Source organism: Schistocerca americana, chromosome 5 (assembly GCF_021461395.2).
Source record: "Schistocerca americana isolate TAMUIC-IGC-003095 chromosome 5, iqSchAmer2.1, whole genome shotgun sequence".
NCBI lineage: Eukaryota > Metazoa > Arthropoda > Insecta > Orthoptera > Acrididae > Schistocerca > Schistocerca americana.
Window position 1 is genome coordinate 687,305,220 of NC_060123.1, and position 72,089 is coordinate 687,377,308.

At 43.0% G+C, this 72,089-nt stretch overlaps 1 protein-coding gene across 1 annotated transcript; it reads right to left on the minus strand.

Moving 5' to 3' along the window:
* Positions 1-23,128: 23,128 nt before the first annotated feature.
* On the minus strand, positions 23,129-51,802 carry LOC124616637 (UDP-glycosyltransferase UGT5-like). The gene is made up of 3 exons (XM_047144964.1): positions 51,699-51,802; positions 28,429-28,643; positions 23,129-23,187 (listed from the first exon to the last, which is right to left on the minus strand). Exons 1-3 carry the CDS (start codon positions 51,800-51,802, stop codon positions 23,129-23,131), a joined length of 378 nt encoding a protein of 125 aa, XP_047000920.1.
* Positions 51,803-72,089: the final 20,287 nt, after the last annotated feature.

Sequence of the window (72,089 nt, forward strand, 5' to 3'; positions counted from 1 at the left end):
TCCACTTTGGTTTGGCCTGCAACTTACACAGTCTTCAGTATTCCGCGTTGTTGCTGTCGTGGTAATGTCGCGATGCAAATCCTCAGCTGAACTACCTCTACCTTTGCCCCTACCTCGTCAACAATATTAACGTGATACCCTGCCCCTACCTCGTTGAACATTATAAACGCGATACCCATCGCCGTTATTTTGTTCCTTGTCATTGTGATTTACCCTATTGTTGTTATTACGGCGAAAATCTCGATTACTTCGCCAATGAATTTCATGATCTGCTCTTTCTAAAAACCCAGAATACCTTTTATGATTGCTTACTACGTATCTCTTCAAATCGTCTGGCAGTTTTGTCCACAGCACCTTAACAAGCTAGGATTCGGATCTTCTACTTCTTAAGTACGTCATTTTTCAATACCCGGATTGCCAAAAATCTTTCATAAACTTTCTGCCACAATTGTCATATAACCTAGCCGTTAAGAATTCTCGCCATAAACAATCTTATTTTTGTTTTGACCAGAATTCCCCGGCAAATTTTTTTTTTGATTCCGTTAAACGTCATCTGATCACTGTTCACATTTAGTCCCCACCGTTTACCATCACCTGCTGATGCATTGATAACTACGTTAATATTTTCCTGATCTGTCAAATATTCATGAAAAATCCTTTAGCAATTTTTCAGGAAGTGCAGTGGGTATCAGCCAGTATGTGTTTCGGTAGGATCAGAACATTGTTCACTCTCTAATTATTTGTTATGTGAAATTCTATCATTGACACAGCTGGACTTGCCTCCTTTTTTTATTTCCTTTTTTATTCAATATCTCAAATCTTTCTATCAATTTGTGTAGTGTTCTGGTTACGCTTCTGTTCGCAAATATTTACCTCTTTGCTTACTTTTTTCTCAGAACCAACCACTGTCTTTCTCAAATATGAGAATTCATTTCTACGTTCGACAACAATTTTGGTTTTCAGACCGAATACTTTTTCGGCTACTTTCGTTATTACTAAACTTTTTAGCGTTTCTTGGATCTTTATGATTTCTAATTCGAATCTTTCGGTGACAAAATTGACTTGCCTCAACATACTGGCCACATTCGAATTTATGGTGTTTGTATTTCATGTTTCACGAATATGACTGCAGAACTCAAAACGCCTACTTCTTCTAGATCAGTTTCTCATTTTAACGCTCTGTCTCTTCATGGCATCAGCCTGCGTTTTCCGCTGATTATTAATGTTGTATCGGCTACTGTGGGAGTTAGCACCGACACAAACAAGAAAGACGTTGCAATGGCCGGTGGCAGGAATCCAAAATGATCTGTACAGAACACTTTTAAATTAATATCCCCCAGATGCTGCACCGTTTTCATGGAGGGAGACAGGCATGGAAAAGTTTAGAAATACAGAAAGAACACGTAGGAAGTATGGACGATGAACATACTCCAAAACAACTGCCACATTGCATGCCTAAAGAAAGAAGGAACACTGGTAAACTGAAGAGAAGAGAGAGTGACCAAGAAGATTCAAAGGACCAACTGCTTTAATTCTTGAGGAAGATGAAGAAGAATGCAAAAACATAGAAGCATATTATTGTGACGTTATAGTTTTATTAAGATATTTCGTCAGAAATTTGCCTCGCAGCCTTTACTGTCTGGCGACTACCAGCAACGGACATTGGTTTGAGACTGGACCAGAGGTCAGTCAGGGGGCCTGAAGACGTAACATATCACCGAAACTGGCTGTCTATTAAAATAACAGTTTGGAAATTTAGACGACTGAGATGTGTTTTGATGTAACATTCTTCATTTAAAGTAGTCGTTGCTATTATGTGCAACGTCCGAATTTTATACTTTATCCTCCATTGGATGCGAAAACGATCTTTCAGAACACGTATCAACTACAGTAAACATATAATAATGCGATGTTTGTACTGTACTTCCGAATTCCAGTGACTCTGAAACTGGTGTTTCGAAGCTAACTACACTTTGTTTTTGCTGGGCACGCAGCTTGTAGTAAACGAGAATAGTGGATTTGCGCTAATTTAAAGAAACGTACTATGTACCGTCTGGCTCTGCGTTGCAACGAATTTTCACTGAATGAACTGTAGGATATTTCTCTCCTTCGTGCACTTCTGTTCCATCTTTGAATGGCTGCAAATATGTAATGCGTTCCTTTGCAGTTTCTTTGTAACCATTCAGTTTTTCGGGGACACTCTTATCCGCAAGTATGTTCACGATTCTGTCGTACTGGCTAACTACAGACTGTGGTATTCTAAACGAGCTGTTGCACCTAGTCCCAGTTTCTTGCCTCACGCTTGTCTGTAACGAACTCATGTCACCTGTTTCCTTCATGAAACGAACAGTGGCTTTGGCAGCGTTAATCGTGGAATAAACTTGTTTCAGGCCTATATTCAAAATATGTGAAATGCATACTTAATTTGGAAAATGTTGCAGTTCTTTCAGTATATTAAAGCCTTGGTCGGTGACAAAAGGAATCTTATTAAGGTGTTTGGGATTTACTCCTAAATTAAATAACGTTTCATCAACATGATTCTCAATAAACGCAGAAAACTGATTTGTTGCCAGTACCAGGTTTTTGAGTGTCGAAACTTAACTTAAAATGCGAACATTTTAGGTTAGGCTTTACCGGACATTAAAGGAAACAACAAGTTCACTGTTACCAGTCACTGTTTATTTATCTCCACGACGCGTTTCAAAGGTTTAAACCTCCATCATCAGTTGGATTTACATTTGTTAATATGACATTTGTGTGTGTGTGTCATGTTACGATTTTTTGGAGAAACTTGTGGCACTGCCTAATTTCGTTTACAAAATATGACAGTATACATGTGATGTGTTACGACAGTGAAAAGCACCTGTGACCACAGGAGACAGTGCCACAAGTTCCTCCAAAAATTCGTAACACAACACACACACAAACGTCATATCAACAAATGTAAATCCACCTTATGAAGCAGGTTTAAACCTTTGAAACGCGTCGTGGAGATAAATAAACAGTGAGTCGTAACAGTAATCTTGTTGTTTCATTCAACGTATAAACTTAATCAACAGTGTGTGCAGCAACCAAGAGGTAACACCTTTTCCGATGTGAATCGGCCCCCAACTCAGCTGTACATGCACGTGCATTCACAGATATAGCCCGGACGAAGCTTGGCATCACAGTCGCCCGTATTTCATCGGCTTGTCTTTCAATATTTCGTGCCACCGTCGTAGGATGGGGCAGCATTTGGGAGACATCCACCTCTATAAATTCCAAACCAACCTTTACAAGCTCCTTACTTGAAGAGCGATACGCTCCACCATATATTAATGTAAATGAACGAAGACCCCTAGCACACATTTTTAACCACTTGGTAGTTACAGTGTCTTTCAGTGAAGCTGGTAATGCTTCAGAACTAATACATTGTCGTGTTCTGCAGACAGGCTTCTTCAGATGCGTCATAACGAATCTGCAAGACAGGAGAGCGGAACTCCTGTCACAGTAGCCTACACATAGTCAACACGATTTCCATCCTTATCAGCTAGAAATGAAAATCTCTCCCAAACATTGCTAAGACCACCGGCTTTCGTACTCAGGATGTATTCTTTCGAATTAAGCTTCCCTCTTACAGTATCGCTCGTCTCACATTCACGCGACGTGATGCTTGAGTGAGTGGCGTCTAATTTGTCTTTTCGATATACATTTCATGAATCCCTAAGTATCTCAGAGCTTTGTACTTCAGGTTTCAGCCAGCGCTCCGTCCCAACAATAATTCGAGCACGAGAAAATCGCCGGAGGGCAGAGTGGGCATCGAGCATATCTGAATATCCACGACGTCGTTCTTGTGTGGTCCCGGTGTCGGACTCCGTGTTCAAACCTCCCTCGCGCCCCACTTTTTTTTCATACAATTATGAACTGTCGGTACGTTTCGCTGTATTCAAATTTGTGTCTGTGACGTGGTGTAACGTCCGTTTGCAACAGCGAGGTGTGCGGAAGGGACCTCCAGATATACGTACCTCTTATTTGCTCTGCAGAAGTACTACACCTTATGACTCTTGTGCTCCGTTCTGGAAGTTTTGACTCTTGAATTTCTTTGTTGTAACATAGTTCACACCCGTTTATTTTTTGTTTTAATTTCTATGAAAGGTCTATGCACGTTTTCGCCTGCTCTCACTATTCATCTAATTTACTCGCGACGGTAATACATTCTTCCCACATGACTCATATTCCGTAACCAGTGTAGTTGCCGAGACTACAGACACGTCAGCGACCGGACCGAAGGTTCATAAATGTGAGGAAAAAAATGAGCGCGAGAGACATTTGACCAAAGAATTGGTGATTTGCTGTCCAACACCATGACTACGTCACCATGAAGGTTCTGTTCTAGCAGTTCGCTCGATGTTGCATGTCTTGAGCTTGGAGCGTTCACTGTTTCTATTTTGCTTCTTTTTTCACTGCTCAGTAGACCTTCTTCCTGTTTTCATGCTTCATCTATGTTCATTTTTTGACGGATTATCCACTGGGCCATTTTACCACTAAATCTGAGTGGGGCGTGATGAGGAGCTTCCCTTGAGAGAAGTACTTCAGCGCGAGGTGGATAAAAGCGTTTCGTAATAGTGCACCCGCATTTCAGCACAGACTTCCGCTCTCACTCATCTTGCTAGGATCTGTAGAATGCAGTTGCATCAGTGTTTCCCATAACCTTGTGCCTGTACATGACAATTCGTTTCATTTGACTCGTTTGATCTAAACTGGTTTCACGCCTGTCGCGTTCCAGTTGTCACCAAGATTTTTTATTTCACTCACTCAGTCGTACACCTCATTATAATCCTCTTTGGTTACAACTATTAGTCTTTTCGCAGATGGTTCTCTACTCTATCGTAAATTCTACTTTACAGCAGGCAGTTAACTGCGTCCTCGAACTTGAAGGGAGGAAGATTAGGGTTGTACGTCCCATAGACATCGAAGTCATTAGAGACGGTTGGAATTGGAAAAGCGAGATGAATTTCTTCATCAGAAAATCATGTGTGTCAAGAAAATGCATGAGGGTATGAAGCACGATGCTGTTCTGGTGTTGCGCCCCATACCCATTACAGAAACGTCTTCACTTTGAAATCAACAGATCTTAAAAAATGAAACAAAGCTCAAGCCACCTCTGCTACACCATGCCATAAAATCTCGTATGTCCGCTGTAAAACGCAGGGTCCTCTGATTTAACATTGACACTGCGCAAACAGTAAAAACTTATTTAACTTAATGAAATTCTTCGTGGACTGGACTCTCAGGCAATGGTTCCACCTATTGCAGATCAAAACAGAACGTCGCTTTATACTCATTCTGTTAACGTAAAAGTTCATAAAAACATTTTCTCATTTCCCGTGTAATCATTTCTGTGTATATGTTCTATATTTTCCTTTGCTGAAATCACCTTGTTTTCTCTACCGATTCTTGCGCTGAAAGTGGGAAAAAAGGAAGCTGCATTTCTAAACACTTTATTCTATGCACTCGTGAACATACACATGAAGATACAAATCTCTGCTGCTGTTAGTTACAGATTCGTTACGCAGTACACTTACAGGCTATTTTCTATTTAATTCATTGCTCAAACACAGCCGTTGTGATTTTTGTCTGTTGTAATGACCTTCACTGTAATGCACAGTCTGTATAAATTCTCACGTGATCGGCACCTCTGTATTCTTTATCAGTTTGCCTCCTTTTACTTTTTTTTCTGTACTGTTCTGCAAAACAGATTTCATTTGAGTAATATGCACCAAAAATTTCTTTCAAATTGGATATATTTTGCCATTTTATGTGGAAAGAGTATACTTAACATTAAAGTTCCGAGGTTTATTTTCACCTTTATCATTTCGATGTCGAATTCGTTTACCATTTTTGATGACATTATTCGTGCTACCACCCTCTCTTGAACTGATTTGTTTTTAACGTTGTAAATCAGCTGTCTCGGGTAGAACGCAACTCATGCGTGTGTTTCACGACAGCTGATCTGTTAATTTTCATTTCGAAAAGACTGGAAGCTATTTTAAATGCCAACCGTTTTCTTGCACGTTATTACGCAAGTTTATAGTGTTTCCAAACTTTTGTCCAACCCTGCACCTGTTCCTCAACTACTTGTGAAATGAAGCACTGGACGAACTGTGGGACTGCGTGACCGAGTGGGTCCGCGCGTCTTCATTTCTCCGCGAGGGGCGCACGCTACAGCTGGAATCCCTGGATGGTAGTGCCCTCCCTAGGTATCGCTGTGGCACATACGACTGAAAGACAGCAACTGACGTAAAGCAAAGTAAAGCTTCCAACATTCTCATTAAGAAATGCAAGGATCTGTGAGGCTAACAGCGCCTTCTTAAGGAACAGTAAGAGCTGCTTATCTCCTCGGCCCAAGGAAATATGGCGTCTACAGCCAGAAATTCTCGAGATTGCAGTACCATCCGTCTGAAATCCTTTGTGAAGCGTGCGACTGTACCTAACGATTAGCGTACTTCATCTTCCTAACAGCATCCCATACGAGCGGACCAGTTGCGTCTTTACCTGTGGTTACTTCTACTTCAGGTACTTCGGCTATGCACGGCTCTGATTAAAAAGAATAGACCGATGTAGTAATAGGGTCGAGCCGCGCACGTCTGCTTTCATTCCCTGCAACTACTTCGCTGCAAATAATAACCTGTAACTGTGATCCTGCAGTTACATAGTCTATGCATTGGCCACAGTTATGAGTTAATAAAATACACAGAAATGTAAAATAAAAGTTTAATGAATAATTTGGTAACAAGGGTTCCATTCTAATGTCTAATTGTTCTGAACGACGAAGAATTATGATAAAAGAACACGTCAAATAAATGGGAAATGGTTCTACAATATCCAATTAAAATACAAACAGAAATTATCCTTATCAAATGCAGTTAAGTAATGCTGAGAGCGTTACGAGAATGGTAGCAAATTCCCTAAACTAGTCACGAAAAATATGCCACAACTAAGTCCATTTCGTAATCACACTACATGAAATATTGACCAGCTCAAAACAGTTCAGAGTTCAATACGATGATTTACAAATTAACACGTGGAGAAGTCAGAGTCCTACAATGCAGCACATTCAGACCTCTTGAAATATAAAATCTCTTCAGAAGTGAAAGTATGATAGCATTCACTCGCCGCTGAGAATCGTTCACCTACAGTATTCAATACTACTCCCTGCCACAGGCAGGTCTGATTCCTTCAAGCACAATCGAAAGAGTGTCCGGAATCGCCCTCTTGATGCCCCAGTCTTCACATGACTCCTGTAGTGGTCTGCTACTGCCTGCTTTCCCATTCTCTGAAGGCTGTGCGCACCAAAATACATCATTATGAAGTTCTACAGACATGATTTGACTCTTCATGACCCAGTCCTCGACTAAACAAGTATAATAGAACAATATCTAAATCAAGAAATGTTTTAAACGTTTGGTCACATTCAGAACACTCACAATAAATACAGATGAAGGTTTCTCCATAAATAAGTAAGCCAGCATTCTTGCACAGGTGCAATCACGATAAATGGCAACAAACTGTTGTTCAATATTGTTTAAACCATTACTTAGGCCTGCTAGAGAGAAGCGTCTTTTGGCAGTCTTTTACGAATGTGGTGTCAGCTAACACATGCCATTGACCACTTCTTAAATTACCATGATTTTGAATTGTCAATTGTAATTAACATTTAAATAAAGTTAACTGTCGAAACAGTAAACTGTTCAAAAAATAAATACATAATTATGACAATAGGCGAGGCATTCATGCTGAATCTTCCTATCACGTGTTTTCTACTGAAAATCTCGTGCTTGTACTCTTCTTAACTTTACTATTAATTGGTCCTGTGCGCAACAAATAACTTACTTGGTCTTCCTGCTCCCACTACTTGATGTGCTGACTTCCATTATTTAACAAAAACGTAAAAAAAACCTATTATTCATGCTGAGTGTAATGCATGTTCTGTATGGAGGCTCCTGCTGTTGCTGCGGCTGCTGCTGCTTACTACAACTGCATATAATTCAAGAGAAAGGGTTTGGTCAAATCCAAACTCGATAAATGATAATCCAAACGAGTAATTCGTTTTTTTTCAAAAACTATATTCTGACAGCGAATCTTTCTCATTCAATTAACAAAACGCTAGAAGCTCTTTGAACTATCGCTTCGTATGTAAATCTGCCTCCAGTGGCATTAAAGTAATATTACAAATAAATCAAACTCTTGAGACAGACTGAAATACTTCTCAATTAAATTCATAGTGAAACAATTACCTGACAATTACAGAAGAAATCAATGACAAAAATCAATACTTAATCTATTCGCCTAACAATCGTTTAATGCACGACATAATTATCTAGGTCATAGCTCGGTTTTTTTCTCAATGACGACTGTTCGTGGAACGTCTTTCTTTTCGCAACCCTTAACGGTAATCGTGCTACGCTCCGATCTGAAAACATCGTCTATTACACAAAATTACGCCACGTTAAGTGCTTTCGTTTCTGCAATGGAGCAAACTTCCTATGCAATAAAGTCAACCTTAACAACAATAAGAAGAGAAACAACAATATCATTCTCACTATTCCACAAATTCACAGAGCAAAAAATATTCTTGGCACTCATTCATCACATAATTGAACACTGCTGTGTATTTGTATCAGAACTCCTTTCGTGACTCATAGCTATGTCTTAACTTTACTGTGACTTAGATTTTAAGTAAGTGTGTACTCTACCTTAACATTACTGTGACTTAAATTTTACGCAAATGTGTATAAGCTATATCTTCCTTCATAGAATACCGTGGTGGGTTTCTTTGTTTAGAAATGTATCTTTCTTACCTTCTCTTGTTCTATAAATGTCTGCAAAGTGCTTCCTCATTGTGTCACACTACTCCTGAGTGGTCCATAAATCCTAATATTCCTCACCTGGCAAACTAATAAACACGAAAAATCCACATAAATCATCACTCTTCAAACTACGTCATAAATCAGAACAAGTGTCAGTTCGAAGGTTTCCTAATTATACTATTGCGCATCAAATATACCTTCTAAATTCAAAGCCACTTATACACTATATTTTACCTGAAGATAATGTCAACAGTTTCTGTTATTTCATGTTATTTCTCCCTAAGAAACGTACATAGTTGTTTCTTGCATTTTCCTTCAAATAAGTCACGAAAATTTCATTGTTTCAGTGAACAATCGCAAGATGTCAACAGCTGGTATAATCCTCTCGTCATAAATGTTCCTTTGCGAAGTTCTCATTCTCTCAAATAACACAAATCATTCATAATCATTCATTCTTGGTCTTTCATACAGGGTAGATTGATAGTAAAAGATTAATAGATAAACAGGTTAGTCCAAGATTATGAAACAGTACTGAAAATTAAAATCGGAAGAATATACCGTAACGGCTGGGGCACCTATGCTCAGCAAACATATATGTGCTAAAGATAAGTAAACCCCCTAGGGCCTTATTCCTTGAAAATTTTAATGTGTGATAAATGATGAAGACCTCGCGATTTATGTATTCGTATTGTCTCAAGTTCCACAGCGTTTGTGGTGTGCGCAATGCGTCGTATATGGGAGGGTCCTTCATACACCAAGAAAAACTTTCTACTCAAATATTTTCCCTTACGAGACAGTCGATGTGATCTAACCAATACTTTTTGATCTACGTGTAAATTCTTATCGTTGACTAGTGGATTATGTAGCTTCTTTCTTCTCCCTGCAGGTTTCTTGATGTTTTGTAATACTATACTTACCACTTCATGGTGTCTTAAACGTCGCTGTGCAAGGAAGGCTACTAATTGTTTTATCCTATCTACATCTACATCTACATCCATACTCCGCAAGCCACCTGACGATGTGTGGCTGAGGGTACCTTGAGTACCTCTATCGGTTCTCCCTTCTATTCCAGTCTCGTATTGTTCGTGGAAGGAAGGATTGTCGGTCTGCCTCTGCGTGGGCTCTAATCTCTCTGATTTTACCCTCATGGTCTCTTCGCGAGATATACGTAGGAGGGAGCAATATACTGCTTGACTCTTTGGTGAAGGTATGTCCTCGAAACTTCAACAAAAAAAAATGGCTCTGAGCACTATGGGACTTAACATCTGTGGTCATCAGTCTCCTAGAACTTAGAGCTACTTAAACCTAACTAACCTAAGGACATCACACACATCCATCCCCGAAGCAGGATTTAAACCTGTGACCGGAGCGGTCACGCAGTTCCAGACTGAAGCGCCTTTAACCGCACGGCCACACCGGCCGGCCTTCAACAAAAGCCCGTACCGAGCTACTGAGTGTCTCTCCTGCAGAGTGTTCCACTGGAGGTTATCTATCATCTCCGTAACGCTTTCGCGATTACGAAATGATCCTGTAACGAAGCGCGCTGCTCCTGTCTGGTGGTTGTTTATTTTTCAACACAAACAGTGGAGGCAGGGTAGTGGAATCATTAGGTAGTTCATTAATAATGTTTTGGAAATCGGATAAATGTACATCCCAGTTTCTATGTTGGCGATGGCAGTACAATCTGCAGAGTTTACCTAACTCCTTCATGATACGTTCTGATGGCTTACATGATGACATAAAACGTGATATAAATTACTGGTTTAATTTTCCTGCGTCGCAAGGTTTTCAGCCAACTGTTGGAATGGAATTGTGGGCCATTGTCAGAAATCACCTTGTCAATGTGCCCCACTTCCTTCAAGAAATTCTTGACGAATGCTGTAGAAACTGATTTTTCTGTAGCTTTTCGTAAAGGTGTGAATGAGACAAATTTCGAAGTAAGCTCAACAGTTACGAAAACATATGAATGGCCTTGTCTAGATCTTATTACTGGGTTTAAAGATGTCCAGATCGATATTTTCTTCGATGCTAGCAAGCTGTGCCTGTATATTTTTCACGTAACGTTTGTTTTGCTGATTAATTGTCATCTGCCCTTGTGTAAGACGTTGCAGAGACTGAAATTCTTCGGTACCGGCTGAGTGTCATCTGACCCTGTATCTAACCCCTCACTCAGTTCTGTCACTTTCACGGATAATTCATCTCTTTAGCTGCTGTCGTTAATTGAGTTTCTATCTTTGAAACTTCACTGGTGGTCTGTAATTGCAATGACTCGACATTTTTCGCGAATTCCTCTACTTGCAGTTCTTGTTGTCATGTCTGTCGTTTCACTTCAACAATATCAACATTTTGTACGTGATCAAGTCGGGATACAAGATTATTAATATCTGACTTGAATTCATCACTTACCTGACTTTTCAAGTGGCTGGTCATTTCTTCAAATTTACGATGTTATTCACCTCACCCCGAAACAGTGTGAGATTCTCGTTAATTTCGTTATGAAGCGATTTGAAATTCTTTACATTACTGTTGTTAAATTCAGTGAGTTTATTGTCCTGTCTGTTGTTAAATTCAGTGAGTTTACTCAGTAATAATTGTAAAACATCATTACTGGGGGCAGGGAGGACAACGTTACTCTTCTCTGTTGAAGCAGAAGCAGTACCTGCATTTCCACTAACAGAAGGAAAAGTAAAATTACTCCGGTCCATCGGAGTGGCAACGAGACCAGAATTTCCACTGAAATTGGGGAAAACAAATTACTCTGCACTTTTGAGGTGGAAGCAATACTGGAATTTCTCATAATGAGTTCGGTTTGCGTCACTGTATAGTCATGTCCTAAGTTGCGTGTAGCACACAGTTGTTCATCACGCATTGTTGGCAAATGATCGCCTACATTCCGATTATCCGCAGTCCCGGATCTCAATATTCTCAAAAGAACTTTCTACTCTCTGCTCCGAATTTTCGGAAACTGCGTTTGAAACCGCTTCTACATTCATGTTGGGAAACGTATCTACGTTCGAGTTTGCAGTAGCATCTGCATTATTTTCCATTTTCTTTTGTGCTCGCGTCATCACTGTCGCAATACGAACGAAAACATGTCACTAAAATATACCGCTATCCTAAAAATACCACTGTTCAATTAACTATTACACAATGCACCAGCACATTCAAAATCAAAACTGCTGAGATAAAATTTTGTGTTAATACAAAGCAGTGTGCAAGTGATCAAAATGCTGTGCCGCCACTAATGATTAGTGTTGCGTAAGCTTGAAGTTGGCAGTAGAAAGACGAAGCATATCGAACTACGACTCATCCATAAAAAATAAATAAAAACGTATCCTGGCAGGCATGTCGACAGGTGAAAGTCGCGAGCTCTATCTTCTTATCTCGTGTTTTCTACCGAAAATCTTGTGCTTGTACTCTTGTTAACTTTACTATTACAGAGATAGCCTGAACTTTATTTTTTTTTAATTGGTCCTTTGCGCAACAAATAACGTACTTGGTCTTTTTGTCCCACTGCTTGATGTGCTGCATTCCATTCTTTAACAAAAACGTAAAAAAACCTATTATTCATGCTGAGTGCAATGCATGTTCTGTATAACGGCTCCTGCTGTTGCTGCGGCTGCTGCTGTTTACTACAACTGCATATAATTCAAGAGAAAGGGTTTGGTTAAATCTAAACTCGATAAATGATAATCCAAACGAGTAATTCGTTTTTTTCAAAAACTATATTCTGAAAGCGATTCTTCTTCATTCAATTAACAAAACGCTAGAAGCTCTTTGAACAATCGCTTCGTATGTAAATCTGCCTCCAGTGGCATTAAAGCAATATTTCAAATTAATCAAACTCTTGAGACAGACTGAAATACTTCTCAATTAAATACATAGTGAAACAATTACCTGACAATTACAGAAGAAATCAATGACAAAAATCAATACTTAATCTATTCGCCTAAAAATCGCTTAATGCATGGCATAATTATCTAGGTCATAGCTCAGTTTCTTTTTCCCACTGACGACTGTCCCTGGAAAGTCTTTCTTTTCGCAACCCTTAACGGTAAGCGTGCTACGCTCCGATCTGGAAACATCGTCTACTACACAAAATTACGTCACGTTAAGTGCTTTCGTTTCTGCAATGGAGAAAACTTCTGTTGCGATCATGTTTCCTGTAAGATATGCAATAAAGTCAACCTTAATAACAATAAGAAGAGAACCAAAAATATCATTCTCACCATTCCACAAATTCACAGAGCAAAAAATATTCTTGGCACTCATTCATCACATAATTGAACACAGCTGTGTATTTGTATCAGAACTCCTTTCGTGACTCATAGCTATGCCTTAACTTTACTGTGACTTAGATTTTAAGTAAGTGTGTACTCTGCCTTATCATTACTGTGACTTAAATTTTACCAAATGTCTACAAGCTATATCTTCCTTTATAGAATACCGTGGTGGGTTTCTTTGTTTAGAAATGTATCTTTCTTACCTTCTCTTGTTCTACAAATGTATGCAAAGTGCTTCCTCATTGTGTCACACTACTCATGAGTGGTCCATAAATCCTAATACCCCTCACCTGGCAAACTAATAAACACGAAAAAGCCACATAAATCATCACTCTTCAAACTACGTCATAAATCAGAACAAGTGTCAGTTCGGAGGTTTCCTAATTGTACTATTGCGCATCAAATATACCTTTTAAATTCAGAGCCACTTATACACTATATTTTACCTGAAGATAATGTCAACAGTTTCTGTTATTTCATGTTATTTCTCCCTAAGAAACGTACATAGTTGTTTCTTGCATTTTCCTTCAAATAAGTCACGAAAATTTCATTGTTTCAGTGAACAATCGAAAGATGTCAACAGCTGGTATAATCCTCTCGTCATAAATGTTCCTTTGCAAAGTTCTCATTCTCTCAAACAACACAAATCATTCATAATCATTCATTCTTGGTCTTTCATACAGGATAGATTGATAGTAAAAGATTAATAGAAAACAGGTTAGTCCAAGATTATGAAACAGTACTGAAAATTTAAATCGGAAGAATATACCGTAACGGCTGGGGCACCTATGCTCAGCAAACATATATTTACTAAAGATCAGTAAATCTCCTAAGACCTTATGGCTTGAAAATTTTAATGTGTGGTAAGTGATGAAGACCTCGCGATTTATGTATTCGTATTGTCTCAAGTTCCACAGCGTTTCTGGTGTGCGCAACGCGTCGTATACGGAAGGGTCCTTCACACACTAAGAAAAACTTCCTACTCAAAATTTTCCCTTACGAGATAGTCGATGTGATCTAACCAATACTTTTTGACCTACCTGTAAATTCTTGACGGTGACTAGTGGATTATGCAGCTTCTTTCTTCTGCCTGCAAGTTTCTTGATGTTCTGTAATGCTATACTTACCACTTCATGGTGCCTTAAACGTCGCTATGCAGGGAAGGCTACTAATTGTTTTATCCTATCTATATCTACATCTACATCTACATCTACATCCATACTCCGCAAGCACCTGACGATGTGTGGCTGAGGGTACCTTGAGTACCTCTATCGGTTCTCCCTTCTATTCCAGTCTCGTATTGTTTGTGGAAAGAAGGATTGTCGTTCTGCCTCTGTGTGGGCTCAAATCTCTTTGATTTTTCCTTCATGGTCTCTTCGCGAGATATACGTAGGAGGGAGGAATATACTGCTTGATTCTTCGGTGAAGGTATGTCCTCGAAACTTCAACAAAAGCCCGTATCGAGCTACTGAGCGTCTATTCTGCAGAGTCTTCCACTGGAGTTTATCTGTCATCTCCGTAACGCTTTCGCGATTACTAAATGATCCTGTAACGAAGCGCGCTGCTCCTGTCTGGTGGTTGTTTATTTTTCAACACAAACAGTGGAGGCAGGGTAGTGGAATCATTAGGTAGGTCATTAATAATGTTTTGGAAATCGGATAAATGTACATCAGAGTTTCCATGTTGGCGATGGCCGTACAATCTGCAGAGTTTACCTAACTCCATCATGATACGTTCTGATGGCTTACATGATGACATAAAACGTGATATAAATACTGGTTTAATTTTCTGCGTCACAAGGTTTTCAGCCAACTGTTGGAATGGAATTGTGGGCCATTGTCAGAAATCACCTTGCCAACGTGCCCCACTTCCTTCAAGAAATTCTTGACGAATGCTGTAGAAACTGATTTTTCTGTAGCTTTTCGTAAAGGTGTGAATGAGACAAATTTCGAAGTAAGCTCAACAGCTACGAAAACATATGAATGGCCTTGTCTAGATCTTATTACTGGGTTTAAAGATGTCCAGATCGATATTTTCTTCGATGCTGGCAAGCTGTTCCTGTATATTTTTCACGTAACGTTTGTTTTGCTGATTAATTGTCATCTGCCCTTGTGTAAGACGTTGCAGAGACTGAAATTCTTCGGTACCGGCTGAGTGTCATCTGACCTCGTATCTAACCCCCTACTCAGTTCCGTCACTTTCATGGATAATTCAACTGTTTAGCTACTGTCGTTAATTGAGTTTCTATCTTTGAAACTTCACTGGTGGTCTGTAATTGCAATGACTCGACATTTTTCGCGAATTCCTCTACTTGCAGTTCTTGTTGTCATGTCTGTCGTTTCACTTCAACAATATCAACATTTTGTACGTGATCAAGTCGGGATACAAGATTATTAATATCTGACTTGAATTCATCACTTACCTGACTTTTCAAGTGGCTGGTCATTTCTTCAAATTTACGATGTTATTCACCTCACCCCGAAACAGTGTGAGATTCTCGTTAATTTCGTTATGAAGCGATTTGAAATTCTTTACATTACTGTTGTTAAATTCAGTGAGTTTATTGTCCTGTCTGTTGTTAAATTCAGTGAGTTTACTCAGTAATAATTGTAAAACATCATTACTGGGGGCAGGGAGGACAACGTTACTCTTCTCTGTTGAAGCAGAAGCAGTACCTGCATTTCCACTAACAGAAGGAAAAGTAAAATTACTCCGGTCCATCGGAGTGGCAACGAGACCAGAATTTCCACTGAAATTGGGGAAAACAAATTACTCTGCACTTTTGAGGTGGAAGCAATACTGGAATTTCTCATAATGAGTTCGGTTTGCGTCACTGTATAGTCATGTCCTAAGTTGCGTGTAGCACACAGTTGTTCATCACGCATTGTTGGCAAATGATCGCCTACATTCCGATTATCCGCAGTCCCGGATCTCAATATTCTCAAAAGAACTTTCTACTCTCTGCTCCGAATTTTCGGAAACTGCGTTTGAAACCGCTTCTACATTCATGTTGGGAAACGTATCTACGTTCGAGTTTGCAGTAGCATCTACATTATTTTCCATTTTCTTTTGTGCTCGCGTCATCACTGTCGCAATACGAACGAAAACATGTCACTAAAATATACCGCTATCCTAAAAATACCACTGTTCAATTAACTATTACACAATGCACCAGCACATTCAAAATCAAAACTGCTGAGATAAAATTTTGTGTTAATACAAAGCAGTGTGCAAGTGATCAAAATGCTGCGCCGCCACTAATGATTAGTGTTGCGTAAGCTTGCAGTTGGCAGTAGAAAGACGAAGCATATCTAACTACGACTCATCCATAAAAAATAAAAAAAAAACGTATCCTGGCAGGCATGTCGACAGGTGAAAGTCGCGAGCTCTATCTTCTTATCTCGTGTTTTCTACTGAAAATCTTGTGCTTGTACTCTTGTTAACTTTACTATTACAGAGATCGCCTGAACTTTATTTTTTTTTTAATTGGTCCTTTGCGCAACAAATAAGTTACTTGGTCTTCCTGCTCCCACTGCTTGATGTGCTGACTTCCATTATTTAACAAAAACGTAAAAAAACCTATTACTCACGCTGAGTGCAGTGCATGTTCTGTATGGCGGCTCCTGCTGTTGCTGCAGCTGCTGCTGCTTACTACAACTGCATATAATTCAAGAGAAAGGGTTTGGTCAAATCTAAACTCGATAAATGATAAGCCAAACGAGTAATTCGTTTTTTTCAAAAACTATATTCTGACAGCGAATCTTTCTCATTCAATTAACAAAACGCTGGAAGCTTTTGGAACAATCGCTTCGTATGTAAATCTGCCTCCAGTGGCATTAAAGCAATATTTCAAATTAATCAAACTCTTGAGACAGACTGAAATACTTCTCAATTAAATACATAGTGAAACAATTCCCTGACAACTACAAAAGAAATCAGTGACAAAAATCAGTAGTTAACAAGTTCGATATTTTACACATAGCTGCACAACAGCAACGGTTTCACGTAATAAAATTATAAACAGCCGACCAGTTGCAATGGATAAAGAAATTCTTCACCTAGGTTTCGTCAAATATAAATTTGTCTTCCTCGTCGGCTGTGAGCTCTGCAAGATCCATGAGCTATTTTATATTAACGTGACAAACCCTAATTCTAGGGCTATATTTTATTTTTGACACATGGATCTATACCGACAATTGTAAAAACGGCGATGGTACATTAGTCCTTACTAATGTAAAATTGTTACCTTCTGATGAAGACAAATTTATATTTGTCGAAACCTAGGTAAAGAATTTCTTTATCCATTGCAACTGGTCGGCTGTTTATAATTTTATAAATCTATTCGCCTAACAATGGTTTCCCTTCAGAATTTAACTCCTATCATTATCAAAATTCCCGTCTTCTGCTACACACATACACTAACCCTTTTCTTTAAATTAATAAGCACGCTGCAAATTATAAAAAATATCAATTCAATACCAAATCCTGTGTGGCTGCTGGTGGACACGGCAGTACGGCAACTCGACTTCGACCCCTCGCGCAACACACGTGCGCACCACAGCAGGCGGGCTCCTACACTGGCTTCCAAACTGCCACTAATTAGTCCGTGCACTGCGAAGCGCGACAACAATGTCTTAGATTCCAGAGCTTGTGTATGCGCGTTGTAGCCAACCTTCAAATCCTAAGAGACTATTGCCAACTCTCAATGCTGTATTCATTTGATGGGTAACTGTGAAGGATGTGAAGTTCTGACAAGCATTTGTGAAATGTAAACATATAAAAAACGTAATAAATCAAGAAGTAAAGTAGATAAAGATACACATCTTTCAGGGATATTAAGTGTAGTGCGATTCTATCATCAGTTACAATGTATATTGAAATCGCATTGTTCTTAAGACAGAGGCTCCCTGTAGTAGTAGTAGTAGTAGTAGTAGCTTTATTCATCCATAGATCTCTTTTTACAAGGATATAGGACATGTCAAAGTATTTACAAATTTAGATCAATTAAAAAATATAATAATTCGTGTATACATATATTTATAGACTTCTAATTAGAGACAATCATTAGATTTACTCCTGGTATACAATACTTTTTTTACAAATAACTTATTAAATAATGTAATGCCACATTCTTCACTCATATCTCACTAACAGTCACTGCACACACTATACACACATTGTTCCATAACACATCACTCACTAAACACACACACACACACACACACACACACACACACACACAAACACACACACACACTGGTGATCTCTGGGCCACTTTCTGTACCGCAACTTCCCGTTTGCTATCTCGAAAAGTTGAGTCAGCATCTCTCCATAATGAGTGAGATGTTGATCTCAGAAAGAGGAAGAGGTGTTAGTATTGAGCCATGCATAGCTTGGGGGTAAGTATTTCTAGAAAGGATAAAAAAGAAGGAAAAAAACCTAAAGTGAAGGTGTTATGTGGTATGTTTCGTATTTTATAATCATTATTATTATTATTTATTTGTATAACATTTTTTATCAAACCCCTACTCTGTTTTAGCTAAGTAACCCTTCAATGTATAAAATGTATTGCATAACAAGTATTTTTAGTTGCCTTTTTAAATAAGTGTATTTTTGCAATTTCTTTAATCTCTTTTGGTAATTTATTGTACAGTTTTATTCCTTGGAAGAAAATGCTGTTTTGAGTTTTATGTTTATTTCTTCTTGGTAAATGTAAGTTGAGTATCTCTTGTTGAATGGCCAGGGACAGAGCTGTTTGTGCAGTAATTACCAGTGTTATTTTTGATGTGTGCAACTGACTGGAAAATGTATTCACATGGAGCAGTTAAAATCCCCAGTGTTCTGAACAGACCTTTACAATGAGCTCGACTAGTATTTTTGGTTATTATTCTTATGGATCTTTTCTGGAGTTTGAAAATTGTGTTCATATTTTGTGCATTTGTTCCCCAAAAAGGAATGTCTTAGCTAAGAATTGAGTGTATATATGAATAATATGAAACTGTGAGAACAGTGTTTCCCTGTGAAATATTAACTTCTCTAGTTATAATGATATTGAAATATTGTTGTGTCATTCGATGCGCCTCATTGTTCTGAGATCGCAGATGTATTCAGATTTACTTGGATGCTTGATTGGGCATTATTAATGATTCTTGACAATCTATAGGAAGCCATCTTTCAGCTTGTCAGACACCCCGCCACTGAGATCTGTCTCCTGCACATGAACCATCGAAGTAACATCCGTTCAAATTTCCAGCTTTGGGATTTACCCATTTCTCGCGACACTGCTCGTCTTTTTACATGGACTCACCCGTACTGCTCACGTAGCTGGACCTGGTGCAGCGCCCTGAGCCCTGGGTCGACAAACATTCAGTTGTACAGCAATTTCACTTCCCTCACGCCGCTTCCAGGCGGCCAAATCCCTCGCCTGTATATGCATTACTTCACAAGCGACTGTTTTGGGAGTATCAAACCATCTACATGTTAAGGAGTTGATTCCTCCGTTTTCTTTATTAAGACAGATTGTTAACCATGTGTCTAAAGGCGTTTATTCCTTGAATGACAAGGAGGGACTTTCTTAAATTCAGAGGAAGACCTTCTTCATGGATACACATCATGCAGTTACCTAGCTGTTAAGATAATCTTAAAATAACTTCGAAATATCGGCTACATTATTCAAGTAACAAAGATCGCTTTGTCCACTTGAAACATTGCATTCTGACAGTGTTTCTGATTATTACAGTTTATTTTTAAAACTGTACAGCCGGTCCCAACTACTTGAATCAGGGTGCCTAGTTGCATCTTGTCTTCGACAGTGTGCATGCTCGCTTTCTGTGTAGGCTGCCCTGCAGCTTACGGTTAGTTTAAAGCTGGCAGACACAACTCTTCCTCCCCAGGCTGGCTACATTGTAGGTAAAATGTGACATTATTCTAACAGTTGATTTCCTGTCACCATTTCAAATGCGATTCTTTTGCAGAATAGCTTCATAAATGATTAATTTAATATCCACGACGTTCCTTCTTTCCTAGATTAAAGGAGGGCCTCAGCTGCCATGTTTTTATTTAAAGGTACTCATCCTTCATCCATTTGCAAGTTAGAAATTTTAAATATCTTTTGAGAATGTTGGGAATTTTCTTTTATCATCTTTTAACAGACCACTTGTATGGATTGACTGTAATCAGGCACAAATCTAATTTTTTTTATTTTCCATTACCTGCCACTGCCCAAATTTAGAATTGTTTTATACATTTGTATACAGATAAACACCTCATGAAACAAATATATGAGTGCGAAACTGGTCATGTCTTTGAATAAAAATTTTAAACAGTAGAACAGTCCTTCTAATTCAACATGGAATACTTCGACTATGGGTGCCCTACATATACAGTGTTATTTTTGAAAGAGCCAGGTGAGAAGTGAGATATCTGAGATGTCAGAATATTCTGATTCTGGTATCTTATTCAGTACTGCTTCTAAGAGGGTTGATGCTGTGTCTCATAGCGATTCAGTTAGTAGCTTTGTTAATCAGTAAGGAAATGTTGGAAGAAATGATGTTCACATGATAATCAAGAGACTGATCGTATTGTCATGAATTAGGAAGCAATGAAATCTGGGGTGGTTCACTCACCTCAGTCTACTAGTACCTGTGTTGTCTCAGTAGATGGTTCTGCAGCTTCTGAAATTTTTTCAGCTTGTACTGTTCAGGTTGAATTGCAGAATATTACTTCTGCTCCAAAATTTGCTATTCATCAAGACCTTTTCAATACATTGCGAACGACTATGAAGGAGGATAACAAAGAACATTATAAAAAGTTAGGGGTGGTTATTTGATCATAAGAGAACATGTTTATTGTTGAATCTACCAGGAGCAGAAGGTTCTTCTACAAGTTAAGTTTGTTACTAGATCATCTACTATTAGTCTGTTCCTACTTCATCCGACTGCTAGTGCTGAGAAGTGCCAAGCAATAGTAATGATTTAAAGGGTGTTACAGTTGTTATGGAGAATTTTCTTTTTGTATGTGACGACCATAAGGTACACATAAGTATGGAGTTAGTACCTAAAGCTGAAACCAAAGTAATCAGTAATACAGAAAACCGAGTGTTACTGTATATAAGGATGATCAGGAACATGACGATGGGAAGTACTCAGCGTTATAACTGAGGTTGTGCTTGTTGCAGGTTGAAATTAGTTGCTAGTACAAGCAGCAGAACAAGTGATGACTATAAAAACTTGAAACCAGGTTTGGAACATCATGTGAATGCTGCTGAAAATGAGCCTGTAGTAAGCGAAGATAAAGTCCGTGAAATATGCGGGGAAGTAGGTGAATTTCAAAGTACTGTAGGTAACGTTTTGGCAAACTGCAGGTGCATCTCTATTAGTGTAACGTCAACAGGTGTTGAATAAGTTTATTTCTGTTGTCAGATGATTGTGGAGATGTGGCCTAATTGACTGGTAATGAAAGTGCACAGAGCAGTGGAGTTTCAGTGCACAGTAAGTTTGATGAATTGCTGGTGAGCGATTTCCCTTGCATACGTGGTAATTCAGTTATGGGAGCCTTTCGTTAGGATGCTGCAGGATATAGCTGGGATAGGATTCAGTATAAAGATGGCACATAGTCACCCTTAGAATGGATCTCAGTGTGTAAGTGTTTTGTAGCACTGTAGTTTTGGTAAGAAGTGGTGAGCAGGGAGTTTCCAGGATCTTTTATTTGTTTATTAATAACAGATTTTCTCTTTATAAGTGCAAATAGGCAGTGAATATGAGGTTTTCTTCTTCTTAGTTAATAATTTTGTGATTAGCATCAGCTTTTTCTTATATCTTTCTTGTATTGTTCCTTTGGTTGCTAAAATTTTCCAGTCTGACTACGTGTTTGATGACAAAATTATCTGTTGGGTTTGGCACTTAGGAAATTAAACTGTACAGTAATTTTCAGATGATAGGCTTTCTTGTGATAGTTTTATTTCCCATGTATTTTGTATATTTCCTTGATATTAATGCTTTGTTCTCTGAGGGCGGCACTGCAGTGTGCTCAATAGTATTCCTGTCGTCTCTGTGGTGAAATCTGGTGGAATGAGTATGACTGCTATTCCATATGATGTCCATGGTGTGACATTGCTACAGGTGTTTGTTTTTTGATGAATGTTTTGGGCAGGGAAGGATGATTTAATTATTGTGTTATGTAATGAGGTGATTAAGGATGAGTAATTGTGCTTTCTGTTTACGAAATTTTGAGAAGTGTCCATAGTAGGAAATTCATTTTGTATGCACTGAGGTGTAGTCCACGTTGGATGTAGAATGGTGAAGTGGAATTGCCTTTATCACTGAACATACATTGGTTATTGTTTGTATGAGAATTAAGCTTGGTATGCCAGTGTGCTGTGTGATATACGTGTACTAAAGTGAATCAACAAGTAAGATATGTTTGAATACAACAAGGAGCCTTAGCTGAAGCAGTATTTACTTTACCTTCCAATTATTGTGCCGTTTCTTGTTCCAGTACCATTTTGTATCAGCATGAATGTGTTTATTTTTCTGTTACTATGATTGATAAGAAGGTGTTGTGAAGTGAGTTAGCTGTGAATAAATGTGTATCCAAGTGAGTATTTATAATGTACCCAAGAGTTGGGTTTACAAATGAATCAGGTACATAAATGAATATTTTCTGGTGTTTAAGTGGGTCAAAGTACATATTGTGTGGTTTTGTAATATCAGGAAAGTAACATCTGTTGGGATCTGATAAAGTAGCATTCCCAGTAAGGGTTTTGTTTTGTCATGAATGATCATGACATGATGTCAACTGTCAGAAATATTTTCACATGTGCAGTGTCTTGAAAACTGAGTTGTAGGCCTAAAACTTTTTATGGAGAAGAAATTACATGTTCTGGTTAATTAAAATGGTTAATTTTGGTTATAGTGTTGTTTTGTGCTTAAACCTTTATAAACTTTTAAGTCAGTAATTCTATAATATTTCAAGCCTAAAAACGCTGAGCAGAGTGCCCTAGATGAAGGAAATCTCTGTCACATGTAAACCGTAAGGAGAATTTGATTTCTGTGCACCTGTAAAAGAAGGGAAAAAATGCTGTATGAAATTTCAGGGTGAGGCCATTTTATGATGATTTATTAATGCATACTAGATGATTTTACTCCCACCAGCACAGTATATTGACTAAGGCAAGCATATGAGGACTACTGGGAGATGAGTACGATTAAATATTTAACCCCCTATCATATCATGTTTTGGCAAGTGATCAACATGATGATTTTCGAAGTCGATTAAAGCAAGAAAAGTGAAGTTACGTAAAACCTCCAGAATTATATGTTTTCAGTGAGTGTAGTATATTTTCCTGTATTTTCAGTAATGGAATGGATTATGAGTGACTACACGATCGCTGGAAGTGTAGATCATTTTGAATATGTTGTGATGAGTGAGTGTAATTTGGCCATTGAGTGTGCCATACTGTGTGCATGAGTGTCTTGTTGTCCAGTGGTAATTATTTGTGTGTTTTAAAGCTGTGTGTTCTTATGTAGCGATGGTAATGTCGTAATAATGATGTTTTCTTCCTAGCCGCTTGGTTTTCTTAGTGTTACACAGGTTGCATGTCTATGATTTAATGTTTTGATCTTTTTGTAGTGAGCTGCTTCATTTACATAAATTGTGGTCCCTTTTTTGTAGTCACGTTAATATTTCTTGCAGTGTGGTGCCTGACTGATTAGTAGTCATTACTTAATGATTATCTGACTTAGTTGTAGTGCACATGGCAATTTCTATTTCTCATTGTCTTATTATGTCCTCAGTGTACCGCAACAGTTTATTTGGTATGTTCAGATACTGATGGTGTATTTAGCAAACCGTTAGTTTTTGTGTATGTCACGTACTAGGTGTAGAAGTATGAAGCCGAAATTTGGTTGCAATAATTACACGTCTGTTGTTTGAAACTGATAAACAACATTTTATTCAAAATAATCTCCATTGCTACTTATAAGTTTTTCCCATCTCTCCGGGAGGCTAGGAATCCCACGCCAAAAAGCAGTTCTTCTTTTGAAGCGAACTATTCAGCGAGCCATTTTCGTACATTTTCATACGAATTGAAGCGTTGTTCAGCGAGAGCGTGTCCTATTGATGCAAACAGATGACAATCGGACGGAACCAGTTCTCGAGAATAAGCCGCATGCCCTAGTAATTCCCAACTAAACGCCTCGATCGTTTCACTGACGTTTTGCTGTGTGTGATGGGGCGTTATCATGGAGCAGTATGACTTTGTGTTGCCTTTTTTCATGTTGTGGTCGCTTTTCACGTAATTCTCGATTTAAATCGATCATTTACTGTTGGAAGCGATCAGTGTTAACGGTTGCACTAGGTTTTAGCAGCTCATAATAGATGACACCCTGCTGATCCCACCAAACACAAAGCATTGTCTTCTTTTGAAAGCGATTTGATGTTGCAGTGGATGTCGATAATTTCCTGGATTCATCCACGATTTACGGCGCTTGGGGTTCTCAAAATTGTCAATTTTTCATCACCTATCACTATTCGATGGAGAAACGACTGTCCTTTGTAACTGGCGAGCAGCATTTTACAAGTGGTCTTTTGATTTGCTTGCTTTCTTTCATTCATTTCATGTGGAATCTATTTTCCCACTTTCTGAACATTTCCACGAAGCTTTCAACCGACGAGAAACGGCGTTCTGCGTCACATCTAATTGTTCCGCCTGTTTCTGTTGAGTTTGAGTATCGTCATCATCCAATATGGTCTGTAATTCGTTGTCTTCAAACTTTTCAGTTGTTTCACCGCGCTCGTCGTTTCACACGTCAAATTCACCACTTCTGAATTTTTTGAACCTTTCGAAACACTGTTTTCCCAAGAGCATGTTCATCAGAAACTTCGATAAGCATTCGATGCGATTCTGCAGCAGTTTTATTCAAATGATAACAGAAAACCAATGCTGTCCGCAAATTGTTATTCTTAGGCACCAAATTCGACATGTTCACGGGTCTGAAGCAGATACCGATGTATCGAACTTGGGTTGCTGTGCGTTAACATTTGTGGTCAGCCGTCACAGGACGCAGATGGCGCTGCAGACGCTGTCTCACTGGCCCTACATTGACGGCTAGCACCATCTATAGGGAAATTCCGGTTTCATACTTCTACACCTGATAGATGAAGAGGCGGTGAGCAGAAACCAACCAGTTTTGCTGTGTTAAAGAATATTTTGCACTGTGTTTCATTTAGGGTATCCATCGATTTTTTTACATACCCTAACTATTCTGGTTGTGTCATCAAACTTCTCTTTTGCTAAGACGTAGGCTGACTGTGATTCTCAAAAAATACTAACTTCTACAATGCTCTTCGGTTGAGCTCTATGATTTTAGGAGGTATTAGTACTACGAAGGATGAAGCATATCAGACACTGCAGCATACAGAAATAGAGATGTTTTTCTCATGGTTACAAATGTCATATTTGTGTATGAACCATTGTTTTTTATTCTACTCTTGAGGCATTCTGCCAGGAGGAAACCGATGTTGTGTGTAAGGAATTTTCCTTTCCCTTGCAGGAGGAGAACAGTCCCTCATCTAGTAAATAAAATGATGTATTTTATGGATGTGTCTCTCTCTCAGCATGAAGACATGGCTTCGTTATGTATTAACATTATTTAGATTCATGAGGTATTTAATACTTACGTTTTTTTTTCTTTTTTTTACGTGATTTGTCAGTCGTCCATTCCAAGGAGTGTGCTGTTGTGGCATAGCACCTGCCATGATTGTATGCAAATACGCAATAAATTAACTGTTGAAGTTCTTGTGTGGCGGATAGTCTTGAATGAAACAGCTTCTATGAAAAGTGAAAAAAAATTCCGGAATAATACATAAAGGAATATCCTAGTGGGACTATTATTTTTCAGTTTACTCGCTGTCGTCGATTTTTGGTGATATTTTCATCACATCGCCCAGATATAGCTGTAGCGACGTGATCTCTTTTTAAACAGAAAAGACACATAATACAATTAACAAAAATATTTTGTCATAATAGATTATACATCTGCTCCACTGTGCTCATAAATCACTTCCAACGCCTCAACAACGTTAATCAGCTGGAATCTCACGTTCATTCCTCCTATTTTATACACCATTTTCACTAACTGTTAGTCGTTGAGTAGTTCATATCCTCATTTTCCGTATATTCGACGTCCAGAAAATCTCGCCCTCTTTCTCTACTCACTGTCTTTGAACTGTAGGATTCTCCGGTTTTACACAGATGTTAATCATCATTGCCATAGATTCTATACAACAGTATATGTACCACACTTAAATAAATGCAAATTTACGTAATACAGGTAACACAGCTGATGTTAATTAAGCAAACAGAAAGAATTATATACACTGATGGGAAAAAATCGCAACACCAAGAAGGAGTTGTGCGACATAAACGAATGTTGATGGGAGTGTTCCTAATGTCTATTCATATTTCGCGCCAGTTGCGTAAGAGTAGCCCTAGTAGCGCCACTATGAGGATGAAAACCAGGTTTGGTTTAAATACACGCTGTAATGGTTGTGAACTCGTTAGTTACCTTTGGCATTAGGCCTGGAGAATTGGTGTTAGTCAAAAACGCTTTCAAGGCGACAGAGACGCCATTGTTAACAGCTCACTGAGTTTGAAAGAAGTCGTGCAGTATGGCTACGAGACGTTGAATGTTCCTTCTGCGATACTGCAGAAAGACTAGGTAGGAATGTAGCAGCTACTGGCAGTGGTGGTCACGATTATGTATGGTCGCAGGGAGACCGGGTCCGGGCGTTAGCGAGAGGGAAGACCTTCGAGTCCGGCGTGTGGCTCTGGAGCAACATGCTGCACCTGCTGCAGGAAAGCGAGCAGCGGTTGGCACCGCAGTGACACGACGAACTATTACAAATCGGTGACTTTAAGAACAGCTCCGAGCCAGACGCCCTGTAGCGTGCGTTCCATTGACCCCAAACCGCAGCCATTTCCGACTGCAATAGAGACAAGCGGGAGATCATTGGAAGGAAGGGTGGAGGTCTGTTGTGTCTTCTGATGAAAGCTGGTTCTGCCCCAGTGGCAGTGACGGCTACATGTCGATTAGAAGGAGGCCAGTTGACGGGGTCCTGTCAACCGGCCTGTGTACAATTTACAATGGACCTACACCTGTACGTATGGTACGACAGCAGGACTGCTTTCCTGGTTATCACATGCACCGTGACTGCAAATTGGTGCGTCAGTCTGGTGATTCGACCTACTGTGCTGCCATTCACGAGTAGCATTTCAGGGAGTGTTTTCCGACAGGATAACGCTCACCCACATTAGGATGTTGTAACCGAACGAGCTCCACACACTGTCGCCATGTTTCTTCGGCCTGCTCAGTCACCAGATCTGCCTCTAATCCAACACATACGGGACATTATTAAACGACAACTCCAGTGTCATCCACAGCCAGCATTACATGTCCTTGTACATGGTGACCAAGTGCAACAGCCACGGAACTCCATCCCCACAAACTGACACCCGTCACCTGTTCAACATAATGTATGCACGTTTGCATGCTTCCCTTTTTAACATGGTGGCGGTTACACCGGTTACTAATGTACCAGGATTTCACATTTGCAATGGCTTATCTTGCAGGTTACATTACCCTGTGGTCTTGCAAAATTAATCACTTAAATGTATTACCTAGACATATGCATTCGCGAAATTATTTTTTGTGTTGCATTTTTTTTTTGTCAGTGTATACATAGACATCAGTGGATGGGGTATCTTTCTTATTTTTTGTGTTGCAATCTTTTTCTGCCAGTGTATACATAGACATCAGTGGATGTGGCATCTTTATAAATTTTTGACACACATTACAGTTACTGAATATGGGTACTGTTCATGACATGGCAAAAGACAGTGCGTCCATGAGGTTCATCGAAGTTGCTGATATGGAATGCACGAGAAGGTGACACAGCAGCCAGCTGTGGGATTCTCTTCTGTGTGGCGCTTATCTGCAGGTGCAAACTAATTCACTGCAACAAAACGTGAAGGTTAAATCTACATGTTATGACATGCATTCTCCTTACTGTAACCATACCACAGCACTTGTTACGAATCTAAATTTGAAGAGGTACTCTATCTATTGATATGTGTCATTATCTCAGGCAGTTGTCTTATTGAAACCCTGGAGGTACTTAGTAATGACACTGAAATGTCGATGAAAAAGGAGTGACAGGGAGACAGGTTCACGCTCGTTTCACGTTACTTACTGTCGACCACACATCCATATACGAGTATACTGACTTGAGACACACACAGAGCAACGTGCCCACTAAGACTGCACCAAGTCCCACGAAGGCAGCGACGTCTAGCAGCAGGTACTGGTACCAGGCCAGGTCCAGCGCGGCGGACCTCAGGTGCGGCGCCCCCTGGTGCCTGATGACGTACTCCACCCAGTAGACCGCCTCCTCCAGCGGCGGCCGGGGGCGGTCCCGGAACAGCTGTGATAACTGCTTGGCGCGCTCGCGGTACCTGCGCGGGCATCACTTAGTGAGCTGAAAATGTCATTCACGTTGCGTATACCTGTGGGAACACTCTCACCAGACAGGCTTGTAACACTGCTCACAACCCAAAAATTTTTGGTGGGGAGGATGAACCAACTTATTTAGTACGTACAAGTCCTGACCTTGCCGGTATGGGACCATTTATATCTTCCTAATGGTCAAATGTGAGTTCCTAAAGGACCAAACTACTGAAGTCATTGGTCCCTATCATTTATATAGTTCTATTTATACGATGATGTTTATTTTCCTTACAATCAAAAATGATTTTTTGAAACCACATTTCATCCATGAGCGTTACATCTTATTATTAAGCATGTCATCCAGTGCGACAGTACTATAACTGCAACTGAATACCAGAAGGAACCCCCCCCCCCCCTGCACCGCCGTGAACCATGGACCTTGCCGTTGGTGGGGAGGCTTGCGTGCCTCAGCGATACAGATAGCCGTACCGTAGGTGCAACCACAACGGAGGGGTATCTGTTGAGAGGCCAAACAAACGTGTGGTTCCTGAAGAGGGGCAGCAGCCTTTTCAGTAGTTGCAGGGGCAAAAGTCTGGATGATTGACTGATCTGGCCTTGTAACACTAACCAAGACGGCCTTGCTGTGCTGGTACTGCGAACGGCTGAAAGCAACGGGAAACTACGACCGTAATTTTTCCCGAGGGGATGCAGCTTTACTGTATGGCTAAATGATGATGGCGTCCTCTTGGGTAAAATATTCCGGAGGTAAAATAGTCCCCCATTCGGACCTCAGGGCGCGGACTACTCAGGAGGACGTGGTCATCAGGAGAAAGAAAACTGGCGTTCTACGGATCGGAGCGTGGAATGTCAGATCCCTTAATCGGGCAGGTTGGTTAGAAAATTTAAAAAGGGAAATGGATAGGTTAAAGTTAGATATAGTGGGAATTAGTGAAGTTTGGTGGCATGAGGAACAAGACCTTTGGTCAGGCGAATACCGGATTATAAATACAAAATCAAATAGGGGTAAGGCAGGAGTAGGTTTAATAATGAATAAAAAGAAGGAGTGCGGGTAAGCTACTACGAGCAGCATAGTGAACGCATTATTGTGGCCAAGATAGACACGAAGCCCACGCCTACTACAGTAGTACAAGTTTATATGCCAACTAGCTCTGTAGATGATGAAGAAATTGAAGAAATGTATGATGAAATCAAAGAAATTATTCAGATAGTGAAGGGGGACGAAAATTTAATAGTCATGGGTGACTGGAATTCGGTAGTAGGAAAAGGGAGAGAAGGAAACATAGTAGGTGAATATGGACTGGGGCTAAGAAATGAAAGAGGAAGCCGCCTGGTAGAATTTTGCACAGAGCACAACTTAATCATAGCTAACACTTGGTTCAAGAATCATAAAAGAAGGCTGTATACATGGAAGAAGCCTAGAGATACTGACAGGTTTCAGATAGATTATATAATGGCAAGACAGAGATTTAGGAACCAGGTTTTAAATTGTAAGACATTTGTAGGGGCAGATGTGGACTCTGACCACAATCTATTGGTTATAACTGTAGACTAAAACTGAAGAAACTGCAAAAAGGTAGAAATTTAAGGAGATGGGACCTGGATAAACTGACTAAACCAGAGGTTGTACAGAGTTTCAGGGAGAGCACAAGGGAACAATTGACAAGAAGGGGGGGGGGGGGGGGGGAAAGAAATACAGTAGAAAAAGAATGGGTAGCTTTGAGGGATGAAGTAGTGAAGGCAGCAGAGGATCAAGTAGGTAAAAAGACGAGGGCTATTAGAAATCCTTGGGTAACAGAAGAAATATTGAATTTAATTGATGAAAGGAGAAAATATAAAAATGCAGTAAATGAAGCAGGCAAAAATGAATACAAAAGTCTCAAAAATGAGATTGACAGTAAGTGCAAAATGGCTAGGCAGGGATGGCTAGAGGACAAATGTAAGGATGTAGAGGCTTATCTCATTAGGGGTAAGATAGATACTGCCTACAGGAAAATTAAAAAGACCTTTGGAGAAAATAGAACCACTTGTACGAATATCAAGAGCTCAGATGGAAACCCAGTTCTAAGCAAAGAAGGGAAAGCAGAAGGGTGGAAGGAGTATATAGAGGGTCTATACAAGGGCGATGTACTTGTGGACAATATCATGGAAATAGGAGAGGATGTAGATGAAGATGAAATGGGAGATATGATACTGCGTGAAGAGTTTGACAGAACACTGAAAGACCTGAGTCAAAACAAATCCCCGGGAGTAGACAACATTCCATTAGAACTACTGACAGCCTTGGGAGAGTCAGTCCTGACAAAACCCAACCATCTGGTGACGAAGATGTATGAGACAGGTGAAATACCCTCAGACTTCCAATCCCAAAGAAAGCAGGCATTGACAGATGCGAAAATTACCGAACAATCAGTTTAATAAGCCACAGCTGCAAAATACTAACGCGAATTCTTTGCAGACGATTGGAAAAACTAGTAGAATCCGACCTCGGGGAAGATCAGTTTGGATTCCGTAGAATTGTTGGAACACGTGAGGCAATACTGACCTTACGACTTATCTTAGAAGCTAGATTAAGGAAAGGCAAACCTACGTTTCTAGCATTTGTAGACTTAGGGAAAGCTTTTGACAATGTTGACTGGAATACTCTCTTTCAAATTCTGAAGGTGGCAGGGGTAAAATACAGGGAGCGAAAGGCTATTTACAATTTGTACAGAAACCAGATGGCAGTTATAAGAGTCGAGAGACATGAAAGGGAAGCTGTGGTTGGGAAAGCAGTGAGACAGGATTGTAGCCTTTCCCCGATGTTATTCAATCTTTATATTGAGCAAGCAGTGAAGGAAACAAAAGAAAAATTCGGAGTAGGTATTAAAATCCATGGAGAAGAAATAAAAACTTTGACGTTTGCCAATGACATTGTAATTCTGTCAGAGACAGCAAAGGACTTGGAAGAGCAGTTGAACGGAATGGAAAGTGTCTTGAAGGGAGGATATAAGATGAACATCAACAAAAGCAAAACGAGGATAATGGAATGTAGTCGAATGAAGTGGGGTGATGCTGAGGGAATTAGATTAGGAAATGAAACACTTAAAGTAGTAAAGGAGTTTTGCTGTTTGGGGAGCAAAATAACTGATGATGGTCGAAGTAGAGAGGATATAAAATGTAGGCTGGCAATGGCAAGGAAAGCGTTTCTGAAGAAGAGAAATTTGTTAACATCGAGTATTGAATTAAGTGTCAGGAAGTCGTTTCTGAAAGTATTAGTGTGGAGTGTAGCCATGTATGGATGTGAAACATGGACGATAAATACACTCCTGGAAATGGAAAAAAGTACACATTGACACCGGTGTGTCAGACCCACCATACTTGCTCCGGACACTGCGAGAGGGCTGTACAAGCAATGATCACACGCACGGCACAGCGGACACACCAGGAACCGCGGTGTTGGCCGTCGAATGGCGCTAGCTGCGCAGCATTTGTGCACCGCCGCAGTCAGTGTCAGCCAGTTTGCCGTGGCACACGGAGCTCCATCGCAGTCTTTAACACTGGTAGCATGCCGCGACAGCGTGGACGTGAACCGTATGTGCAGTTGACGGACTTTGAGCGAGGGCGTATAGTGGGCATGCGGGAGGCCGGGTGGACGTACCGCCGAATTGCTCAACACGTGGGGCGTGAGGTCTCCACAGTACATCGATGTTGTCGCCAGTGGTCGGCGGAAGGTGCACGTGCCCGTCGACCTGGGACCGGACCGCAGCGACGCACGGATGCACGCCAAGACCGTAGGATCCTACGCAGTGCCGTAGGGGACCGCACCGCCACTTCCCAGCAAATTAGGGACACTGTTGCTCCTGGGGTATCGGCGAGGACCATTCGCAACCGTCTCCATGAAGCTGGGCTACGGTCCCGCACACCGTTAGGCCGTCTTCCGCTCACGCCCCAACATCGTGCAGCTCGCCTCCAGTGGTGTGGCGACATGCGTGAATGGAGGGACGAATGGAGACGTGTCGTTTTCAGCGATGAGAGTCGCTTCTGCCTTGGTGCCAATGATGGTCGTATGCGTGTTTGGCGCCGTGCAGGTGAGCGCCACAATCAGGACTGCATACGACCGAGGCACACAGGGCCAACACCCGACATCGTGGTGTGGGGAGCGATCTCCTACACTGGCCGTACACCACTGGTGATCGTCGAGGGGACACTGAATAGTGCACGGTACGTCCAAACCATCATCGAACCCATCGTTCTACCATTCCTAGACCGGCAAGGGAACTTGCTGTTCCAACAGGACAATGCACGTCCGCATGTATCCCGTGCCACCCAACGTGCTCTAGAAGGTGTAAGTCAACTACCCTGGCCAGCAAGATCTCCGGATCTGTCCCCCATTGAGCATGTTTGGGACTGTATGAAGCGTCGTCTCACGCGGTCTGCACGTCCAGCACGAACGCTGGTCCAACTGAGGCGCCAGGTGGAAATGGCATGGCAAGCCGTTCTACAGGACTACATCCAGCATCTCTACGATCGTCTCCATGGGAGAATAGCAGCCTGCATTGCTGCGAAAGGTGGATATACACTGTACTAGTGCCGACATTGTGCATGCTCTGTTGCCTGTGTCTATGTGCCTGTGGTTCTGTCAGTGTGATCATGTGATGTATCTGACCCCAGGAATGCGTCAATAAAATTTCCCCTTCCTGGGACAATGAATTCACGGTGTTCTTATTTCAATTTCCAGGAGTGTAGTTTGGACAAAAAGAGAATAGAAGCTTTCGAAATGTGGTGCTACGGAAGAATGCTGAAGGTTAGGTGTGTGGATCACATAACTAATGAGGAGATACTGAAGAGGACTGGGGAGAAGAGAAGTTTGTGGCACAATTTGACTAGAAGAAGGGATCGGTTGGTAGGACATGATCTGAGGTATCAACGGATCACCAATTTAGTATTGGAGGGTAGCGTGGAGGGTAAAAATCGTAGAGCGAGACCAAGAGATGAATACACTAAGCAGATTCAGAAGGATGTAGGCTGCAGTAGGTACTGGGAGATGAAGAAACTTGCACAGGATAGAGTAGCATGGAGAGCTGCATCAAAGCAGTCTCAGAACTGAAGACAACAACAACAACCAGAAGGAAATGCTTCCAATCAATACCAGTTCTTAATGATACCAAGACAAAATTGTTCAAATTGTTCTGAGCACTATGGGACTTAACTTCTGAGGTCATCAGTGCCCTAGAACTTAAAACTACTTAAACCTAACTAACCTAAGGACTCCACAGACATCCATGCCTGAGGCAGGATTCAAACTTGCGACCGTAGCGGTAGCGCGGTTCCAGACTAAAGCGCCTAGAACCGCTTGACCAGCCTGGCCGGCATTCCAATACATAATACTACTAGTTCACATGTAATGAAATCTGTAAGTAGGGGGACAAATGGGGCACCAGTGCATTAAGTTAGTGTAGGTTGCCGAAATCAGGGGCAGGAAACCACTCGGAGGCAAACCTATTGTTCTCCTTTGATTGACAAATACTTAATCAATTGTTCTCCTTTAATTGATTCGTACTTAACCAATTGTTCTGCTTTAAGGATTCTTCCTTTTGAATGACAAGTACTTAACGTATTCTGCTAAAAGGATCCTTCCTTTTGATTGACAGGCACTTAACCTATTGTCCCCCACCCCCTCCCCCTCGCCTGACCATCTCCCCCCTCACTGCTACAGGTACACTGTGCTGTGTCAAAACGCATGGGGTACGTTCGCCCTTACTGGTGCTGAGTGATCTGCATGATAAATCAATGATAACATCTGGTGGTCACGATATACATGTGTGATCTGGTGAAACCAAAATCAAATTGTGTTGTAGGTGATATGAGAGCGTCTACTGAATAGCAGGTGGCGAGCCTGCGCGGCTGCTGCAGCGATATACCATACCGTCCTCGCTGCGTCCAGATGCCGCCTGACCGACGCGCAGCAGCCGGCCACTATTGCGAAGAATCGACAGCATCGATGATTACTACATTAATTCTTAAAAGTTGGCGTGGCGTTGCGTGTTTGTTCGTTTTAAATGGTTCCTATTGTACAACGAAAAGGGTTAGTTAGTTCCCGGATAGACCTCTCACCGACCAAGTGGTGGTAGCGGTGTATTTCAGGTCAGATCTTATGGCGCTTCACTGCATGGTGTAGTGAGGCTACTCAGTGGACACCTTACTCTTGGGAGAGTTCACGGAATTTTGTTGATTATAGTTGTGGGAACAGTTTCGTTCGTAAAATTTCCTGGGATGAGTCCCGCGTGTGCCTCATTTAATTGAAAGATTGACTTGTTAGGTGCTGAGTTTTGTGGAATCGGTGTGACCGATATCCCGTCTGCATTGTATGTTGAGTGGTCACGACGCGCCCAGAGGTAATAGGGTTGCTTGTCGTTTTTATTGACGTGGTTTGGGTATTGTGCATTTGTGTATGGAGAAGGGAAAGCCCCGAACACGTGTTGGTAGTTGTATTTTCAAGACCACTAGCTTGCAGCAGACAGCGAATTGCCTCATAGAACGACAAACTGTTTCGCTATACGGTGATGGTGTGCACGTATCATTGAGTAGACAAGCGATAGTAAACTGAAGGAACCATTTAACGAGCTACACGTAGCTAAACCAAAACTTGATTCATCAAGGTGACGAGTGGCCGATTCAAATGTGAAGGAACTCAGCGGGTCGCGTGTGGTCAACGCCTGAAGAGGTCAAGATTTGCTTTTAAATTGTAACTTAAGGTTAGATGAAAAGTGGCGGTGACATTTAGGATTTTTGTTTGATTTTCTTATTACTTGTTTCCGTATTGCGGGGAATGATAATATATTTGTTGGCACTCGTTCGCTGGTGATAACCAATGTGTATTGAGATACCTAGAAGGAAAATAAATCTAATTTTATTGGGGTTAAAGGAAACCTTCCAGTCTATTTAACTGGTATCTAGTGTGAATATATCTATAGAATTTCGGAAGTATAAACGAGTGTAATTCAGAGATATTGATATAGTGGAGTCGATATCACGTATAATGCGGTGTTTTTAAAATATTCTACTGAAAGTAGATCTTCTCAATATTAAAGAAAAGATTTCAATTAAGGGAAAAAGTTTTCTAAATGATGAATAAGTGTAATTGAAGTAATTGAATTATTTACGGAAAGGACAAAGATTTTGCTAGTAACAAAGATTCGTTATTCTGTGACGCATGCGAAGTCTCATCTCTTACATATTATCCCTGCGTCGAGTTGGAAAAATATTTAAGGAAGTATTAAAAATGTCTTAATTCCAAACAGTAGTGATGGAAGTGTCCATAAACAGAATAATTATTTCAAGACGGTAGACACATTGATATTTTAGTACAAGTAATAAAATAGTCCCGAGTTTATGTCAGAGAGTACGTACTGCGTTGTGAAAAGCTCGTTGCTAAAGATAACAATTGCTAGTTGGATGTCGCATTTATCATCACGCAAGATAATCAGGTACTGAAATTAAAGTAATTTGTTGCTCTGACGAGATTAGTATTGTAGACAACGAGAGTGGTTCATTAAATAGGCCCATTTATTCACTACTGCTTAACATCAGTAATCATTGATGTGTGAATATTGTTAAGTGATTATTGGTAGTTCTATCGTGGCTTGGTACGATTTCGGCGTCGTGTCTAGGCAGTTTGTTGTTCCCATTATTTGGCAGACAGGCTGTTTGCATGGTCAGCGGTTGAGGCGGCTGCAATATTAATTGTACTAAGGCTGATTTAGTTTCCGATTAGTTCATTGCCAGTGTGATTGCGGCGCGGGCTATATTCTTGTCGTCATCAGAGGCTTTTCTCCAACTGGAATCTTCTGCAATTAGATAGCGTTCTCTAGTCTTAACATCTATTTAAAAATAAGAAACTGTACCTAATTAAAGGTGTGGTGATCGACTGGTGGCCTAAGTGCTTTGCGCAACAGGATACTCTGCAGTAATGGCATAGAGACGTTGTTACAGTACGATCCCTTGTCGTCGCCAATCGATCTTGGGTACTGCCAGTCACGGACCAGTAGAACACTTTCAGGTCTGAGTTACTGGAAAAGGCCCCCCTCTCACTCTTATCAATTTGATTGACTACTTAATCAAATTGGTCAATTAATTAACCTCTCCCCCTCTGGTAAAACCCCCTCCAACACACCCTCCTGGAAATTGGCGGGAAAATATTCAGTTGATCGGTCATTTTGAGGGAAATAGATTGCTGTGTGTGGAATATTGTTTATTTCAACAATTTAGAGGATTCAAGGCAGTTTATGGAATGTATGGAAATTGATAGAGAGGAACGATGTTATAACAGCAAGTTGAAGGGTACATTGTTTATTTATAAAAAAAATTCACTTTGTGAGGGTTGAATTTCTCTTGCTCATCATTTTCTCCTCTTTGGAAACATGTAGGTCTTTGAAAATGCAGTTACATGGGGCAAACAAGATGAATAACCTAATGTTTGCCACTGTACTGTGGGTGTGTTAACATAATGTTTGAAGCTTTGTCAGCACTTAGCCTACTGATCTGTTAAGTTGTTTTCCATGTCACTGCCATTTCATTAAACTGTTGTACCGACTTTGATGCTAAATTAAAATCAGTTATGTCCTCCCACCGTTTTCTGGTACACTTTCTTAATTTCACATGCTTTTGAACTCCATTTCTGCGTATTCTTCTTTGTCACCCACCCCCTTAAACTATTGTACTGCGTTTTACATAAAAATTAGCGTAGTGTTCTGTACTTAGCCTGTTGTTCTGCTCCATGTGACCCACTCACGCACATCTTCACCTTAAGTATTGTACCGTTAATATAAAAAAATTATGCAAATTAATTAAATCGCTACTGTTCACATGTATGGGGTACTTTTTTTTTAATTCACGTCACCCTATAGGTCAGTCAGAGCGATGGAATATAGTTAGTAAAAAAAAGGCACCAATGCGCAGATGCACCGCCTGCCGCTCCCTGTCCATTGGGCCACACAGCACACTACCACAGACACAGGTCGGGATGCACCAGTATCTCCCGCAAAGCTACGACACGACTGGCAGCTGCCAAGCCACCCACAGGTGCCTGTTCGGGTCCTGCAAGCATGAGGCTGCGACATCAAAAATGGTTCAAATGGTTCTGAGCACTCTGGGACATTTGAGATCACCAATCCCCTAGACTTAGAACTACTTAAACCTAACTAACCTAAGGACATCACACACATCCATGCCTGAGACAGGATTCGAAGCTGCGACTGTAACAGCAGCACGGTTCCGGACTGAAGAGGCTAGAACCGCTCGGCCACACTGGCCGGCGTGGCAACATCCCTTTCATACTTGACACCTGAGAAATTCCTGTTGAAATACATGTTCACCTAGGCGCTGTTGCTGACGCGACCAGACGGGAGCGAAGACCTACACTCCTGGAAATTGAAATAAGAACACCGTGAATTCATTGTCCCAGGAAGGGGAAACTTTATTGACACATTCCTGGGGTCAGATACATCACATGATCACACTGACAGAACCACAGGCACATAGACACAGGCAACAGAGCATGCACAATGTCGGCACTAGTACAGTGTATATCCACCTTTCGCAGCAACGCAGACTGCTATTCTCCCATGGAGACGATCGTAGAGATGCTGGATGTAGTCCTGTGGAACGGCTTGCCATGCCATTTCCACCTGGCGCCTCAGTTGGACCAGCGTTCGTGCTGGACGTGCAGACCGCGTGAGACGACGCTTCATCCAGTCCCAAACATGCTCAATGGGGGACAGATCCGGAGATCTTGCTGGCCAGGGTAGTTGACTTACACCTTCTAGAGCACGTTGGGTGACACGGGATACATGCGGACGTGCATTGTCCTGTTGGAACAGCAAGTTCCCTTGCCGGTCTAGGAATGGTAGAACGATGGGTTCGATGACGGTTTGGATGTACCGTGCACCATTCAGTGTCCCCTCGACGATCACCAGTGGTGTACGGCCAGTGTAGGAGATCGCTCCCCACACCATGATGCCGGGTGTTGGCCCTGTGTGCCTCGGTCGTATGCAGTCCTGATTGTGGCGCTCACCTGCACGGCGCCAAACACGCATACGACCATCATTGGCACCAAGGCAGAAGCGACTCTCATCGCTGAAGACGACACGTCTCCATTCGTCCCTCCATTCACGCCTGTCGCGACACCACTGGAGGCGGGCTGCACGATGTTGGGGCGTGAGCGGAAGACGGCCTAACGGTGTGCGGGACCGTAGCCCAGCTTCATGGAGACGGTTGCGAATGGTCCTCGCCGATACCCCAGGAGCAACAGTGTCCCTAATTTGCTGGGAAGTGGCGGTGCGGTCCCTTCGGCACTGCGTAGGATCCTACGGTCTTGGCGTGCATCCGTGCGTCGCTGCGGTCCGGTCCCAGGTCGACGGGCACGTGCACCTTCCGCCGACCACTGGCGACAACATCGATGTACTGTGGAGACCTCACGCCCCACGTGTTGAGCAATTCGGCGGTACGTCCACCCGGCCTCCCGCATGCCCACTATACGCCCTCGCTCAAAGTCCGTCAACTGCACATACGGTTCACGTCCACGCTGTCGCGGCATGCTACCAGTGTTAAAGACTGCGATGGAGCTCCGTATGCCACGGCAAACTGGCTGACACTGACGGCGGCGGTGCACAAATGCTGCGCAGCTAGCGCCATTCGACGGCCAATACCGCGGTTCCTGGTGTGTCCGCTGTGCCGTGCGTGTGATCATTGCTTGTACAGCCCTCTCGCAGTGTCCGGAGCAAGTATGGTGGGTCTGACACACCGGTGTCAATGTGTTCTTTTTTCCATTTCCAGGAGTGTATTTGCAGAGCGACTTACTCTCACAGACGCTACAGAAATCAGTTCTCAGAATAGCACAGGCTGCTTTCTCTCTTCCTCGTGATCCTAACAGAACAGCCCGTTCTTCACTGAATTTACCTGTCAAACTGCTGCTGCTGTTGGTACGGGAGCACAGTCCGCCATAATTTTCTACAGACGAGACTTTCGGAGGCAAAATTATTTTGCATAGATGGCTAAATTGCACTGACAGTAGAAACCCCACAAAAGATGTCTATAGATCATCAAATACATACAAGACTCACAAGAGTATTGGGAGCCAGGAACATATTTACCAGTGTATCTACAATTAAATATTACAACTGCTGCTGCAGTCTGACACTAATCGGTGTAGAGGTAATGTCTACTCCTGATCGCTGTGGTTCTGGATCGAATCTCAGTATCTATAGCACACGTAATTTTCCACATAAAAAATCTCTCTCATACCCTCACGGTTATCAATGTGCCGAATCTATACATCCCTCACAACAGGACACACACTCACCTTCTCTGGTCATACCACAAGTCACATTAATTTTACACAAACAGTGCAGTTATCTTTCATATCTGTACAGCGCCCGAAAAAAATTTAGTATGCCTACGCTCACACCAGCTATGTGTCTCGATTCTCCTCAGTCCTAGGAAATTGTCTGACAAAGTCTTCGAATCAGCGCTTCTGGATGGTGCTGTATCCTGCCCAGATGCTTTCAAACACGTATTGTGAAGGACAGGTGTCTGGCACTATGTGTGATAATGAATACTGCATCTACAAATGTAATGCCTGGAAAGACATCACTGACGTAGGTTTGTGCACTGTAATCAACATCGCTATCGATAGAACAACAAGGAAAGTGCGTGAGTATACTTAGGGGTGCTGATGAGGGACGTATTGTTACAGCTGTATTGCCCATTTGTTTGTACACTATTGTAGGTCCAGTTGAACACTAGTATTGCTATATTGTCACAATTCACCATGTCCAATCGATCCTTCCATTACGATTAGATATACGCAGTCTTTTTTGTTTTTATGTGAATAGTAGTTTGATTACTTTCCACAAATGTATGTTGGAAACTAAGCCACGGTACCTTCACGTTCAAACAGCAGCATAACATTTATGACTATAAATAATAGGTATACAAAAAAAATATTATACGTCCAAACTTGCACTAGCTGGGTGTCGTTTTTGCACTGCATAAAGGTCTCCTGCCATTACGTACTTGTCGATGAATAAAGGATGTAATTGCAGTTTAAAAAGCGTTAGAGTCTTTTCTGTTTATCGATTTCACCACTTCCACGAAACCTTGTAGTATTTTCGATACTTGTAATTCCAGCCAACACAAAGTGACGTCTTTTATATTTACTCAGACAGCCAAGTCGAGGTTTCTGTCAGCGCGATCCACGCATAGCGCAGCGTTCCACCACAAACAATTTTCACCTGACTAAGAAATCACTGTGAGTACAAAATATACTAGAGTACATTCATTCGGAGTTAATTTTCACGGTCGGAGGAGGTGGGTGAAGAAACCGCAAAACTGTTGCAGTCCAAACGAATTTTTAAGTTCATGTTGCTAAGCACCTTACTTGTTTAACACTGGAGCAGGAGGAGGACCACCGCGAAAGAGATCTGTTGTTTCAACTGGCGAAATTGAGTTTGTTACGAAAACCGAAAGAGCCTGCTAGATCGTCATACAAAGATTTTGCTTGTTACATGAGTGAGAAACGGTGACTTAGTGATACAGTCCTGTTTAGATTCTATAACATGTGTGTGGGAGCCGAATTTTCAAGAAGGAATATCGTGTAATGTAGAAACCTCGTATAGGCCTGAATGCGAAGAATGCTTTATTAGAAGCGTGCAATAGACTTTTCTTTGCCTCTTTCAGCGCACTAGCTTTATGTGACTGAATAATCACTATGATTCCAATGTCATTCAAGTATTCAACCTCAAATGTGTCCTTGATGTCTGTGAACAAGGTAATGCTGTAGTTCTGATGAGCGTTAGTGAGTTTAGTGTACAAAGTATGATCATGCTTTAGTTAACGCTATTACAGCGGGACTGTGACAGCGCGACTCTGCTTGTTCAATAACATTAGAAGAAATATTCTATACTTCTTACTTCCTTCATGGAAATGGAAATGAGCGTTTGCCGTCATTGGCCGGGAGGCCCCTTACGGGGCAGGTCCGGCTGCCTTGGTGAAGGTCCTATTACATTCGACGCCACACTGGGCGACCTGCGCATCGGATGGGGATGAAATGAAGATGAAGACAACACAACACCCAGTCCCTGAACGGAGAAAATCCCCGACCCAGCCGGGAATCGAACCCGGGCCCCTAGCACTGCAATCCGTCACACTGGCCACTCAGCTATTGCGGCGGACACTTCCTTAATGTGTTACTACAATTAACCTTGAGAACTATGGATTCAAGGGAAAAGGGAATGCTACTGATTACAGCGAGTTTGAGCTGGTGAAATCAAGAAATGCGTGTAATGTGCTCTTGGATATTTATATGAAACTGATAAAAAGTCTTCACCACGTGAACGCTTTTGATTATTACATGTTTCCTACACAACTGGTACCATTACTAAGTGATACATATTTTACTTGTCACCTGACATCAAGCACAGTGTCAACTGTGCGTGCTCGGTACTTCTCTGCTGTTTCTTGATTTTTGTTACACTTTTAGGCTGGTTTTATTTAAAGAAGACCGATCTGAAAGTAAGGTCCAAAAACTTTTTACCGAGAACCAGAGAGTCAAATGCAGGAATAACCCAACATCAACATTTTGGCCAAGTTTAAAAAATTCTGTAAATGTACAAAGTTGATCAAGAACTACCAAAAAAGAAATTTCCTTGATATCGATGTGCCCATTGGCCCCAAAACTACGTGCACAAATTAACCCTCACAATACCAAGGGAGGAGGGGTACTTTATGTCCATATTTTGAAAATAATATTATCTAGTTATGTGCTTTATATTGTAAAATTTTGAAAAAATATTTATTGTTTTTGATGATTTCTTATACTGCTTTCCATAAGTCTTCTGAATCCTTCAGTTCAACGTCCGAAAGAACAGACACCATATGAATATAAGTATATAGTTCTGGCAATTCCGGCCATGACCTTCTTCTTCTGTGCGGATGTACACATATTCCCCGAACTCTTACGCGTCTTGGTAAGAATGGCTTCCACGAGGAATGAGGGATACTACGGATGTAGTGTGTGGACATACAAGGTGAGAATGTGGGTCTCGCGGGAGGCGTGTGCAAGATAGTCCCTGCAGTCGCACTACCCTCTGTGCCCTCGGTGGCTCAGATGGGTCAGTCGGCTCTCAGCCGTGCTAGCGTGCGGAGCTGCTCCACGCGCCGTCCGACGCTCCGCTCTCGGCGGTGTTTACTTCCGCGTCGCGGTGTTTGTGTCTATCGAGTCCAGTACTAACGTACGTCGTGGCGCACTCGTACCGCCGTGCAACGATCAAAGTAACGTTTCAGGCCGAACATCCACGACCCAGAGCTTTCGAAGTCGAACAGCTCATACGTGAGGATCTACGTTTGAACCCCCAGGACGTAATCGGCATACATTTTTCGATCACTGGAAGTGTTGTCTACATCAAAATGTCGACGGAGGAAATTTGCAATGACATAATTCACCGTCATGCCACCGGACTGAAATTTAAACACTCTGATGGACATATGGGTGTTGTGACAGTCGCCCATGCTGGATTCGGTCTCCGGACATTGCGGGTGTTTGAGCTTCCGTTCGAGGTGCCTCAGGATGTGGTCATTGCCGCTTTCCAACCATATGGCACCGTCTTGGGTCACGTCGCGGAGAAGTGGCAAACATTTACGACTTACCCCGTATTAAATGGCGTCCGGCAAATAAAAATTGATCTGACGAAACATGTCCCATCGTACCTGCTGATTGGCGGTGTGAGGGCCATCGTCATGTATGATGGACAGCCACGAACGTGCGCAGGATGTGGCCAGGAGGGACATGTACGTTCCGAATGCTTACACCGCCGTTTAATACAGACGCCGTTACGTGAAGAGACCCAGGCTTCGACGGTCACGTCCTTACCCATCACCTACGCCAAGGTTGCACAGGACCCCATCGTACCAATCTCGACTGCGCCAGCAGCATCGTCAACGCCACCCGCCGCAGCACAACGCGCCGAGGACACAAGCACGGCGTCACCTCCAGTGCTCGCTTCAGGACCGTCCGGTTTGCAGACCGAAACCGATGTTCCTGTTGGAAACATGGACGTCGACCTCGGTGTCGTGCCGACGTCTGCCTTTGTCCAGACGGGTACGGCGTCAGACGACGGGCGACCACATTCTGATTCAGAAGGACACATCAGAATACAGCGGTCGCCTCGCAAACACAGGAAACGACGACGAACGCCTTCCGATGACGCCCTTTCTCAGACGGCCTCACGAGATGTCGACCTGATGTCTGACGGTGATCTCCCACATTGCGTCCAGTCACGCGATGTGGCAGCAACAGGCGCCCCTCCTGTGACGCCTACTCTCGCAGCCAGGGACGTGTCCTCGCCGTTGTCAACGAATGATGACGGCGGTCCCCCTGCCACTCATGTTGCGGAATCCACAACACCCGTTCCGGAAGTACGTGACCGCCACATGTCCAAGTCGTCAGCTTCCTAGGCCGATGACGTTGAAGAAGAAGCGGAACAGACTGCCAGCGTGTCTGCACAGGAGTCCACCTCGGCGACACTGGGGCTGGCGCACCGCCAGTAATTATCACCACTGCGGGACCACCGGCGGGTCTCCACCTGCCGGCTACTTCTACCGCACGTTCTGCAAATACTGAGGATGGCCGCACACAGCAATATCGTATCGCCACGATGAATCTTGCCACCATTCGTGCCCCCCATAAACTGCCCATGTTCAGAGACACTATTTACTCTGCGGATGTGGATATAGCATTCTTACAAGAGGTGTTTGTGGCTGACTTCCTAGTTCCCACCGGATACAACGCCCATGTTTCCCCCGCATCCGATACCGGTAGCGGCGTCGCCATCCTGCTACGCGACGGACTCCCTGCAGAGGACGTCATCTACCTCCCCACTGCGCGAGGTATGGCCCTCACACTGTTCGGCGTTCGTATTATTAATATCTACGCTCCGTCCGGCACTGGCCGCCGTCATGACCGACAAACTTTTTTTGCCGAAAGCGTCACACCCCTCTTCACCGGTCCGCAGGACGATTTGGTACTCGGTGGGGATTTTAACTCGACACAAGAGCCCGCGGACCAACGCCCGCGACATTCCCCTTGTGCATCTCTCTCAGTGGTCATCGACCGTCTCCGACTTGTTGACACATGGAAGAAGCTCCACGGAATTCAACCGGGCTATACATTCTATACCTCTCACTCGTCAAGCCGCATAGATCGCATCTACGTTACCCGCTCCCTTGCTGATGGCACACGTCATGCGGAAGTCTGGCCCTTGGCCTTTTCAGACCATGATGCGCACCTCTGTGACGTCACTCTCGCCCGACAGCAAGTGTGGCATAGTCGTGGTCTGTGGAAACTCAATGTCGCTCACCTGACCTCCTCAGACTGTCGCCGCATGGTCGAAGAAGCGTGGGCACGCTGCCACCATCGTCGAGAAGCCTATGACTCCACCTTATCATGGTGGCTCTCCTGTGCAAAGCCGACCCTCAGGAAGACTCTGATGAGTTTTGGGAAGGAATTAAAAGCGTGGCAAACTAATACCCTGCACTTCTACTACACCATTCTACGTGACTGTGCGACGATGCCTTTCTCGCCAGCCCGGCAGTCGATGGTCCATCGCACGAAGGCGCAGATCTCCTTGATCATGCGGCGTAACTTGGAAGGCACTGTAGTCCGTTCTCGAGCTTCTAATCGAATCCCTCAAGAACGTCCGTCGATGAACCACCTCCTTCAGGTAAGACAACGACGACGACGAGCTCTGATCCAAGTCCTCACTGATGTGGAAGGGCGCCGGCACAACACCCAACAAAGCATCGGTCGTGCTCTCCATGCTCATTTTGCCGGGCTATACGCAGCCGTACCGCATTCTGCAGCACTGATCACAGAAGTCGCTCAGCTTACTACGAACACTCTTCCGGAGGATGCAGTGCATGACCTCCAAGACGACGTAACCACAGATGAAGTGGTAGATGCTATCAAGGCGGGTTCCGATAACAGATCTCCTGGACCTGAATTTTATAAAAGTTTTCACTATTTGTTGGCTTCCACGTGGACGGCAATCGCACAAGAGCTGATGTCACCGATGACAGTGGTCCCGAGCGCCTTTCTAGAAGGAATTATTATTCCCGTACATAAACCGCGCGGGTTATCGAGGGCCCAGGACTATCGACCAATTACTTTGCTCAACAGCGACATGAAAATATTCACACGGCTACTGGCATCGCGACTCAAGAAGGTCGCACGTTACGTCACCTCCTGCGACCAGACTTCCCTAGGAGGCGACAACAACATCCGTACGGCCCTTTGCCGTTACAGAGACATAATAGCATTAGCGCATCTTCAGCGTCTCCCTGGCGCCTTGGCTTCACTGGACTTTAGCCAGGCTTTCGACCGTGTTGACCACTTCTATTTACGGACAGTTCCTCAGCATATGGGTTTTCCTGGCGGTATTGTAACAGTGGTTATGCGCCTGTTGAGTAGTGCAACCTCTAAAATCATGTACAATGGTCGTCTTACACCGTCCCTGGTCATCGCACGATCTGTACGACAAGGATGCCCTCTTTCCACGATTTTGTATGCTTTCGCCTTGGAACCCCTGCTCCAGGGCATGCGCCAACGTTTGGAAGGCATGCCTGTGCAAGGCCACCGTTTTTGTTGTACAGCCTACGCAGACGACATAGTACTATATCTGCGCAGTGAAGTTGAAGTACGAGCAGCACTGACATGGGTGGCGACTTACGGCGAAGCGTCGGGGAGCTGCCTCAACGTATCAAAATCCAAGGTCCTGCTCATTGGTGAGGGCTTGCCGGAGAGATGCGCTGCCCCCCTTAGTGTCGCCGCCACCATACGGTGTCTTGGACTTGATTTCACAGCAGACCTGCGCCGCTCAGCGGCTATCAATGGTAGACGCTTGCTACAGACGATCAGAGCAAATCTCGCAGAGCACCGGCTACGAGCTCTCGACGTTATCCAACGCGCGCGATACGTGAACATGTATCATGCTTCCCGTATACCACACGTGGCTCAAGTACTACCAGTCCCAAATCACCTGACGCGACGACTGTTGATGGCCTTCGGCTCCTTCGTCAGCTCGGGGATGTTATTCAAGGTGCAGTATGAATCCCTTCCACTGCCACGAGATCGTGGCGGGGTGGGACTCATCCACGTGCCGACTCGTATCAGGGCACTTTACGTCAGCTCCCAACTCAAACTTTGGCATCGTTGCCCGCAGAGCCTTACTAGCCTCCTGCTTCACAACTTTGCACCGGCCTCCTTGTCCGCCCCAGTACTGATATCGACCATTCCAATCCCCTTTTATTACACCCAACGGTTTTTCCTGGAGTTCAGTTATATCTACCGGTCTTTACTGTTGTGTCTAGACACGACAGCCTAGACACAATGAGAGGAAGCCGAAAGGCACGCGCTAAGTTAAAGCTGCATGGCGTGAGGTCTGAAACAGGATACGTAATGAATGCTATAAAGAAAAGTACGTAGCTTCTGGAATACTTAACTTTAATCCATCCTTTTGGTACATCTGGAGATTGTGGAGATACAAGTGAGACTCTTTAGATACATGCAATGTTACTAATGGCGCCTTGCTAGGTCGTAGCCATTGACTTAGCTGACCGCTATTCTAACTATCGGCTCGGCAAAGGAGCGAGGCTTCGTCCATGTATAGTCGCTAGCTACGTCGTCCGTACAACTGGGACGAGTGCTAGTCCGTATCTCGAGACCTGCCTTGTGGTGGCGCTCGGTCTGCGATCACACAGTGGCGACACGCGGGTCCGACATGTACTAATGGACCGCGGCCGATTTAAAGCTACGACCTAGCAAGTGTGGTGTCTGGCGGTGACACCACACTTACCACTTACACGTTTGTACCTCACGAAAACAGTCTCCGAATTGTTACAACGGTGACGCCCGTCCAACCCCATCGAACGTAAGTATCCACAGTACGTGTGGCGACACATATGGAAGGCGATCCATGCGCGTTTTCTCGAATCAGACGTTCAATCAGCGTGGTACATCACCGTGAATGGCAAACAAGTTAACCGAGATCGTCTGCACCGCATCCATCTCGCCGATTCATCCCTCTGCACCCACTGTGGCGTGGATGACACAGATGTCCACCGGTTCCACTGTGGCACAGCGTTCGACGTCTGGACACTTGCGCGGCGAATTTTGGCGTTTCTTACTCGCCAGACACCGGCTCCGATCGACGTCCACATGCTTTTGTACCCCGATAAAACTTTCTACCCCTCCGCCAAAACTAACTCTGTGAATTGGATCTGTGGCCACACGATCCGCTATCTTTTTACTTCTGGCGACAAGTCTACGCTAGGATATAGGACTTATCTCAACGAACGACACTGCGTCCTGATACGCAACCCACGCTATAAACAATATTTTTCCGATTTCTTACGGAACACTTTCGATGACCCACCTAGTAGCTGGGACGTCCAAGCCCTGAGAAGCTGAAAACTGTATAAAACGAACCGAACTGAATAGATCTGCTACCCAGAACCCACGCCTACGCCATGAGAAGACACGTTTGGACGTGCTGGCATGCTGTAGGCAGATACACTTCAGGAGCTCCTGTAAGAACTGGACTTTAACTACAAGTCGCATGACGACTTAAAAAGCTTTTCCTTGTTTCTTCCTCATAGTTTGTTCTTAAAGGAAAAAGAAATTTGATTTTGGCTTTGAGAAACTTTATTTTGTTCCAAAAGATTGCTTCTTCGCCAACAAGACGAAGGAGACTCATTTTTGTTTACTGGAAGGAGAAACCAGTATAATCGGAGTCTTTGTTTTCTTTTGAAAAAAAAACCTTTTCCTTATTTATTCCTCACAATTTGTTCTTAAAGGAAAAAGAAATTTGAGTTTGGCTTTGAAAAAAAAAATTTTTTTTGTTCCAAAAGATTGCTTGGCCCTCATCTAAAAAAAAAAGCGGTCTAAGGAAAAAAAAAAAAAAAAAAAGATGGATAGAGTGTCTGCTGTGTAAGCAGGAGTCCCAGGTTCGAGTCCCGGTCGGGGTACACATTTTCACCTGTTCACCTGTACCTGTTGACATATATCAATGCACATAGCAGCTGAAGGTATTAATATAATTATAACCACAGATATGGTGATTCATCATCCAATTAGCTAAAGAAAACAACATTAGATCGCTCCTGTGTACATTACGTACTGGTTTGCTTTCATACATAACTTTCGACCAAGAACTAAACGCAATCAGATACATTGCACATAATCATCTTTTGGTGTTGCAGTTCTTGTTATGTCCGTGCTTGCTACGAAATGGGAAGATGAATTCCGCCTTATGCAAGATCCCTTTTTTCTGTTTTGTTTCATCCACACATGTTCCAGCACATTTTGTGCTATCTTCAGTGGGTTGTTTTTATTTTCTAACTTACATGGTACTATTGGACATTTATTTTGGTAGCTACTATGCTACACAATCTACAACTTCTCATGGTTTTGATATTGTGGTGCTTTCTCATGTGTTGTTGGCGAAGTGGACAGGCCGATTTCGTGACATATGGTCACTTGACACTGCACTTTCTCCGATTTTTCAAAACATGGACAAGGTTTTTCGCCGCCATTATGTGTACACACACGCATGTCTAGGTGAAACAAACAGGAAAAAATCTGTCTTGCATAAGGTGGAATGTCTCTTCTCATATATTGCACATGTTAATGGCTGCAACCCCGGTTTTGCTAATGACATTAACTGGACGATACGGTAGAAAATGTTGTCTGTCCTTCCGCTTGCAAAACAACAAATGATCCAGCCACCAATAAAGCAAATTACAATACAACCGTATTACTATTTGACACCATAATAAGACGTAATTTCCGCCAAAATAGAAAACGTGAGTGATAAAGATGTTCCGCCAGAATTTTTTTTCCAAGAATCACTGGCTTTAACCTTCGCCACAATGAACGAATAAACTATAACAAACTTGATTTAACAGGTACATATATATGTACTGCAATGATTGTGCAAAGTGTTATGTTATACAAATGGGGCGAAGTTTTTGTATCCGTTTCAAAGACGTGACGTTGTAAATACGCAATTTCCAACCATTTGCGTGACACCGGACATACAATTACAGATGCGACGACCAACTTTAAGATCGTATGCAACGGGAGCAGGGGCAATACTCTGAATATTATGAACTCCCCAAGGCTACACTCATACCAAACGCTGAACGGACAGATGGCTCTGAGACGCAGAGCCACTCTCTGGAATTTAGATTGCTTATGCTATCGTTTACGATCAGCCCCTTACAATAACGACTGCAATATGTCATATTCACTGCATTTCGATTTTTGGTTCTTATTCATCTAATTTTACTATGCATTGTTGTGTAGCGTGATTGTCCTTTCACTTTTAGCTGTTTTCCTAATTTACTTTGCATCGTAAACATTAATCTAATTTAAACTGGTTGTTCCTGGGATCTAAAGCCAGTTTTAGTAACTCATATTTTAATCAGATTTAATTTTCAATTAACTGGAGTTGTACAAAAATGAAAAAAAGTAAGTACACTACCCAGAATTTGTCCACCGTGTTAAAAGTGTTAGTAATGCTACAAGCGACAAGCAACACCCGTAATATTGTGTAACTTATCTTCGGTCGTCAATTTCATTTGTAAAATGACTCAGAACCTTCGAAAAACCAGGTACTACAGTCTCATACAACCCTCATGCCCTCTTCCTGTATCTACGAGTATCAGCACTCGAGCGATACGTGTCGGGTTCCGCAATGATTTGCTAGCGACTACGTCTCGACACCACGCTGTCATTTCTTCATCGCAGCCGAGATTTCTGAGAACTATCAGGAGCTGGATACTGGTAAGATCCTACCGTATTATATTTACGGGATTCTGATGCCACAGTTTCGTATTCTTCCGCTTATCCGCCTGTATTTCATGTCAAAACTAGAATATCTCTCAGTGACGCAAGTAATTATCTAAGATTATTGATGGATCTTTCAAGATCCATTGCATTTGAGGATGCAAGGATAGGTGCCTTAAAGTACGTCGGAAGATCCTATTTGTTTAATGACTTAATGTAATCCAGCCAAGCGAGTATTTTTCAGTCTGCTTCATAGCAGACACTATCAGTTTTTTCACTTAAAATTCTTCAATTCGTACGTGCTCTGATCAGCCATAACATTATGGTCACCTACCTAATACCTGGTATGTCCACCTTTGGCACAGATAACAGCGGCGACGGCTCATACCATGGAAACAATGAGGTCCTGGTACGTCGCTGGAGGAAGTTGGTACCACATCTGCACACAAAGGTACCTAATTCCAGTAATTTCCGGGAGGGGGCCGCGAGCGCTGTCACCACCTTCAATCACACCCCACATGTGTTCGATCTATTTCAGATCTGGCGAGTCGGTGGACGTGTACTGTACCCACCAATAAAGTCTGATGTTAGTTCCGGCACAGTTCACCGCCTGTCCTGTTTTACCAGTCTCCGCAGCCTATGATGTTCGACATCTGTAATAACGGGTGGCCCACAACACCACGAAGTCTGGACGTGGTTTCGCCTTGATTTCGCTACGTGTTGAAGGCGATCACCACAGCACTCCTCGAACACCCAAGAAGTTGGGCAGTTTCCGAAATGCTCGTGCCGAGCCTCTGTGCCATCAGAATCTGGTCTCGGCCAAACTCAGGTCGCGCGTCTTCCCAATTCTACACACGTACGATGATACTACACACACCGTGTGTGTGTCTGACTAGCATTCATTCCTCGCCAGGTGCACTGCTATCGCCTGGACAGGTTTATTTCGATAGTAGGTCGGTGGTCACAAAGTTCTGGCTGATCAAATTCATTATCGCGAAACACATTGCACCTTGATTCCGCAATAAACGAACGGATTACGATCCAGTCTGCGCTTTTCGTTTGACAGCCTCCAGCTCGTCCCTTGTGAATGACCCTGCTAAATCATGTACTGTAACAGCTAGTGAGAAGTTGGCCAGCTACACTTGACATCTGAGGTGCTCCTCACCTGGTGTCGTTGACGAGGGACCGCAGTGCGACCCCAAACGACTGTGCTGTCAGTTGGAGGTAGTCCTGCTGAATTGCGACACCCAGTGTCTGCAAGCGGTTCATGGTGAGCTTCTGGTCGCCGAAAAGCGGGAAGCCCAGGAGCGGGACCCCAAAGTGGATGGCCTCCAGCACGCTGTGCATGCCGCCGTGGGTGACGAAGGCGCGCGCACTGTCGTGGGCTGTCGTGCAGGGCTCACGTTAGACCACCTTCCACCCAGCTGAGTTATGCACATCAACAGCACAAAGTACTGTACTAACTAGGATCATCAAATCCATAAGTGAAAAGATCTTCAAAAACCAGGAAAATATGTTCTGCCTTGCCGATACTATTAGGAGGGAAGAAATGTGTTTTCGTGTACACACATGGTACTCCAATGTGAGGCCACTTGTTGTGCTTTTGTTTTAAGTAAACAAAGATTACAATTTTTACGAAGTTATCCGGATTTGGAACACACTATTCGAGCTGTTGGGAATTGTGAGGACACAGTTAATATATCTACATGCCATTGCAAAAGGCCATTTCATGAGCAGTAAGAACAAGGTGAACATTGTGGTGGGAACAGGTATGTCAGTGGATGGATCCTTGAGGTACTATGAGAGATGCAGTCTACGCTGATTTCCATCAACACAGGAACAGCAGCCAGAATACACCTAGGAAATGGTATATGCAAATTTATTGTTGAACACATGGTTGTTGGTTCTGCCTCATGAATGATTCCTCTGGATCACATAGTGCTAGTATGGTGGTTGTGTACCGTTTAATGAGATGACATCACACATCTAAGTTATCTCACTCCCTGGAATTGACTTGGCGTGTGACATTCTAGACTGAATAATTGTAGCCCCAAAATCATCACCACTGCTGACCATCTAATATGCTTATGCAGCTTTTGGACCCTCTACTGTACTGGTACACAGTGGAGCTTGATAATCACACACTGTATATGAACCAACTGTGCACCCAGTTTTACAAAAGAGCACATACAGACAGGGATAGCCATTCTGTACGACACTGTTAGAGATGCAGTTAGTATCGTCTGTGTCTAGCTGCTGGTATTCTAGGACACCTCATACCTGTGTGTCACTGTGATCCCAGTGCATCTTGTAGTGTACAGTTAATTACTGTGCCTTGCTTTGTGTCATAGATATGTATGATTTCTTACCATATAGACAAGAGAGTAATGCTTTGTGTTACGATGGTTCCCTGGTGGCTTGGGAATACAATTGTCATTGCATATGACAAACATCCTTTCACATTATATTGTGCAGTCACATCACTCATGTAACTGTCTTTTTTTCTTTTAGAAAAGTAAGTGACAGAGTATGTCAGGCTTAAAACAACTTTGTCATGAAAACTGTCACAAGAGTTTCTGGAAATAGAATCAATGTGTTTAAATATTTTATATTTTGTACCATAGACAGTAGTGCACTGACTGCTAATTAATCACAGGGAAATATGGAGAAAACAGCCTCAGTGAGCCTCATCTCAAGGAACGGCACCAGTGTTAGATTAGAAACTTAAAAGTAATAGATTCTTTTTCTTCCCAACATTAACTGTACAATCGTCCAATGTTAGTCTTGTTCGTTGCAAAACTGACAGTCACTTCCTGTGCAGATCCCACCTGAAGATATGAAGCAGGAAAACTTCCTTTAGCATAAGAACTGGTGATCATGACATGACTACATGTAAATATGCATTTCTACCTTTAAGACAGTGGTTAGTACTATCTTTCACATTCCTTCACAGGTAGTGTGTCCTGTCTCTAGGTGCAGCTTGCTGTCACAGTGGCACATCATCGCCCACCCCTCCCTGTCAATGGCCTGTGTCCAGAGGCCACACCACCCCCACTTCCCTCACTGCCTCCCCCTCCTACCCAATGCTCCATCAACCTCCTTGCCCCCACTGTTCTCATCAACCTCATTGCCCCAATCCTTCACCACCCCTACTACTCCCACCACTCTTGCACCAATGGAGTGCCATTACCTCCGATGCCTCTCACAGTCCACTACCCTCAATGTCCCCAGTGCACGACTGCCCAGCACCACCCTCTATGGCTTTGCTGCCCCCATTGTCCCCAGTGCACCTATGCACTCTCTACACCAATCACCCAACCACCCTCCCCGCCCCCACCTGACTATCCCAATCACTCTGCAATGCTCCTCACCCTGACCACCACTGCTCATCGGCACTGCTACCACCCTCACTAATCCAATGCCCCCACTGCCCATGCCAGTTCACTGCCTCAACTACCACAACTGCCTCCACTGTACATACTGCCCCTAATACCTTCATTGCCCTGCCACCTCTGCAGGCCCCATTCTCCCCACAGCCTCCAACAGTCCATCCGTTTCATTTTTGCTTTTTTATTTTTACAAAGAATAATATAGTTCCTCATGTAGTAAACTATATCAAGCAAACTTAAAGATCTTTCAGAAACAATAACAATTTCAACCTTCAGTCCTTTTTCGCCGGCATTCTGGGCAGTTCTAGGCTGCCTGTTCATTTCAACATAGCACATAAATCCACTGACCTCAGTTATCTGTTGGACATATTCCTAAATCTGTCTTGTTATGTAATTTGCCTCTCTGCAACTTCCTCTACTACCATGGAAGCTGTGCTCTGGAAAAAATCTGGAAATCTGTGGTAAGGTATTATAGGACCAAACTGCCGCGGTGGCCGAGCGGTTCTAGGCACTTCAGTCCGGAACCACGCGACTGCTACGGTCGCAGTTTCGAATCCTGCCTCGGGCATGGATGTGTGTGATGTCGTTAGGTTATTTAGGTTTAAGTAGTTCTAAGTTCTAGGGGACTGATGACCTCAGATCTGAAGTCCCATAGTGCTCTGAGCCATTTGAACCATTTTTTTTTGTCGTCGGTCCCTAAGCCTGCACACTACTTAATCTAACTTAAACTAACTTATGCTACGGACAATACACACACCCATGCCCGAGGGAGGACTCGAACCTCCGACGGGGGCAACCGAACGGACCGTGACAAGGCGCCCTAGACCGCGCGGAGCTGTGTTCTGATGTCTCAACAGATGTCCCACAATGTTTGCAGTCACATACAACTTTCCGCAACGATTAACAAGGGCAATTCATCATTTCTGGACTTAGCAGTGTCGCTATAACACTACATATCGAGAGCTTACATTTTTTTAACTTTCCATTAAATTCAGATTTGTCCTAAATTTCTTATTCAGATTTCCATAATGGTTTGGTTTATTTCACAGTCGTCATTTCAGCATGTGTGTTAACAAGAAGTCTGTCACTACACAGGGTGACAGTTATTGAACTATATGAAAAAAAAAAGGAAATCAGTTACAGACTATGGCTTGCACACACTTTATTCAACATGTGAACATCACTACAAATATTCGGATTTAGGTTCTGACGTGTTCGATATGTCTGCCATCATTGGAGATGATGTGGCGCAGACGAACAGCGAAATTATGCGTGCTGTCGATGACCTCCTGAATGGGTGTTTTCAGCTCAACAATGGGTTTGGGGTTATTGCTGTAGACATTGTCTTTAATATAGCCCCACAAAAAGGAATCGCATGTGTTCAGATCCGGAGAACATGGCGGCCGATTGAGGCCCATGCCAGTGGCCTCTGGATACCCAAGAGCAAGAACACGATCCCAAAAATGCTCCTCCAGGACATCAAACACTCTCCTGTTTCGATGGAGTCGAGCTCCGTCTTGCATGAACCGCATCATATCGAAATCAGGGTCACTTTGGATGATGATGATCAAATCCTCTTCCAGAACTTTCACGTACCGTTCGACAGTCACTGTGCGGTCAAGGGATGTCACACTGATTATTCCGTGACTGGACATTGCACAACACATAGTCACTCTTTGAGCTTGGAGAGGCTCCTCGATCGCGATATGCTGATTCTCAGTCTTCCAAATGCGCCAATTATGCTTACTGACGAACCCATCAAAATGAAAGGGACTTCGTCGCTGAACCAAACCATGCTTATTCCCATCATACCACGCGGCCAACCGTGCAGATCGAACAACCTAACGCTACCGTTCTGAAGTTATGACGATTTTATTTTACATAGTTCAACAACTGTCACCCTGTATTATCACCTGTTAAGATGATGATATTAAATTTGTGTATCTGACTGGACACAGGGGCTATGTTCCATTAAAAAGTAAAGAAATGTATTAAGCGTCCCCTCTTGAGATATCGTTTGTAAATGGCACATATGCCGAGATCTTGATTGTGACATAAACGACCCAATAACAGTGTAGGTGAAACATATAGTCTTTTCCGAAATATTGTAGGAGTGCGGACTGAAGTAAACAGAAAATTCTAACTGCAGCTAGTGGACATAAAAGCAGACTGACACAGGTAAAGAGGACATTCCTGTCCAAAGGAAGCTTGCAGCTAACAGCGACCGTAATTTGAGGAAGAATTCTCTGAGAATTCACAGTTGTAGCAGAGGATTGATGGGAAAGATTCGAGGACTGTGGGACAGCTGGATAAAAAAGAGAATCGACTCGTCTGAGATGTGGCACTGTAGAGGGATGTTGATGGGCTGACAAGGTAAGAAATGGGGTGGTTCACCAAAGAATCGTTAAGGTGGGGACTGTTTGGAGAATACCGACGAGAAAAAGGGACAGCATGATAGGACCTGGTTAAGACATACGAATAATTTCTTTGATACTTGAGTGAAATGAAAATCTGTCGGAACTGACAGAGACGGATCAAATAAACGATTGAGGGTGTAGGATGCAAGTATTACCCTGAGATTTTGGCGAAGGTCAGAAATTTCTGATGGTCTGCGTCAAAACAGGTCAAAAAACGTAGAGACTGAGAGGGAATCTGGGACTAGGTAAGTAGGCGAAGACAGTGTCCAGCAGAGGAAGGTGGGAGTAATGTAGAGTGGAGCGACTGACCCAGTATGGCGGTCTGCGGCAGCCACCTGCTGGCCCACACGTTGCCAGGCAATCGCACACCGGCCGGCAGCTGGGAGGCGTCGCAGCGCAGCACCACACGCTGCTCCAGGCTGGACAGCGCCTCCAGGACGGCGCGCATCTTGTCCAGCGGCAGCGTGTGGAAGGCGATCAGGCTGCCGAACGACAAGTACACCGCTCCATGGGCAGAGCCAGACAGGAACTGCTCCAGCTCCTGTTAACAAACGGAAACTGTCCACAGAGACACCTCCCACACTGGGGCTACACTGTATCGTGACTTCTTCCATAATAGAGTGTTGACCTACCTTTGCCAAGAGATACAGCAGTCATTCTGAGTCACGTGGATTAGACACTATCTTGGTACGTTTCTGAAGGTATGCGGCATTAGATAACTACGCAGAGTGAAAGAAGTCCGTTTTTCGTCCATCTTTGATAATTCTGTGTTCTTCATAACTCGCCCCCCCCCCAATGAACCATGGACCTTGCCGTTGGTGGGGAGGCTTGCGTGCCTCAGCGATACAGATAGCCGTACCGTAGGTGCAACCACAACGAAGGGGTATCTGTTGAGAGGCCAGACAAACGTGTGGTTCCTGAAGAGGGGAAGCAGCCTTTTCAGTAGTTGCAGGGGCAACAGTCTGGATGATTGACTGTTCTGGCCTTGTAACACTAACCAAAACGGCCTTGCTGTGCTGGTACTGCGAACGGCTGAAAGCAACGAGTAACTACAGCCGTAATTTTTCCCGAGGGCATGCAGCTTTACTGTATGGTTAAATGATGATGGCGTGCTCTTGGGTAAAATATTCCGGAGGTAAAATAGTCCCCCATTCTGATGTCCGGGTGGGGACTACTCAAGAGGACGTCGTTGTCAGGAGGAAGAAAACTGGCGTTCTACGGATCGGAGCGTGGAATGTCAGATCTCTTAATCGGCAGGTAGGTTAGAAAGTTTAAAAAAGGGAAATGGATAGGTTGAAGTTAGATATAGTGGGCGTTAGTGAAGTTCGGTGGCAGGACGAACAAGACTTTTCGTCAGGCGAATACAGCGTTATAAATACAAAATCAAATAGGGGTAATGCAGGAGTAGGTTTAATAATGAATAAAAAAATAGGAGTGCGGGTAAGCTACTACAAACAGGATAGTGAACGCATTATTGTGGCCAAGATGACACGAAGCCCACGCCTACTACAGTAGTACAAGCTTATGTGCCAACTAGCTCTGCAGATGATGAAGAAATTGAAGAAATGTATGATGAAGTAAAATAAATTATTCAGATAGTGAAAGGAGACGAAAATTTAATAGTAATGGGTGACTGGAATTCGGTAGTAGGAAAAGGGAGAGAAGGAAACATCGTAGGTGAATATGGATTGGGGGAAGAAATGAAAGAGGATGCCGCCTGGTAGAATTTTGCGCAGAGCACAACTTAATCATAGCTAACACTTGGTTCAAGAATCATAAAAGTAGGTTGTATACATGGAAGAAGCCAGGAGACACTGACAGGTTTCAGATAGATTATATAATGGTAAGACAGAGATTTAGGAACCAGGTTTTAAACTGTAAGACATTTCCAGGGGCAGATGTGGACTCTGACCACAATCTATTGGTTATGAACTGTACATTAAAACTGAAGAAACTGCAAAAAGGTGGGAATTTAAGGAGATGGGACCTGGATAAACTGAAAGAACCAGAGGTTGTACAGAGTTTCAGGTAGAGCATAAGGGAACAACTGACAGAAATGGGGGAAAGAAATACAGTAGAAGAAGAATGGGTAGCTTTGAGGGATGAAGTAGTGAAGGCAGCAGAGGATCAAGTAGGAAAAAAGACGAGGGCTACTAGAAATCCTTGGGTAACAGAAGAAATATTGAACTTAATTGATGAAAGGAGAAAATATAAGAATGCCGTAAATGAAGCAGGCAAAAAGGAATACAAACGTCTCAAAAATGAGATCGACAGGAAGTGCAAAATGGCTAAGCAGGCATGGCCAGAGAACAAATGTGAGGATGTAGAGGCTTATCTCGCCAGGGGTAAGATAGATACTGCCTACAGGAAAATTAAAGAGACCTTTGGAGAAAAGAGAACCACTTGTATGAATATCAAGAGCTCAGATGGAAACCCAGTTCTAAGCAACGAAGGGAAAGCAGAAAGGTGGAAGGAGTATATAGAGGGTCTATACAATGGCGATCTCCTTGAGGACAATATTATGGAAATGGAAGGGGATGCAGATGAAGATGAAGTGGGAGATATGAAAGAGCACTGAAAGACCTGAGTCGATACAAGGCCCCGGGAGTAGACAACATTCCATTTGAACTGCTGACAGCCTTGGGAGAGCCAGTCCTGACAAAACTCTACCATCTGGTGAGCAAGATATATGAGACAGGCGAAATACCCTCAGACTTCAAGAAGAATATAATAATTCCAATTCCAAAGAAAGCAGGTGTTGACAGATGCGAAAATTACAGAACAATTGGTTTCATAAGTCACGGCTGCAAAATACTAACGCGAATTCCTTACAGACGAATGGAAAAACTAGTATAAGCCGACCTCGGGGAAGATCAGTTTGGATTCCGTAGAAATATTGGAACACGTGAGGCAATACTGACCCTACGACTTATCTTAGAAGCTAGATTAAGGAAAGGGAAACCTACGTTTCTAGCATTTGTAGACTTAGAGAAAGCTTTTGGCAATGTTGACTGGAATACTCTCTTTCAAATTCTGAAGGTGGCAGGGGTAAAATACAGGGAGCGAAAGCCTATTTACAATTTGTACAGAAACCAGATGACAATTATAAGATTCGAGGGACATGAAAGGGAAGCAGTGTTTGGGAAGGGAGTGAGACAGGGTTGTAGCCTCTCACCGATGTTATTGAATCTGTATATTGAGCAAGCAGTGAAGGAAACAAAAGAAAAATTTGGAGTAGGTATTAAAATCCATGGAGAAGAAATAAAAACTTTGAGGTTCGCCAATGACACTGTATTTCTGTCAGAGACAGCAAAGGACTTGGAAAAGCAGTTGGATAGTGTCCCGAACGGAGGATATAAGATGAACATCAACAAAAGCAAAACGACGATAATGGAATGTAGTCGAATTAAGTCGGGTGATGCTGAGGGAATTAGATTAGGAAATGAGACATTTAAAGTAGTAAAGGAGTTTTGTTATTTGGGGAGCAAGATAACTGATGATTGTCGAAGTAGAGAGGATATAAAATGTAGACTGGCAATGGCAAGTAAAGCGTTTCTGAAGAGGAGAAATATGTTAACATCGAGTATTGATTTAAGTGTCAGGAAGTCGTTTCTGAAAGTATTTGTATGGAGTGTAGCCATGTATGGAAGTGAAACATGGACGATAAATAGTTTAGACAAGAAGAGAATTGAAGCTTTCGAAACGTGGTGCTACAGATGAATGCTGAAGATTAGTTCGGTAGATCACATAACTTATCAGGAGGTACTGAATAGGATTGGGGAGAAGAGGAGTTTGTGGCACAACTTGACTAGAAGAGTGGATTGGTTGGTAGAACATGTTCTATCAAGGGATCACCAATTTAGTACTTGAGGGCAGCGTGGAGGGTAAAAATCGTAGAGGGAGACCAAGAGATGAATACACTAAGCAGATTCAGAAGACTGTAGGTTGCAGTAGTTACTGGGAGATGAAGAAGCTTGCACAGGATAGAGTAGCATGGAGAGCTGCATCAAACCAGTCTCAGGACTGAAGACCACAACAACAACAACATAACTCGTAGTGGACAGATTTTGTTGCCCTCTTTCTTTCTCATTATCTCGTACAGTTGCCGATGCTTGGGAAACTATCCCAATGGGATATGTTATTTTATTTAATTTTTGCATGAAACCAGCAGCCTCTTCCCAGTGTAAATTGCTAGTTTCCTTGTCTTCTTCGTCCATTTCAGTTGAAATCATGGCTGAGTACTTTTTTGAATGTCCTGCATAGGATAGAGAAGTATCTTTTCCCCTGAAGTAGCGCAACTAACCTTTACTTCCATGTTCCTCTCCTCTTAATTTGAGCTCCAAACAGTGGCAGTACGTGGTATTGTTTCAGCGTTGTACAATTTCCAATAATTTTAAACTTCATATATCCTCTTTTCTTATACTGTTTTTGCTTTAGAAGCCTATCAAATGCGATGAAATATACTGCAATCAACTACCTATGGCCGTCCAACATGGTAGTGACAGGAACGCTGCCGGGATTTCCACTCCTACTGCAACTCCCTGCCGGACAGCGCGGCCCGTTGCACTTCCGTCTTGGCCGAGTCGAAGCCTGTCCGTAACAGCAGGTAGCACACTCCCCATACTCCCCAGTGATGTCACAAGGTGTTGTAGTCGGCGTGTAGACTGCCTGCGTGGAAACAGTTCCGAATGCCCCGTCAGGTTCCACCGTTCTATGGAGGACACTTCTACAAGCTTTACCTCATCCTCGCTTATTCAAGCGACTAGGGTACACCATTCCGCTACTCACAATATTACCAGTATTGATATTTCAACAATAATTGTCTTTCATTCACAAATTTGTTGTGGTGGTAGACATTCGGAGGAAATAATTTCTCAACAGCATAACCTTATTTTATATTTTTGTTTATCGTAAATTTAATGTTGACATTGTGACATTTGGAAAAGTGACTAGAATACTACGATTGTTGCTGTTATCTCAGCCAAAATGTTCGCCATTATCACGTGTCGTAGTACTATTTCTAAGAACCTTCTGTATGAATGTTGTGGTGCTTCCAGGTTAACAAGTGTTTTTTCTTCATAACGCAGTTTTCTATGCGTTGTTATATCTGATACGTTCTGGACAGACAGAACAAGCTAGTCACATGGTCTCTGTGGTGTCAACGCCACACACCACACCTGCTAGGTGGTAGCCTTTAAATCGGCCGCGGTCCGGTAGTATACGTCGGACCCGCGTGTCGCCACTGTCAGTGATTCCAGACCGAGCGCCGCCACACGGCAGGTCTAGAGAGACTTCCTAGCACTGGCCCCAGTTGTACAGCCGACTTTGCTGGCGATGGTTCACTGACAAATTACGCTCTCATTTGCCGAGACGATAGTTAGCATAGCCTTCAGCTACGTCATTTGCTACGACCTAGCAAGGCGACATTATCATTTGCTATTTATCTTGTAATTTATGTATCATCAAGAGCGATGTTCTCCAATTATGGATTAAAGTTAAGTATTCCAGCAGCTACGTACTTTTCTTGATAGTATAATTACTTTACCTGTTCCAGACCTCACGCCAGACTGCGTGAGTTAAAACGCGTGCAATTCGGCCTCCTCTAGCAACACGGTGTTGGCTCTTCTGCCAACACTACAGTCTCTAAGTCATTGAGTTGAGCCAGGAAATATTGTCAGCTTTGGAGATGCCTTCCATTGACAGAGATCACGTGACGCAGATCGCAGGCTTCAATCACTTCGTGGCTAATAAGTTTGCATCAATAAAAACGGGAGCACAAATTTTCAGTACAAGTGAGGTATGAATAAATTTTCTTATAACGAATAATTTGTCTCTTTTTTTCCAATGTTTTAAATGACGAATGTGTTTCGGTTCTAATAGACATGTAGCTCATTACTCATACGTGACGGTAATAGCTTTTCTAGATAGGTTATAAATCGTAGCACGTTCTCTCCCTCAGATAATTTTCTCTCAGAGATGTGTCTCTAATTTCCCGCAGGATAGTTAATAGGACTTAAAACTGATGTTTTCGGCCTTCATACACCATGAAGTGTACCAGGTGTACCGGTATGAAATGAGCGTTAAGATACAAATGCGTCGATAGGAAACATTTGTTGTGAACGAGCCTTAATTTCTTTTCTTTGGTTGGTATGACATCTGTCAAAGATATTTAGTATACATCAAGTAATGGAACAAACAACATCATATGTTTTTATCGTGTTAACAATGTGGAATTTCGTACCAGAAAGTCATGATTTACGGAAAGCATTAATTTTTTGTTTTCATTTGAAAAATAGTGTTGCAGAGTCGCATCAAATGCTTGTCGAGACACATGGTGATCATGCTCTATCAGAAGCAACATGCAAAAGATGGTTTCCACGGTTCGGAAATAATGATTTTGATGTGTAATGAAGAACGTGCAAGACCACCAAAAAAGTTCGAAGACGCCGAATTGCAATCAATATTGGATGAAGATGATACTTTGAGTCAGAAGCAAATGGCAACAGGGCTAAATGTTGCACAACAAACAATTTCTGACCACCGTTTGAAATTTATGGGAAAGATCCAAAAGTGTGGAAAATGGGTGCCACCTGAATTGAATGAAAGACAGATGGAAAACCGAAAAACCATTTGTCAAATTTTGCTTCAAAGACATGAAAGAAAATCAATTTTGCATCGAATTGTTACTGGCGATGAAAAATGGATTTTATTTTAAGAATCCTAAACGGGAAAAATCATGGGTTAATCCGGGACAACCATCAACATCGATTGCAAAACCAGATCGTTTCGGCAAGAAGACAATGCTCTGTGTTTGGTGGGATCAGAAAGGTGTGGTGTATCACGAGCTTCTAAAACCCGATGAAACTGTGAATACTAATCGCTACAGGCAACAAATGATCAGTTTGAACTATGCATTGATCGAAAAAAGACCCTAATGTGCCAGAAGACATGGCAAAGTATTTTTTTTACATGACACTGCACATGCACACAAAGCAAAACTGGTTCAGAATACAATCAAAATAGTTGGCTGGGAGGTGCTACCCCACCCGCCGTATTCACCAGACTTGGCCCCTTCCGACTACCATTTGTTTTCATCAATGGGACACGCATTGGCTGAGGAACACTTCGATTCCTACGAAGAAGTCGAAAATTGGGTGTCTGGTGGGTTTGCTTCAAAAGACGAGCCACTCTATTGGTGTGGTGTCCACAAATTGCCAGAAAGGTGTCCAAAATGTATAGAAAGCAATGGTCAGTATTTTGAATAAAATGTCTTTACTTTTAAATTCAAAATTAGTGTCTCATTTTCACAAGAAAACGCTCATTTCATACCGGTACACCATAACGAATGATGGAAATCTGGGTGCTGAGGTAAAGAATTTTCTTCCTTGCAAGCACCTCATAAAAATGCAACACTGAAATTTTGGTATAATACCCAATTTCAGATACCATCAGATACCACCAGATACCTGGCTCCAGAAATGCTTTGAAAAGCAAAACGTAGCGAACCTCGAGCCTTGGCCGTTCCTCATGCATGCCCAGAAAGAAAGCACGAAGTAAATAGTAAGCCTTTGCAGTTATTCCTTACCTCCCAATTGGCTAGTCGAGCCAGTACCACCTCCTCTTCTGGTAAAAAAAAATAAATCAAGCGCAATTAAGGCAGAAGAGAGACTGATTTTGAGTGGCGGACGTGAAGCAGATGTTGGCGGGTGAGCATGCTTGTTCCCTGGGAACATAATGTTAGGGTACGTTCTGTGAAATAGACCATTCCTAAACATGAAAATATCAACACTTTCATGTACTGCTGTTAATTAATTACATCCCTTTTGATAATATTTGTGTCTGATTATTAACTAAATTGTGAACAGTGTCAGATCTTGTAGTCATTCTTTGTCCGTTAACGGTAACTGTTTGTGTGGTGATAAGGGTTTTACTTGTGGTAGGTTGCAAATACAGTGTCTTGCATTGATCATTCAGTGGCATTTTATTTAGAGGAGAGTAAATATGGAAGTGTTCATGACTGTCAGCCCTACGTAAGTTCCTTGTAATGTCGGTTTACTTCTTTATAATCTACTTGTATCGAGTTCTGCGAATCTCATTATAGCATTTCTAGCATCCTTATCAAACTGCTTTTTTTCCAGTGACGTTAACATTTACTTCGGCCAGGTCGCTCCATTTATGTAGCGCTAAAACACACACGACGTCCAAGTGTACCTATCAGTTAACGAAATATTTTGCTAGATAGAAGTCACTCTTCCAAGAATACTGAATAGCAATATCGCTGACGTCCGAATTTTGTTATGACGTTTGTCAAACTTAACGTACTTTGCGTTAGGGAGATGTTCTCCTCTCCGTTAGCATTTAGCACTACCAACCTGTTCTGGAGCCGGCCGGGGTAGCCGAGCAGTTCTAGGCGCTTCAGTCTGGAACCGCGCGACCGCTACGGTCGCAGGTTCGAATCCTGCCTCGGGCATGGATGTTTGTGATGCCCTTAGGTTAGTTAGGTTTAAGTAGCTTTAAGTTCTACGGGACTGATGACCTAAGATGTTAAGTCCCAAAGTGCTCAGAGCCAAGCCTGTTTTGGATGATCCCAGCTACTGAGAGGAGAACTTGCTTGTGCATGGGTGGCTTTTGATTCTCTGTACAACCGTTGGCTATTTAACTAACTTTTAACAGTTATGCTCAAGTTGTGACATTCCTTCTTCTGGTGAGGTTGATTAGTTTATCGACTTTTCTACTGAGAGGCACTATTAAAGCTTCCTTCATTTCCTCTTTATTATTCATTGCCAGTTTGGTTGCGGAACCATAGTTAGTTGTTATCCCTAATGCTGAGGTTATTGTCTTGTATGTTGAGTGAAGCTTTGTGTGGTAAATGGTTACCTCTATGCGAATTACTTTGCCATTTAACAAAATACAAAGAGCCCATGCCAGAATGTGTGACGAACGATATGGAGGGCGGTGTTTAATGAAATATCAGTTATGTTGCTCAACACCGAATGGTCATACCAGATCAGTTACGTTTCCAACGCGTTTTTTCAAAGTCTGTAAAGATGAGATTCTCGGGCGTAATATTTCTCATTCATTTAAGATTCGGCACAGTCCTTGCATGATCGCTGGGTGACTTCTGCATAGGATAACAAACAGACTTTTTCTAAATAAAATGAATATGATTGTTTTGGAAAACTGGATTATACCAAAATCCACTCAGCGTAATGAAAGAGATAGGCCTCCCAAAGAAGACAGTAGTAATACACTATACTTGCGTAAACCTATCCTGGCGCTCGACAACAAAGCGAATCTGGTGCATCATGTTCCGATCATGATAATCTGGTGGCCAAGACATCGACGTGAGCTGACTAGCATGCTCCTCCGGTCAGGTCATACATTTATGGAGCTGAAGACGTAATCAGGTGCGTTTCCCATGGCAGCTCATGTGAATATTCCCATACAATAACACTGGCGTGCTTCTGTAGGACTGTGAGTGTCTCGAACAGCTGTACGTCTGGATGACAGCGTTTCCGGATACCATCTCTGACCTGCAGTGACACGAAATCTGCTTTATCCGACCACGCGACACGTTTCCATTGATCCACGGCCTAGTCTCATAAGATACAATGACCGCTGCAGTCATAACTGACGATGTCGTGTCGACACTGGAAGACATAAGGATCGTCTGCTTTGGAGCACCACTTTCAAGAATGTCCTCTGAACGGTGTGCTCCGAAACACTTGTGCTGCACCGGCATTGTACTGCGCCGTCTGATCTGCCGGAGACCGCCCTCGTTCCTCGCTCAGACAATGGCCGAGCGTCGGACCTCCACAGTCTGAGATGAGGTGTGGACGTCTGGTAGTTTGCCGGCTACTCCTGGTTTCGTCATCTCTCAAGCACTTTCCATAAACGCTCACGGCATTATCATGAGAAATGTTGATCAACTTCTTAATTTCTGAGATATTCGTTCCCTGACAGTGGGCTGCCTTTTGTCAGAGTCGCTTTTGTCAGTGTAGTTCCCCACCTGCAGTCCATTCGAGGCTACAGTTAGTCACCATTCGTGTCTGCTCCACTAAATACTGTCTCTCGGTGATACTTTGTGGACCGACTGTTTAGTATTAAGTTATCTGAGGATGGCTTAAAACGCCGAAAAATGATTCACAACGAACTATAGAATAAGTATTACCGTAGAACATCACTACTCTGTATTAAAAATTTTAATATGTCTTTATTACTCCACATACCGACGAAGTATTTCATAAATGTTATGTACTACCGTTAATGCGACACGTGCCCATAACACCAAAAGGCGGTGTTCTGACAATGGGCATAATTTTTTCACTTATCATTGTGCAACTATACGGGTAACGTAATCAGGTCCAGTCAGTAAACATCATATCGGGCGGTTATAATTGAAGTGCAGCTACGCACACAGGTTCAGTGGGGGTTGTTGTTATCGCATGTTATCGAAACTTTGTAGATATGCTAATGCGTTAACATGAAACCGATTTGCGCTGGAAAAAAATAGTTCCATTTGTGGTCACAAGGTGCAAATCCGGTGCTGTACACTGTTTCTTTGAGGGTGTGATGTTCACGCTGTCATTTGATAAACTATAACGCGAGGGATCAGTATGGCAATTAAGAAGAGAGACAGTGCGCTGTTCGTAAAACTGTTTTATGTGAACGGCAGGCGTAACAGTACTGCATTTGGGAATGTATCGCCGAATGAAATATCTGAAGAGAGGACCGATGTCATTTAATTGTTTAAGAAGATGATAATGAAATTCGGGAACACTGGTGAGTTTCATGTGGCACCTGGAAGACGAAGGCGTCCTGTCCCTGTGGGAGTTAGTGACGAAGTTGCTCTTGTCACTGTAACCGACCATGCAGCATGTGCTCCGGGTAGTGCTAGTCCTAGTGCGGTGTTGCGAGAACTGTCCATCCCATAGTCAAAAAATGGCTATGAGCACTATGGGACATAACATCTATGGTCATCAGTCCCCTAGAACTTAGAACTACTTAAACCTAACTAACCTAAGGACAGCACACAACATCCAGTCATCACGAGGCAGAGAAAATCCCTGAACCCCGGCGGGAATCGAACCGGGGAACCTGGGCGTGGGAAGCTAGAACGCTACCGCACGATCACGAGCTGCGGACTCCTATAGTCAACAGTGAGGAATGTTTTGCAGTCATTTTTACACTGGTATGTACAAAACCAGAAAGTGCAGCTACTGAAACTGTAAGATGCGCAGCAACGTTCTGAATTATGTCTTGGCTTTCTGGCACGGGTCGAAGTTGATGACATGTGGTCAGCCAATATTTTATGGAGTGACGAGGCATATTTTATGCTACAGGATGCAGCGAATACACGGAACTAGCGAATTTGGGGTACTGTTAAACCGCGTGCTGTGCACGAAGAGCCCTTGCACACACCGTATGTGACTGTGTGGCATGGTTTCACAAGCACCTTTATTCTCGATTCGTTCTTTTTTGAGGAGAATACACCCAGAGAGCCTAACAGGTGCACCGTGATATCTGCACGTTATGGAGACTTTCTTGTGCTGCATGTGATTCCCGATTTGGAAGAGCGCAATCTTCGTTTTCACGCAATATTTGGCAACGCCTAATGTCGCTCGCCCAGTGAAATATCTGCTTAATGTCACCTTCCACGAACGGGGTATCTCCAGAATTCTTCCAGATGCGTGACCTGCAAGATCACCTGGTCTGAATCCATGTGACTTTTTGCACTGGGCCGATCGCTGTGGTCGAGCGGTTCTAGGCGCTTCAGTCCGGAACCGCGCTGCTCCTACGGTCGCAGGTTCGAATCATGCCTCGGTCATGGGTGTGTGTGATGTCCTTAGGTTGGTTACGTTTAAGTAGTTCTAAGTCTAGGGGACTGATGACCTCAGGTGTTAAGTCCCAATAGTGCTTAGAGCCATTTTTGCTCTGAGAATATCTACAGGAACGTGATCGCCAGCGACACGTTCTGTGTTTACCTGATCTGAAGGCCAGTATACAGGAACATGTTGATTAGATTCCACTGGAACTGCTGCGAGCATCTGTTGATCACGTCTTTTTACGGTGTAAATCTCCGTGGTGAACAAATGGCGTGTATATGTGTAGTTGATTATTGCCTCCGAAACGGAATTCTCACGGGTACAAATGATTAAGATGATCCTGTCTTTGACAACCTGCACATAGAAATTTCCATAAAACGAAGCATCGTATTGTGGTTTTACTTCAGTTTAGCACATCGACTCACTGACTCCTATCGGGATGCTACTACAATGAATTAGAACTTGGACACCGTGAATTATTTATTCTCAAAATGCTTTAGAGTGCAACAAATTGTATATACACAATATCGGATTCTATCCTACACGTTATTTCCAGATTGGCAGAACATGCATTTGACTATTGCTAGACCGCGGCCGCCGTTATTAGACGAGGGACACGAAGTTGGCTGATACTGGTTCTCAGTGAGAAACAGAAGATCTACACCCTGACAGGCACTTTCAGAAAACGCTCACTGTACAAGAAAATGGAATTCAACACTTTCCTTGTAAGTGTTTCCTTATCCACCAAACCGGAGTACACATGTCATCTACTGAAGCACGGACAGTAGTTGCACTGCACCGATGATCTGCTCGCTGGGGCGTTGGCGTCGCCCGCTGGGCAAGTGAAGTGCGTCGGCTACTTGCAATTCTCTGCCTACACAGTGGACTCAGTGTCCCATCTGCAAACTCCTGGGGCTGAAATATCCTCAGCGCAAGAGAGAATACGGGTCAAGATTTCTGTTTTCTCGCCAACCACGAAGAGAAACTCGAATCAAGTATTCTCCCGGAGAAGAGCGCTTGAGTGTGAGCCAGACTGCTCAGAGCGCTAAACAATCTTCACTCGAGTAAACAGAGTAACAACTCTCTCACGGAGAAACGACTGCACACACTCCTTGTGTCAAAAGCAACGCTCCTCAAAATCTACCCGACAGATTTTCCGCTCTGGCTCTCGCCACCGAAGTCTAGCTCGATTCCCAGAGCGATCTGTCTTCGATCACTCTTGGCAGGGATGTGTGCTGCATCAGGAGGGAGGGACGTCTTCTCGATCGGTCCTTACAGGGAAGTCCTTGCTGACGTCACACTCCAGCTCCCTGCTCGACTCGCGGCGTCTGCGTTTGCGTTCAGGCGAGGAATCACGGAGACCGTTACAAAAACATTTTGTACCAGCACATGGGTCATGAATCTGCCGGCCAGTCACCTGAAGCTCAATCTCCTGTCATAAGATTTTGCGGCAGGTTCCATTTCCATTTGTACATCTTGACTCTCCGCCAATCGAAAACGCGTCTCTGCTTTTCCATGGGAAACATGCCCCGGCACTTCCTGTGAGAAGATACCTCGAAGGCCACCACACGACCATCGCTTGTGACTCCGCGCATTGCTTCGCAATAAAAGGATGTCCTTTCGCCTTCCCCTGCCCCTGACATTCATCCTCCAGATTTGGAATTCTGAAATTTGTTCTGTCCTATCAGAGAGCAACCTGCTGCCTGCTCTGTCCATGGTACAGGGGACCGGCAGCCTCTAGGATCATACACCAACGTCGCCACACTGTGCTCCCTCTCTCAGGGCAGTAAATGTCCGCCCCTACAGAACATGTTATGACTCTTCCCAGCCCCTCTTTAGCTGATAGTGGCTTCTGACGAAAGCGTCGCCTGCTTCACCTTTTCTGTCAGTGCTCAACCCTAATTAATTCTCAGACATATAGTACTATAGAAGTTGTTAATACGGCTTGCTAGCTAGTATCAGCCAATAAAATGATTAATAATGCGATTGAGCGTTCTAAAGAGTGATCTATCATAAATATAAATTTGCAAGAATATTAAATATGTGGTAGCAAAATCTTGCTGCCTTTACAACAGATGCAGCATCTTGTCGCTTTCTCTGGTGGCCGTATTGAACAGACTGTGTAATGGATCGCTAATAATAAACCCAGCATTATTTTGTCGCTTTTTTGACCTTTTGTGCCCATATCCCATTCCCAATCCATTACATATGGAAACATTTCTATATTCCTTTCTTGCATCCACAGCACTAGATTTGCACTAGATCGCCAAAATTGGAAATCCGTTCTGCATTAAGACATCAGGATATCTACCAAGTTTTGCTGTCGCACGAGAAATAAAGTCCACGCTGAATCAGTGTGAGCAGCAGCACTTTAATTATAATCGCCCTGTACTTGTCACGACACACACATGATGTGTCAGTCATCAGTTGTGTAACTCTGCTTCTGGCTTGTGCAGTGCTATTTGCTGTTTATGCGCATTTAGAAGGCACGATAGAGGCCATATTGGACAAAATGGAAACGTGCTTTGTTAATGGGCTGTTGTAGGTTAATAAGCAAATACCTTCTGGGACTGCCTGTTGTGTTTATTCCTCGTAAGTGAACGGTTTTGGAAATTTTGAGTAAAGACGAAGAGGTAGTGAACAAAGATCGTGACGATGTCCTCCAGAGATAGGAAGAATACCTAAAAGAGCTATATGACACAAATAGCAAACCAGAAACTCTGAAACTTGAATCACACAACAGTGTAAGTGATGACGAGAAAGGACCAACCACCATAATGGAAGAAGTAAACTCTGCCATAGCTGCAATGAAAATTGGCAAAGCGGTAGGTACAGATATGATACTGGGAGAAATATTAAAATGCTTGAACCAAGATGGGATAAGAGAAATATTGAGATTATGTAATAAAATATATGACAGTGGTGAATGGCCTGAGGACTTTCTGCCAAGAGTAATGATTCCATTACCGAAAAAAACAAGTAACCAAGAAATGCAGCGAGCACAAGACAATAAGCCTCATTTCACATGCAGCCAAAGTGATGTTAAGAATAATTAATAAAAGACTTGAAAAAGTGATGGAGGAGAACCTTGGCGAAGAGCAGTTCGACTTTAGACGGAATACGGGCACCAGAGATGCAATACGGCTCTTTCGAATATTGGGAGAAAGGTTTATTGAAAAAGGAAGAGACTTATATATGTGCTTCATCGATCTAGAAAAGGCACCCAGTTCTGGCAGGAGCGCAGGTGTCGGATTTAGAAAGGGGTAGGGTCATTCTGCCCCTGACCTTTTTGACGATGTCGTCGATATGGTATCTCCATGTGAGCCCTCTATCCACCGTCACACCCAGGTACTTAGCGGCATTTTCCCAGGGTACGGCGGTTCCCCTGATGGTGATCTGTGGTAGGTCAGCTGGGGTATGCTTCTTGGTGATGAGGAGGGCTTGCCTCTTAGCCCCATTGAAGCTGAGGCGCCACCTCCTGGCCCACTGACTAAGTGTGTCAGCCGCTGCCTGCATGCGTCGTTGTAGCAGAGCGGCATTCAAGCTGCGCGTGTACATCGCCTTATCATCATCGTAGAGGGCGAGGTGGACCCTGTCCATTCGCGGCATGTCTGCAGTGTACAGGATGTACAGTATGGGGCCGAGGACGGAGCCTTGGGGAACTCCAGCCCTGACCTGGCGGTGCGTCGACAGGTCCTCCATGCGTACATGAAAGCTTCTGTCGGCGAGGTAAGATTTTAAGAGACGGACATGCGGCAGGGGCACACCGAGGTCCAGGAGCTTGAAGAGAAGCCCCTCATGCCATACAGAATCGAACGCCCGTGAAACATCCAGGAAGATGGCTTCGAAATATTCCCGCCGTTCGATGGCATCAAGGGCCTCTTCAAAGAGTCGAAGCAGTTGGTGCGTTGTTGCGTGTCCAGGG

Coding starts and splice junctions, on each gene's coding strand:
- LOC124616637 (XM_047144964.1), bottom strand. CDS start 51,802: ATGAACCGCTTGCAGACACTGGGTGTCGCAATTCAGCAGGACTACCTC. Junction 28,644..51,698: donor TCCCTCGTCAACGACACCAG/GTGAGGAGCACC, acceptor ATGCCCGCGCAG/GTACCGCGAGCGCGCCAAGC. Junction 23,188..28,428: donor CTTAGTGGGCACGTTGCTCT/GTGTGTGTCTCA, acceptor CTTCTTTTACAG/GTGCACAGAAATCAAATTCT.